We start from the raw sequence: 72,089 nt of genomic DNA, 5'->3' as shown, positions 1-72,089 counted from the left end.
AGTTAGGAGCTAAATTGAAAAGTAGGACCTCAAAGGTAGTAATCTCTGGATTGCTACCAGTGCCACGAGCTAATAAGTTTAGAGAGAGTAAGATAGATAAGCTAAATACGTGGCTTGAGCAGTGGTGCAAGGGAGAGGGATTTAAATTCTTGAGGCATTGGAACCAGTTCTTGGGGAGGAGTGACCTGTACCAAGGGGACGGTCTACACCTGAGCTGTGAGGGAGCCGATGTCCTCGGGGTAATATTTTCTAGGGCGGTTCGGGAGGATTTAAACTAATTTGGCAGGGGGATGGGAACCTAGATAGTGGAAAAGAGGGAAGTCATATGAAGTCAGAAATAGATGGTAGAAAGGTGAGAAGCAATAAGCAAAGGAGAGAAACACAAAGGGCCAAACTAATTCATAATGAGAGTGTGAAAAAAGCAAGCCTGAAGGCTTTGTATCTTAATGCTAGAAGCATTAGGAACAAGGTGGATGAATTAGTTGTGGAAATAGAGGTAAACAAGTATGATTTGATTGGGATTACAGAAACGTGGCTGCAGGGTGGGCAAGGCTGGGAACTTAACATCCAGGGATATACAATATTTAGGAAGGATCGGCAAAAAGGTAGGGGAGGTGGGGTAGCATTGCTGGTAAAGGAGGGGATTAATGCAATGGAAAGGAAGGATATTAACTCGGATGAAACGGAATCTGTATGGGTAGAAATGAGAAATAGCAAGGGGAGGAAAACGTTAGTGGGTGTGATATATAGGCCTCCAAATAGTAATATGGAGGTGAGGGAAGGCATAAAAAGGGAAATTAGAGAAGCGTGCGATAAGAGCACAGCTGTCATCATGGGTGACTTTAATTTACATATTGATTGGACTACCCAAATTAGTAAAAATTCTGAGGAGGAGGAATTCCTGGAATGTTTTCGGGACGGTTATCTGGACCAATATGTCGAGGAGCCGACTCGAGATCAGGCCATTTTAGACTGGGTATTGTGCAATGAGAAGGGACTTATCAACAATCTTCTTGTACGAGGCCCCTTGGGTCAGAGCGATCATAATATGATCGAGCTCTCAGTCGAGATGGAGAGTGAGGAAATTGAATCAGAGACTAAGGTCCAGAACTTAAATAAAGGGAATTACGAGGGTATGAGACGGGAATTGGATAAGATTGATTGGGTGGTGTTTCTGGGGGGATTGACAGTGGATAGACAATGGCAAGCATTCAAAGATAGAATGGAAGAATTCCAGAACATGTTTATACCGGTTTGGCATAAAAATAAACCTAAAAAGGTGGCTCAACCGTGGATAACGAGGGAAATTAGGGACAGCATAAAATCAAAAAAAAGGGCATATCAACTGGCAAAAAAAAGCACCAGACCGGAAGATTGGGGGCAGTACAGGATACAGCAAAAGAGGACAAAGGGATTAATCAGGAAGGGGAAAATAGAATACGAAAGTAAACTTGCAGCAAACATAAAGACAGACTGCAAAAGCTTTTATCGGTATATCAGGAGGAAAAGACTGGTAAAATCCCAAGTCGGTCCCTTGCAGTCCGATTCGGGAGAATATATAATGGAGAATAAGGAAATGGCAGACCAATTAAACTCATACTTTGGTTCTGTATTCACAAAGGAGGACACAAATAACCTCCCAGGAATATCGGCAAACATAGGGACTAATGAGAGGGAGGAGCTGACAGAAATTAGTATCTCTAGGGATATGGTGTTGGGTAAGTTGAGGGGACTGAAGGCCGACAAATCCCCGGGGCCTGATAAACTACATCCTAGGGTACTTAAGGAGGTGGCCCTGGAGGTAGCAGATGCTCTAAGGATCATCTTCCGGAACTCCATTGACTCGGGAACAGTACCCGTGGATTGGAGGGTAGCTAATGTTACCCCAATATTTAAAAAGGGGGGTAGAGAGAAAGCAGGGAATTATAGACCAGTAAGCCTTACATCGGTTGTGGGCAAAATGCTAGAGTCCATTATTAAGGATAAAATAGCGGAGCACTTGACAAATGGGGAAAGGATCGGACAGAGTCAACATGGATTTACAAAGGGTAAATCGTGTTTGACTAATCTGCTGGAATTTTTTGAGGAAGTAACTGGTAAAATAGATGGGGGAGAGCCAGTGGATGTGGTGTACCTTGACTTCCAGAAAGCCTTCGATAAGGTTCCACACAAAAGATTATCATGCAAAATTAAGGCTCATGGGATTGGGGGCAAAGTATTAACGTGGATAGAGAACTGGCTGGCGGATAGAAAACAGAGAGTTGGAATAAACGGCTCGTTTTCGGAGTGGCAGGCAGTGACCAGCGGGGTGCCGCAAGGATCTGTCCTGGGACCCCAGCTGTTCACAATATATATAAATGATCTGGATCAGGGAATTGGATGCAATATTTCCAAATTCGCTGACGACACTAAACTAGGAGGAGGGGTGGGCTCTGATGAGGATGTCAGGAGGCTACAGTGCGATTTGGACAGGTTGGGGGAATGGACGGATACGTGGCAGATGCACTATAATGTGGATAAATGCGAGGTTATCCACTTTGGGGGTAAAAACAGGAGGGTAGATTATTATCTAAATGGCAATAGATTGGGAGATGGGGAAGTGCAGAGGGACCTGGGTGTTCTTGTGCACCAGTCACTGAAGGAGAGCATGCAGGTGCAACAGGCGATTAAGAAGGCAAATGGTATGTTGGCCTTCATATCAAGGGGGTTCGAGTATAGGAATAGGGATACCTTACTACAGCTGTACAAGGTGCTGGTGAGACCGCATCTGGAGTATTGTGTACAGTTTTGGTCGCCCCATCTGCGGAAGGATGTTCTTGCCATGGAAAGAGTGCAGCGGCGATTCACCAGGCTGATACCTGGAATGGCGGGAATGACCTACGACGAGAGATTGAATAGTTTGGGCTTGTACTCACTGGAGTTTAGAAGATTGAGAGGGGATCTCATCGAAACATATAAAATTATGGCAGGCCTGGACAGGCTGAATTCAGAGAGAATGTTTCCAATGGCAGGGGAGCACAGAACCAGGGGCCACAGTCTAAAAATAGCGGGCAAATCATTTAAAACAGAGATGAGGAAGAATTTCTTCACTCAAAGAGTGGTGAGCCTGTGGAATTCCCTGCCACAGAGGGCTGTGAAGGCTAATTCAATAAATATTTTCAAGAGAGAATTGGATATATTTCTGAAGGCTAAGGGGATTAAGGGTTACGGAGAAAAGGCGGGGACGGGGTACTGAACTGGTAAGATCAGCTAAGATCTCAGATGAAGATCAGCCATGATCTCATTGAATGGCGGAGCAGGCTCGAAGGGCCGAATGGCCTACTCCTGTTCCTATCTCTATGTTTCTATGTTTCTATGTAACGACTTCAGGAGTAATTTATTTACCCAAAGATGAGGAAGGAGCTCCAAAGAGAATTAGTTGAGGTGAATGACACAGATGCATTTAAGAGGGAGGGGGAAAGGAATATGCTGACAAGGTGAGGTAAATTAGATTAGGAGGAACCTCGTGTGGAGCATTAACGACGACAGAGAACAGTTGGCCTGTTTCTGTACAACATTATGTATAATCCCTTTTAAACAGACACAGAATGATCCGGGGCTGACAGCACATCCCTTTTAAACAGACAAAGAATGAACCAGGACCGACAGCACATCCCTTTTAAACAGACACAGAATGATCCGGGACTGACAGCACATCCCTTTTAAACAGACAAAGAATGAACCAGGACCGACAGCACATCCCTTTTAAACAGACACAGAACGATCCAGGACCGACGGCACATCCCTTTCAAACAAACACAGAATGATCCGTGACTGACAGCACATACCTTTTAAACAGACACAGAATGATCTGGGACTGACAGCACCTCCCTTTTAAACAGACACACAATGATCCGGGATTGACAGCACATCCCTTTTAAACAGACACAGAATGATGCGGGACTGACAGCACATCCCTTTTAAACAGACAAAGAATGATCCGGGACTGACAGCATGTCTCTTTTAAACAGACACAGAATGATCCCGGGCTTACAGTATGTCCCTTTTAAACAGACACAGAATGATCCGGGACTGACAGCATGTCTCTTTTAAACAGACACAGAATGATCCCGGGCTGACAGCACATCCCTTTTAAACAGACAGAGAATGATCCGGGACTGACAGCACATCCCTTTTAAACAGACACAGAATGATCCGGGACTGACAGCACATCCCTTTTACACAGAAATAGAATGATCCGCGACTGACAGCACATCCCTTTTAAACAGACACAGAATGATCCGCGACTGACAGCACATCCCTTTTTAACAGACACAGAATGATCCGGTTTGATTATGTCTGTCAGGCAGTTGCTTTACCCGTCTGTGGTACAGCTCCCCCAATCACGGCACAAGTTCCTTTATGTTCGGGAGGAGGACTGGGCTGCGGGTGCCTTTATCGATACTGAGTGGTCTTTGCGATTTTATTCTTAAGATATTTATTTGTAGCGGTTTGCTACCATTTCAGAGGACAGTTAAGAGTCATTGCTGTTTGTCTGGAGTCACAGACAGGTCACAGCAGGTAAGGACGGCAGGTTTCTTTCTCTAAAGGACATTTGTGAGCCAGATGGGTTTTTACAAAAATCCGGTAGTTTCATGGTAACTTATAAAAATACCAGCTTTTCAATTCCAGATTCACTTAATTGTCTGAATTTAAATTCGCCAACTGCTATGGTGGGATTTTCTTTCATGTCTCCAGATCATTTGTCCAGGCCTCTGGATTAACAAACCAGTAAGATAACCACGGTGCTGCCGTACCACTGGATTCTTCCTGTACCTGTGTAATTGGATCAAGGGGATGAATGGCCTCCTCCAGCTGCTGTGTATCAGGCTCGAGCAGCTTGATGGCCGGCTCCGGTTCCTCAGTAACAGACTCGAGTGACAGAATGACATCCTCCTGTTCCTATGTAAAATGTTTGATGGTCTGAATGGCCTTCTCCTGTGTAACCAGTTCGAGAGGCTGAATGGCTTCCTGTTGTTACTGTGCAACAGACTCGAGGGACAGAATGGCCATCTCCTCTTCCTATCTAACAGGCTTGAGTGGTCTAAATAAAACCCTCCTGTTCCTATGTAACAGGCTGAAGAGGCTGAATGGCCACCACCTGTCCTGTGTAAAAGGCTCTAAGGCAATATGGCCTCCTCTTGTTATTATATAACAGGCTCGAAGGGCTGGTGGCCTCCTGCTGTTCTTGTGCAACAGGATTCAGTGTCCGAATTACTTCCTTCTGTTCCTGTGTGACAGGCTCACGGAACTGAATAGTCTCCTCCTGTTTCTATGTAACAGACTCGAGGGGCTGAATAACCTCCTTCTATTCCTATGCAACAGGCTCGAGGGGTTGACTGGCCTCCTCATGTTCCAATGTAACAGGCTCAAGCGGCTGAATGGCATCCTTCTTTTCCTGTGCAACAGGTTCAAGGGCTGAATGGCATTATACTGTTCCTCAGTAATAGGATTGACATACTATATAGGCTCCTTCCCTGTCTGTGTAACAGGCTCGAGGGTTTGAAATACTCATTCTGTTCCAGTGTAAGCAGCTTGAGGGGCTGAATGTCCTCCTTGTTCCTATTGAACCATATTTCAGGCACTAATGTGGCTGATGGCCCTAGTGCGCCCTCTGCTGTCCCGGTGTAGAAAGATCTACAGTGTCAGTATATAAAGACACAATTGCTTGTACTTTATTTCCTTTCTTTCTTTGAAATATTATTTCTTCCTTTCTTCCTCCTCTTTGCCATACACTGCTTATTCTATTGTTGCTTAATGATAGATGTTTTCCTATTTGCCGGTTTCAACGTTTTCATTGCCTCTGCTGCTTGGAATTGTGTCGGAAAATGAACTGAAATTCTTCATCTGTTCGAAGTATCCTCGGGTTCGAAGGCGTTTTGTTATCAATCATACAAATGTACAGGTTTCTCTAACACTCGGAGCTTTTCCTGGCCTGTATTTCGTTCTTGCTTTATTGCATTTGTTCTTCTTCTTTGCTTTTTCTTCAGAGCCTGCTTCCCCGAGCCCGGGAAAGCCAGTGGCCGCTGCCGACTACATTTCCTCGATTCTTCAGCTCAGCGGGGTTCGATGTTGCAATGGGGACGTCGGGCTTCTTCTGGGACTTGAGTTCACTCCCCGAGCGTCCTGGGCCAATATTGGTGCCTTTGCCCCAGCTTTCACTAAAGCACATTGGCTCATTTTAAAGCTGTCAGTGAGTGGAGAGAAAAGAAGGAATTAAAACGTTATTTTATTCGAAGAAGTAGATCGAGTCGATCGAGAGATCTGGTAGGGGGAGCCCAGAACAAGGTGGCTCACCTTAAAATTAGTGCTAAGCTGTTCAGGGGTGATGTCAGGAGGCACTTCTTCAAACAAAGTGCAATGGAAATATGGAATGTTTCCAAAATGTTGTTGAGGCTGGGGGTCCATTGATTTCACCTGTTGTGGTACTGAGGCTCACACACGGAGAAGAAAGGGTCTGGGCTCGGGCCCACAGAGAAAGAGAGAGCCCCAGAGAGAGGCAGAAAGCGAACGAAAATCAGAGAGGCAGAGGCAGAGAGAGAGGCAGAGAGACAGAGTGAGTGAGAGAGAGAGAGAAAGAGAGGCAGATAGTGTTAGGGAGGCAGAGGGCGAGAGAGATAAAGAGAAAGCCAGAGATAGAGACAGGCACAAAGAGAGAGGGAGAAACATAGAGAGGAGAGAGAGAGAGAGAGAGAGAGAAAGAGAGAGAGAGAGGGAAACAGTCAAAGAGGAGAAAATAACATAAGAAATAGGAGCGGGTGGAGGCAATTCGGCCCCTCGAGCCTGCTCCGCCATTCAATAAGATCATGGCTGATCCTCGATCTCAACACATTCCCTCCTGATCTCCATGTACCTTGTTTCCCCTTGAGATCAAAAATCTATCTCTCTCAGCCTTGAATTATATTCCAAGTTTCAGCATTCACAGCCCTCTGGGGCAAATAATTGCAAATACTCACAACCCTCTGAGGGAAGAAATTCCTCCTCATCTCGGTATTAAATGGCCTACCCCTTATCCTGAGCCTGAGCCCCCGAGTTCGAGACACTCCAGACGGAGGAAACAACCTCTCAGCATTTACCTTGTCAATCCCCTTCAGAATCTTAGATGTTTCAATGAAATCACCTCTCATTCTTCTAAACTCCAGGGAGGATAGTCCCAATCTACACAAATCTCATCATAAGACAGCCCCCTCATCCAAGGAATCACTCTAGTGAGCCTGCAGGCTAATTCTCAAAGGCAAATTTATACTTCCTTAGATATGGATCCCTAAACTGGGCACAGTACTCCAGGTGTGGTCTCACCAAGGCCCTGTACCACTGTAGCAAGATATCCTTACTCTTATACTGCAAGCCCCTTGCAATAAAGGTCAATATGCCGTTTGCCTTCCTTATTGCTTGCTGTACTTGCATGCTAGCTTTCTGTGTTTCTTGCCCGAGGACGACCAAATCTCCCTGAGCAGCAACATTTGAAACTTTCTCACATTTTAAAAAATATTCTGTTTCCTATGGTTTCTACCAAAGTGAATAACCTCACATTTTCCTACCTTATACTCCATCTGCCACCTTACCACCTCTCTATATCCCTTTGCAGACGATTTGTGTTCTCCTCATAGTTACTGTCCCACCTTGTTTTGCATCGTCAGCAAAATTGGGAACGTTGCACTCGATCCGTTCATTCAGGTCATTACCACTGTTTGTGAATAACTGAGGCCCCAACACTGATCCTTGCGGCACCCCACTAGTTACTGCCTGCCAACCTGGTAAAGATCCACTTATACCTATTTTCTTTTTTCTGCCCATTAACCAATCCTCTATCCATCCTGCTAGTATATTACCACCAACCACATGAGCCCTAATCCTGTGTAATAATCTTTTATGTGGCACCTTATCGAATGCCTTTTGGAAATCCAAATATACTACATCCACTGCTTCCCCTTTATCTACGGTGCTAGTTACTTCCCGAAACATACTCTAATAAGTTTGTCAAACACAATTTCCCTTTCATAAAACCATGTTCACTCTGCCTAATCACGTTATGATTTTCTAAGTGCCCTGCTACCTCTTCCTTAACAATGGATTCAAGCATTTTTCCGACGACTGATGTCAGGCTATCTGGCCTGTAGTTCCCTGTTTTCTCTGTCCTTCCATTCTTATATAGCGTTGTTCCATTTGCAACCTTCGAATCTGCTGTGATCGTTCCAGAATCTAGGGAATTATGGAAGATCAAAACCAGTGCCTCCACTATCTATTCAGCCACCTCTTTTCGAACCCTAGAATGTAGGCCGTCGGGTCCAGGGAATTTATTGGCTTTTAATCCCGTTCGTTTCTCCAATGATTTTTCTCTAATTTTAAGTACGTTAATTCCTCACTGTTATTTGAGCCTTGGTTCCCCATCATTTCGGTATGATTTTAGTGTCTTCTACTGTGTAGACAGATACAAAATATGTGTGTGAAGTTTCTGCCATTTCCTTATTCCCCACAGTAAATTTTCCTGTCAGCCTCTAACGGACCAACGTTTACTTTTGCTACTCTCTTCCTCTTTACATACTTGTAGAAGGTCTTAAAAGCGGCTTTTATATTTCTTACTAGTGTTTTCTCATACTCTATTTTTTCTACATTTTTAAGTTTTTGGTCATCCTTTACCGGCTCCTCAAACTCTCCCAATCCTCAGGCTTACTACTATTCTTCACAACATTATAGGCGTCTTCTTTCAATCTAAAGCAATCATTAAATTCTTTAGTTAGCCACAGTTGGGTCACTTATCCCGTGGAGTTTTAGTTTCTCAATGGAATGCATTTTTGTAGAGAATTATGACATATTTCTTTAAATGCTAACTACTGCCTATCTACCGCCATGCATTTTAATCTATTTTTACAATCTATCTTAGACAATTAAAGCCTATGTAATTGAATTTATTGAAGTATATGACACTAGTTTCAGAATATGCAAGTCCTTCTCAAACTTTATATGAAATTCCATCACATTATGATCAGTCTGCCCCAGATGAACCTTTACTATGTGATTGTTAATTAATCCTGTCACATTATACATTATATGATCTAAAACAGCCTGTTCCCTGGTTGGTTCCATTAGGTATTGTTCTCGGAAACTGTTCCGAATGCATTCATGAACTGGTCCTCCAGACTACCTTTGTCAATTTGATTTGTCCAGTCTATATGAAGATTAAAGTTCCCCACGATTATTGCGTTACCTTTGTTACAAGCTCCTATTACTTCTTGATTAATATCCTGTCCAACGGGATAGCTAATATTAGGGGACCTATATATTACTGCCACAGTGTTTTATGCCCCTTGTTAATCCTTATCTCCACCCATACTGAGGCTAGTTGCTGATCAACCGAACCGAGGTCCTTTCTCGCTACTGTCGTTATGTCATCCTTTATTTTCAGGGCTGCACCCCTACTTTTCCATGCTGCCGGTCTTTTCGAAACGTCACATACACTGGTACATTTAGTTACCAACATTGGTCACGTTGCAACACGTCTCTGTGATGGCTATTAGATCAAGTCCATTTATCTCTATTTGTGCCACCAGTTCGTCTATCTTGTTAAGAATGGATCGTGCATTCAGAGAAAGAGCCTTTCATTTAATTATATTCCGATTACTCCCTGCTTTGACCTTATGCTCTGCTGCACTGCTAGCATTAAAGTCCCTGTCCCTTCCTGTCACACTCTGCTTATTTATACCCAAGTCGTTACACTGCTCTGTTGCCTTCACCTTACACTTTAGAATTCTAAATTTCCCCTCATCTGACTGCTCCCCGCCATTTTGAGTTAAAAACGCACTATCTACACCCTAGTTATTCGATTCACGACGACGCTGGTCCCAGCCTGGTTGATTTGGCACACGTCACGAGGGAGATTTGGCACATGTCGCGAGGGAACAGCTCCCTCTTTCCCCTGTACATGTGCCAGTGCCTCATGAATTCAAACCCCATTTTCCCACACCACTCTTTGAGCCACGCATTTAACTCTCTGATATTATTGCTCGGGATCCCGATGCTCGGTACAAACTCCCACATGCTGCAGTGGCGACACACCTGCCATCTCTAACCTTGTTTTATTAATTAAGTAATAAGTTAATGCTTTTGTTCAATCTTTATTTTACTTTTATTGTTTGATTAATTTATCTAGTTTTAAGTTATTAATTTAATAACTACTAGCAAGTTACAGTTTCTCAGCTCTTAATTTAACCCCCCTTCCCAAATTTAGAGAGCAAAAAAAACATGTAATACTCACCAACCAATCAACTACCTGCTCTCCTGTGACGTCACTGTGATGTTTTTGCTGTTCTTGATTCAGAGCCACGCCGCTGCCGCTGCTTTAGTTCAGGTCCGCTCTCGGGCCACTATTTATCCTCTCGACACTGCCGCTGCTTTAGTTCAGGTCCGCACTCGGGCCGCTCTTTATCCTCTCGACGCTGCCGCTGCTTTAATTTGGGTCTGCTCTTGGGCCGCTCTTATACTCTCGCCGCTGCCGCTGCTTTAATTCAGGTCCGCTCTCGGGCCGCTATTGACCCTCTCGCCGCTGCCGCTTCTTTAATTAATGTCCGCTCTCGGGCCGCTATTTTTCCTCCCGCCGCTGCTGCGCCTTTAATTCAGGTCCGCTCTCGGGCCGCTTTTTATCCTGTCGACGCTGCCGCTGCTTTAATTTGGGTCTGCTCTTGGGCCGCTCTTTAACCTCTCGCTGCTGCCGCTGCTTTAATTTAGGTCCGCTCTCGGGCCTCTCGTTATCCTCTCGTGCTGCCGCTGCTTATTATGCAATACTTAAATAATTTTGTCATCAGCATGTCTCCTGTTCCATTTTATATGCGGTGACAATATGATCATTTGTATAAACAACTGCATTATCGGTCAGTGAAATCCAAATTATCCTGTGGTAATGGTGACTAAATTCTCACTGATCTTTCCCACACAGAAGCGATCAACCGAGATGCTCTTCATTATATATCTGCAGTGAAATTTAACAAGCACTTGAGGTGAAGTTTATATCTCACCATAGAGTGGAGATGTAGGAGAGGAGGAGGACGAACATTTTTCGCTATATGAGGTTTACTGGCGGTTGTTGCCTTATTTTCTGCCACCATATCTTCTCACTGCCTTTGTTGATACATGGTCCAAACACGAACAGCTCAATAAACATAGAAACATAGAAGATAGGAGCAGTAGTAGGCCATTCGGCCCCTCGAGCCTGCTCCTCCATTCAATGCGATCATGTCTGATCATCCAAATTCAGTACCCTGTCGCTGCTTACTCCCCATACCCTTGATCCCTTTAACCTTAAGAAATATATCCAACTCCTTTTTGAATATATTTAATGTATTGGCCTCGACTGCCTTCTGTGGTAGAGAATTCCACAGGTTCACCACCCTCTGGGTGAAGAAGTTCCTCCTCATTTCTGTCCTAAATGGCCTACCCCATATCCTTAGACTTTGACCCCTGGTTCTGGACTCCCCGGCCATTGGGAATATCCTTCCTGCATCTAGTCTGTCCAGTCCTGTCAGAATTTTATAAGTTTCAATCAGATAGCCTCTCATTCTTCTAAACTCCAGCGAGCACAAGCCTAATCGTCCTATCTATCCTCATACGTCATTCCTGCCATCCCAGGTATCAGCCTGGTGAATCTTCGCTGAAGTCCTTCCATGGCAAGAACATCCTTCCTCAGATAAGGCGACCAGAACTGCACACAATTAACTGTCTGAGTGGAACTTGCGGCACATTAGAAGTCAGGTGGACAAGGCAAAGTCACAGCTGTCTAGTTCTGAAACGCTGTGCTTGTCGAGAATAGCAAAAACAAGGTTTGATTATGGAGATCTATAGAGTTCACTGGCAGATTTCAGCGGGCTCGATGCGCTAGGTGTATGATTTTCGCTTTGGGATTGAAACATCTAATATATGCAAGGTCACAGGTACGAGTCCTCATTTTGACGTTGCATTGTCGATGAAACATTTGTAAAGATAGCAAAGAACTTCACAAACCAGTCCGCATGAATCCCAGGACATTTGGGAAGAAGGCCAGTGCAAACAATCAGGAATTGAACCATCTGAATGACAGACACTTGCTGTGAACTAGTTTTGGTGGAATTTGCATTCGATCATCAACATTCTTGGGGACTTCGTCCCAGTGAATCATATTGTGGCCACTTTGTATCTGTAAATGTGTAGCTGACAAGGTTGCCTTGACATAGGTGAAATTCAAATTTAGCAATGTCCCCAAGCGCCGGGGAAAAATGAACCGCATAATCTAACTGTACATGTAAGGGATGAATTGAAGAGGATGGTGCACCGAATAGAGCTGGCAATGCTCAGTGCAGCCACTCAGAATTTCCAAATCCACCCTCTAGACACCGTTTAGTGCCATGTTTGACGTGCTCATTTCAATTTAGCTCATTCTCAGCTAGGTGTGAAATGACTGAATCGAGGATTGTGAATGTGTCACCTTCTCTACACTGGGGGACTGAGCATTCCAACACACAGTGCTGAAGGAACACAGTCAGTTTCATTTTCAGACATATTACAGCAAAGTGTTTCTTTTCCAAGCTTCATCGACTTGTGTGACTATTTATGTTGTTCCAGGTGATGACCGTTTAAATCCGATTTGCTCTGAGCCCGTTTGTGCTACTGGTGGAGCCGAATTTCACTCCCACCATCTTCGGACTCAGAGACGATATTGCGAGCTCTGAGACACCATTAATTTGAAAGCTGCCTCTGTTCATATGTTAGCTTTTTGCATTATTTTGAATTCACAAAAATAACGAACAGGTGCTGCTGTTCCGGAGCCAAAGTCTAAATAACAAACTCTGGCCGCGATAATGGGCAGGTCTGAGTTCAAATACCATCCTCTGTACAAATACAAGAACAAATGTTCTATTCAACAGCGGCCCCCATATCCCTGGTCTCATAAACGTTGAACATTGTTTCAACCAGAGTCTGAAAAATGAGTCCAGAAAATGAGAAAGCACAAAGGTTCAAGACATGTAGAACATTAGAAGTAACTGGGCTGGATTATCCTCTTGCTGGTGAACGAGCGGCGTGGCCGTTCATCACATTTGCACTTGGCCACAGACATTCTGTGGGATTTTACACTGGAACTTACTATAAATTTGACAGCCAGAAATGTGAAGCGCCCTCTACAGAGGAGCTCAGACCTTCGTGAACAGGACAAACAACTGTGCATCTCCTTGACCAATCAGATAGAAGAAACTTTCATGTTCAGTGTGGAGAGTGAAAGAGGATGTGTCAGTTTCAGTGTCAAATCATGTACAGAAATAGAATTAAAGTGAGGGAAATAAAGATGGTCTTAAGAGAATGAGAGAGATAAAAGAAACCGAAATAATTCGAAAACATTAGTCTTTTGAATCTTTAACAATAATTAAAACCTGAAGGAATATGATTCCTCATTGTAATGGTTAATTTCCAGTGCCAGATATGTTATTGGGCATTAATTAAACCTTATCAAGTCATATCATTGAGGCCCATATCTCAAAATGAATAACATTTGTAAAAAACATGACTCGCTGTTCCTTGAAAGACAATCTGCCGTATATCAATCCTATTTAATCATCAGCACGTCCGATGTTCCATGGAATATACGGTGACAGTCTGATCAGCTGCAGTGACAGCAGCAGTACTGGTCAGTGAAATCCAAAGGCTATTGGCCCAATGGGGATCTCATTCTCAATTACCTTTCCCACACACAAGTGATAAACAAGACGTGCCTCGTTACTTATCCACAGTTACCTTTAAAACGCTCAGAATGGAAATGTAAGAGAAGTGGTGAGACAACTTCGCTCCCTATGTTTTGTTTACTGCCGGTTCTTGCATGACTGGATGCCTCTTTGTCTTCTCACTGCCTTTGCTGATACATTGTCCAAAACAGAGGCCTCCCTGAAAACTAATGCAGAAACCCTGCTGCTGGCCTCGGGATGGGCACCTGCTGCCTCGATACACGGATTCACTATTGCTACCTCTAGAGTTCACTGCGTCCCATCAACGGAGCTCGTTGGACTTGGGCTGCCTTCTCGCTTTGGGGTAAAGGTTCAAATGTGTGAGAGGTCCCGGCTTCCAAAATTGGACCAGCCCTCATAGCGATATTTCAAATTCGTTAAATATTTTGCAAAGGTGGATATGAACTTCTAAACCGGTCTGCATGAATCTGAGGCCATTTGTCAAGAAGATCAGTGCAAACAATCCGGACCTAACCCACCTCAATGACCTACACTTCCTGTGAACGAATCTTGCTTGAATTTGCATTCGACCTTAAACCAGCTCTGGGAGTTCCTCTCGCTGTATCATATTGAAGCCGCTTTGTCCTTGTAAGTATGCAGTTGGCAAGATGGGGATGACATTGGTCACATTCAATTTTTGAAATCTCACCAAACGCCGGGAATAATAACAGTAGAATCGAACTGTCACAGTGAGCGGTGAATTGAAGGGAATGGCGTTTCAAACAATGCTGGAAATGCTCAGTGCAGCCGCTCAGTATATCCAAATCCACTCTCTAACCATTCGGCAATCATCATAACTGAACTCTCATCTGGCCCAGTGTCAACGCGCTGAAATCCAGTCTTTTTCCGGCCTGGTTTCCATTATACCATAGATTTTGTTTTACGAATGAAAAAGCACCGTGTAGCATCACAGACCCGCGGGTTGGACCTGCTCATTCATCGCATCTCATTCTCAGTTAGCGGGGAATTTACTGAAATACAGGGTGGTGTATCTCTGCTGGAAAATCCAGCCTTCCAACAGATAGGGGTTTCGGGACACGCTGACTTTCATGTTCAGTAATATCACAGCACAGACTTTCACTTTTCCAAGATTCATCTACATGTGGCACTGTTTAACTTGTTCCAGGTGATGAACGTGCTGACCGTTAACGCCAATTCGCTGGGAGCTAGTTTGCCCTGCTGGACTCAGAGCGAACACTCGCATCGATTTTCTAACTCACAGACGAGAGATCGAGATCGAACACACCGCTAGTTTAAAACCCAGCTCTTTCCATCTGTTAGTTTTTTGTACTATTCTATTTTATTCAATGCCAACATCTGATTGAGGGCGTTCTGCTGCTCAGTTATTAAATAAAATTATCACAATTCTCCAACTCCCGACAGCCGAGAGTTCCTCACTTTCTGCACCTACTCTACACAAATACTGCTCCAACTGCCATAACAGCTCATACAATCCAATTAGTGGTCGTGGGAGTGTGAAGACAGGACTTCATCCCAACGAGGGTGGGCGGGAGGGGGAGAGTTTGCTCGCTCCCATCAGACAGCTGCATTTCCGGCCTCGGAATTCTCCCTCGAGACCCCGAACACGGGCGAGGGTCCCTGCTTCACAATTCTCAGCAAGGTGTTGAGCGGAATCCTTGTTTGTGTTGACCATGATGTAGAAACACGGACAGGCGACCCATAGGTTTACACAGCTTCTCCGTTGTGACAAATGTCTTGTCACCGCATTGCAATCGAGTGTTTCTCTGGCACCACATTCTTTACATCACAGTTGCTGGTTTAAGAGTGTAAACTGTCCCCACTCACTCCTAATAACAATAATACGAAAGACCTGTAGTAAATCTCTCATCCGCTCTCGAAACACGAGGTCAGTGGGGCCTTATTCTCCACAGGGTAACACTAATAAGCAGATGTATCGTAGAGCTCACCTGTTGGACCTTCAGCGGTGGCCGAAATGTTCACAATTTGTTGAAATGCCTGCATTAGATGAGGCTCGAACTCATCACTTCAGCAGTGTCCTGATCACTCACTGTCATACAAGGACCATACACTGACCTATTGCGGCTCTGGGGCTGGCCGCAGTTCTTTCATTATGATAACCTGTATCACTCTGCTGGAAGGAATCTACTTCTAAGAGAATCCTTCCCTGTGAAAAGAGTACTGACCCTTGATGAAAGCAATATCTGCACTTTCACTTTCTGTTTCTTTCATATTCTCTGCGCCATCTCACATTATTCGGAGATTACAACAATGACAGACAATCGGTGCTGTTGAGGAGCCACAGTTTCAATAAATAACCCTGCCCGCCATTAAAGAACATAAGAGTTAGAAGCAGGTGTAGGCCGCTTGGGGACAAAGGAAGTTGTGCAAAGATTAAGTTCATACAATCGTATAATGATACAACACGAAATGAGACCTTTTGGCCCATTGTGCCTGTTCTGGCGCTTTGGTGCTGTATTCCAATTAGTTCTACTTCCCTGCTTTTTCCAAAGACCTGTGCATGTTTCCCTTCCAGTACTTCCCTATCGCAAGTTATTATTGAATTTGCTTTCAGCAACCTTTCAGGCAGTGCATTCCAGATCACAGAAACTCACCGTATAATAAATGGTTCCTCATGTCGCCTCTGGCTCTTTCGCCAATCTCCTTAAATCTGTGTTCTCTGGTTACCGACACTTCTCCCGCTAGAAACTGTTTCTCTTTATTTACGATGTCAAAATCGTTCATGATTTTGAACAGTTCTAAATTCACTCTGGTAAATATCTTCTCACAAATAAATTAAATGAAATGTTTATAAGCAAAAGCACGAACAGGTTAAAAAGGAGAGAGAAATAAATACTGAGACAAAAGGCTGTCAATGTTTGGAAGGTGAAAAGAACTAAAGATCGGAGTTTTATCATCGATCAGCGAGTGAAATCCATCGCTCCCTTGTGCTTCTGTGGGTTGGTTTACTGACACATCTGGGAATTGATCGGAAGCTGATACATGGTTTGTGGATCAGTTGCAGTTGCGATGACTGACTGCATACGTGAAATCCAACGGGGTTTTTCTGTTCAGGTTTGAATCATGCTCCCAGCGCCGCTGTTTCAATCTGTCTCCCAGAGCCGGTCTGAAAGGAAGGCTGATCAGCTGTGGGAGGCAGTGCTATGCTGTGCATCACGACTGTCAGCGACTCGATGGCTGTCAGCCGGCGGCAGCTGTCCAATGTGACACCTGTCTGAGGGCACAGTAGACTGACTTTAGATTGAACATCATTTAAACTTATTTTAACAATTGAGCAGTTGCTGGGTTATTTTCTTGAGAGCGGTTCGCGATTCCAGCTCAGAGGGAATGTGGGTTGGGACTGGAGTCACTTGTAAAACAGGGAGTGTCGGGGCGGCAGGTCCCCTTCCCTGAAGGACATTAATGAACCAGTTGAAGTTTGGCAGCAAAGTTTAAATGTTCTGCACCAGAAACAACGAAACCTGACCTAAAACGTAACCCTGGCAGGATTGGAATGCACAGCCTTTAAAGGCCGCATTGATCAGCAGCACAATGAGTTATCCAGTAAGTCACAGAACCTATTCCACCGCACAGCCTTTCGCTGAATCTGTTGGTTTTGACGTTGCTCCCGTGAAGCTCGGAGATACTGGATACTGCAGTGAAAATGGCACGAGATATCAGTTTGTATAATTTAAGGTATGTATGTTCTGTGCAATGTCGATAAGCTCTGAGAAGGTGATTTTGACTCAAAAACAACAAGGCTCACCTGGGATTTTCAAGCCGGGACCTCAAGCATGAAAATCCCAAAGCATGAATAATAGCCCCAGGCCAACGAGCTGTTGATGTAGGCTTGCTTAGCTCTTTGGTCTCTCTGGTTGTTCAGCTACGAGAATAAGAAGATAAGAAATGGGAGCAGGAATAGTCCATTCGACCCTTCGATCTTGCTCATGGCAGATCTTCTTCCTCAACACGACCTATCGCCATAATCCTTGATTCCCTTGGTATCCAGAAATCTATCGATCTTTGTCTTGAATATACTCAAGGACTGAGCATCCTTAGCCCGCTGGGATAGAGAATTCCAAAGATTCTCAACCTTCTGACTGAAGAAATTACTCCATATCTAAGTCCTAAATGGCCGACCCATATCCTTCGTTGCAGCGCCTCTAATTCATGTATATATATCCTCAGATAATGGGACCAAAACTGTGCACAGTACACCTGGTGTGGTCTCACCAACGCCCTGTTCAATCGTTGGAAGACTTCCTTACTCTTGTACTCCAAGCCCCTTGCAATAAAGGCCAACATGCCATTTGCCTTTCTAATTACGTGCTTTATCTATATGCTACATCTCCGTGTTTCCTGTACGAGGACACCTAGTTCTCTCTGAACACCAACATTTAATAGTTCCTCATAATTTATAATATATATTTTTTATATTCTTCCTTCCAAAGACAATAACATCATGATTCCGACATTAAACTCCATCTGCAACCTTATTGCCCACTCTTAGCCTGTCCGTATCCCTTTGCAGGCTCTTTGTTTCCTACTCACAGCTTACTGTTCCATCTAGCAATGTGTCATCAGCAATCTTGCCATACCGCACAGAAACAGGCCATATAGTCCAACAAGTCCATGCGGCGTGTATGCTCCACTCGAGCCTACTCCCGTCTTTCCTCATCTAAATTTATTATCGTCTATTCCCTTTTCCCTCATATGCTTGCCCAGCCTCCCTTTAAATTCATCTATACTATTTCATTCAACCACTTCCTAGGGTAGCGAGTTCAATATTCTCACCACTATTTGTGTGACGAAGTTCCTTCTGAATTCGCTGTTGCATTTCTTGGTGACTATCTTATATTGATGGCCTCGAGTTATGCTCTTCTGAGCAAGTGGAAATATTCTCCCTGTACCTACACTATTAACATTTTTCATAATTTTAAATTACTCTAATAGGTCACTCCTCAGCCTTCCTTTTTCAAGAGAACAGAGAAACAGCCTGTTCAACCTTTCCTGAAATGTATATCCTCGCATTTCTGGTATCATCCTTGTAGATCTTCTCTGCACCTTCCCCAGTGTCTCTATATTCTTTATATAATATGGCGACCAGAAGTGTACGCAGTAATTTAAGTGTGTTCTAACCAAGGTTCGATACAGTATTAGCATAATTTCGTTAATTTTAAATTTTATCCCTCCAGAAATAAACTCTAGTGCTTTTATTGACTTTTTTATGGACTTGCTAACCTGTGTCGCAACTTTTAGTGATTTGTCTATTTGTACACCTGGAACACTTTGTTCTTCTACCCCACCTCGACTCGCACCCTCCAAGTAATAAGTGACCTCGCTATTCTTCCAACCAAAGGTTAATACCTCACATTTATCTCTGTTGTATTTCATTTGCCAATTATATACCCATTCTACAAGTTTATTAATGCCCTCCAGTAACCTGTTGCTTTCCCCATCAGTATTGATTATCCGCCCCAATTTGGTGCCATCCGGAAATTCAGAAATTGTGTTTTTGAATACTAAGGCTAGCACATTAATTTAAATTGTGAACAGCAGTGGTCCCAGCACGGATCCTTGTGGATAACCGCAGCCCACATGCTGCCACTATGAATATCTACCCTTTATTCCTACTCCCTGCTTTCTGTCCTGAAGCCAGACAGCAATCCAGTCAGCTACATCTCCCCGGACTCTGCATTTTCTGACCTTGTTCATCAGTCTAATATGGCGTGTCTTATTGAAGACCTATTGAAAATCCAGACTAATGACGTCTGCCGCATTACCATTGTCTGCTTTCTCTGTTAGCTCATCAAAAAATTCTGAAAAGTTGGTCGAGCAAGACTTTCCATTCTGAAATCCATGTTGACTATTCATTATTATATTTTTGGTCTCTTAATGATATTCTTTTTTCACCTTTAGTAGGGATTCCATTATTTTTCCTATGACTGATGTTACGCTGACTGATCTACAATTCTCTGGACAAATTCTAACCCCCCTCTTAAATATCAGAATTAACTTAGCTGTCCGCCAGTCCTCTGGCACTACACTGTTTTCTAATGAATTATTAAATATGCATAGTAATGCCTACGCTGTTTCTTCCCTAGATTCTTTTGAAATACATGAATAAAATCCAGCTGGTCCAGGGGTTTTATCATTTTGATTTAGATTAATTTATTTACTTTATCCCCTTTTTTTCAAATGCACTTATCTCATTACTAGCCTCATCGTCCAATATCATGTCCACCTTTTCTAGCTCCCTGCTAATTACTGAAGCAAATACATTGTTTATATTTCTGCCATTTTTCTATCGTTACCTGTGGTATTAAACTGACTATCATTTAATGGCACTATTCACATCACAACCGTACATTTTTAGTGATGTGCCTATAAAAATAATTACTCTTTTGTTTTAAGTTCCTTCAAAATTTAATTTCGCAGTTCCTCTTTGCCTCCCTAATTGCTTTTTTTGACATCTCTCATAATCTATTGTTATTCTCTCTTATCATGCACTCCCCTGCTCTATATGTACTTAATGCATGCTGCTTTCCTTACCTTTAGTTGTTCCCTTATGGCTTAATTCATCTATGGAATTTCATTATTGTTCAGTTTGTTCTTTCCTTTTAACGGAATGTATTTTTCCTGCACTCTGTTGGACACTGTTTTAAATGTTTCCCATTGCTGTTCTACGTCGATTTTTGCCAATATTGTTGCCCATTTTTCCCAAGTACTATTCTCAACCCCTCCAAATCAGCTTTTATCCAATCTATTAACATGATTTTCGTCATACTTCTGTCCTTTTCAATTATCATCTTAAAGCATGTTATGTTATGTCACTATTAAGCTATATGTTCCACAACCTTTACTTCTCTTATCTGCTCTGGTTCATTCCCCATTACTATATCCAATAGCGAATCCTCCCTTGTTGGGCTATAGACATATTGGGTAGAAAGGTGCCCTGTACACATTTTCGGAATTCCATTCCCTAATCCTCTTTACCTACCTCTTCTGCCCAATTATTATTGGGGTAGTTGAAATCCACCATGATTATTAGCCGATCTGTTTTACTACTTTACATAATTTGTTTGCATGTTTCTTCCTCCGCCTCACTTCCACTATTAGGTGGTCTGTAGACTCCGCCTATTATTGTGATTAATTATTTTTTATCTTTGTTCAATTTTCCATCTGAATTCAATTTATGCTTAGCATCACTTTTTTCTACTGCCATTATGTTATCCGTAATATGTACAGCTGCTCTATCTCCCCTATTTCCCTCTCTAGCATTTCTAAATACTTAGCACCCTGCAAAGTTTAATTAATTGTCCTGATTTCCCTGTAGACATGTCTCAGTAAGCCCTACTATGTCTGGTTCCTCACAACGTATGATACGGACACTGTGTTTATTACTGTACAGGCCGTTTAACTTATTTTTAAAAGGATTTCCTCTCACTTTATGCTTAACCTTCTTTTTAGACTTTTGTTCTATAACTCTATTTATTCCATTGCCATGAATCCCCTCATTTACTTTATTTTTTCCAATGCTATCTTTTCCTGCTTTGTTTATCTTTAGGTTGGATATGTTTCTTATAGATCCCTCTCCCCAACTTACTAGTTGAAAGCCTTTGCCAACTCCCTATTTACCCTTTCTGCTAGGCCACGGGTCCCATCCTGGTACAGGCAGAGACCGTCCCATCGGTTCTGCTCCTTCCTTTCCCAGAACTGGTGCCAGTATCACATGAAAAGGAACCCCTCTTTCCCACATCAGCCCTTTAGTCAAGTGTTAATTCTCCTGATCTGTCTGCTTATATCCCAAATTGCACGTGGCTCAGGCAGTAATCCCGAAATTATTACCCTCGAGGTCCTGCTTTATATTTTAGATCCTAACTCCTGATACACTTTCATCAGGACCATGTCCCTGTTCCTACCAATGTTGTTTCTTCCAACAAGGACAAAGGAAACTGGATTTCCATCCTATCTTTCCAATATCCTCTCCAGCCACCATGAGATATCCTTTACCCCAGAACCAGGTGGACAAAACACCCTTCACGATTCTTAGTATTGGTTGCAGAGGATGCTGTCTATCCCCCTAATATTAGAGTCCTCTATCACTACCACAATTATATTCTACTCTATTCCCTTTGGACAGCCTTCTGAGCCACGGTGCCTTGGTGTGCATTGTGGCTCTACTCCCCATAGTCTTTCTCCTTGTGTTCACGGGTAGTGAGTATATCGTACCTGTTGGACAGGACCAGTGTCTGAGGGTCCCTCTTTTACACCTCTCCTAAGTTTTGGCTACAAGTTTACCGAAATTCACACCTTCCCTTTCCTGAACCTGTGCTGTCCTCTGGGATGTGCCTCTATTGTGAGTAAAACTATCCAGAAACTCCTTCCCCTCCGTTATGCGTTGGCATGTCCCCAACTCGCAGTCGAGCTCAAAGACTGAGCTGGAGGGATTCGACATGCAGATTTCTCCGGCAGAATTGTTCGCTCGGGACAGTTTCACTGTACATAAATTCCCACACACTGCAGTCCATACACACAACCTGCCCTGCCATATTTATTCTGGCCTTAGTTTTTTATTTAAGAAATAAAACTCTTTAATCAACGATTATTTATAGATATATTAATTAGTTTAACTAGTGCAGATGTAAATGTAATACTGTATGTTATGGGTACCTGCTCCTAGTTTAAACCACTGTCCCAGGTTAGAAAGTATGCAAACCTAAATACTCACCAACCAATCAGTACCTGCTCCCTGTGACGTCACGCCTTATTTGTTTGGAAATAATGTGCAGGCCCACCGCTGCTGATACCGCCTCTGATTAGATCAGCACTGTTTCTCTGCTCTTTCCTTTATGTTCCAACGCCGCTGGTTTCTCCGAGAGCAAGTATCATTTAGGCAACAGTGATCACAGTATCATAAGACTTACATTAGCGATGGAAAAAGAGCGGGAGCAATCTTGAGTAAAATTACTGAATTGGAGGATGGCCAATTTCAGTGGTTTGAGAATAGATCTGGCCTGGTTGAACTGGAGTCAAAGATTGGCAGGCAAAACTGTAATTGAACAATGGACTGCATCAAAGAGGAGATGGTTCGGGTGCACTCATGGTACATTCCCAACGCCAGGGCTCCCTGGATGAAAAAAGAGATAGAGAATAAGATGAAGTGGAAAAAGGGCACTTATGCCTGATGCCAGGTTGATAATCTAAATGAGAACAAGGTTGTATATTGTAAGTTCAGACGGGAAATGAAAAAGGAAACAAGAGTTGAATAGGGAGAGTCTGAGAATTGATTGGCAGCTAACATAAAAAGGAATTTTAACGTCTTCTTTCAGCATAAAAATAATAAACGGGTATTAAGAGGAGGGGTGGGGATGATTAGGGACCAAAATGGAGACCTACGAATGGAGGCAGAGGACATGGCTGAGGTATTAAACGAGTACTTTGCATCTGTCATTACCAAGGAAGAAGATGCTGCCTACGTCATAGTGAAAGAGTAGGTAGTTGGGATACTGGATGAGATAAAAAATGAGGAAGAAGAGGTAATAGAAAGGCAGGCTGTACGTAAATTAGATAATCAACAGTACGGATGGGATGCATTATAGGATTGTGAGGGAAGTAAAGGTGGAAATTGCAGACGTACTGGCCATAGTCATCCAATCCTCCATGGATAGGTGGGTGGTGCCACAGGACTGGAAAATTGCAAATGTTACACAACTGTTGAAAAAAATTGGATGGTTAAACGCAGCAGCTACAGGACAGTCAGAATTATCTCAAAACTGGGCAAGCTTTTAGAAACGATAATCCAGAACAAAATGAACAGTCACTTGGACAGGTATGGATTAATTCAGGAATGCTGGCAATATTTTTCAAAGTTATATCGTGTTTACCTAACTTTATTGTGTCATTTGATGAGGTAAGAGAGAGGGTTGATGAGGGCAATGCGTTTGATGTGGTGTTCATGGACTTCCAAAAGACGTTTGATAAAGTGCCACGTAATTGGCTTGACAGCAAATTTGAATCCCATGCAATAAAAGGACAGTGGCAGCATGGATACCAAATTGGCTAAGTGACAGGAAGCAGGGAGCAGTGGTGAACGTTTGTTTATCGGACTGGTGGAACATATGCAGTGGTGTTCCCCAGGGCACGATGCTGGGACCACTGCTTTTCTTAATAGATATTCATGACCTGGACTTTGGTGTACAGGACACAATTTCAAAATTTACAGATGACACAAAACTTGGAAATATAGTGAACAGGGATGAGGTTAGTGATTGACTACACGAGGAGATAGACAGGCTGTTGGAAATGGTGGACAGATGGCAGAATAAATTTAATGCAGTAAAGTGCGAAGTGATACATTTTGTTCAGAAGAACCAACAGAGGCAATGTCAACGAAGGGGTACACTTATAACTGGGGTGCATTAACAGCGATACCTGGGTGTATATGTACATAAATCATTGAAGGTGGCAGGACAGGTTGAGAAATCGGTTAAGAAAGCATACGGGATACTGGGCTTCATAAATAGAGGCATAGAGTACAGAAGCAAGGAGGTTGTCTTGAAGCTTTATTAAACACTGGTCCAGCCTCAAATGGAGTATTTTGTCCAATCCTGGGCACGGCCCTTTAGGAAGAATGTGAAGACCTTAGAGAGGGTTCAGAAAAGATTTACAATAATGGTTCCAGGGATGAGGGATCCAGGGATGAGGGAATTCATTTACGTGGATAGAATGGAGAAGCTGGGGTTATTCTCTTTCGAGCAGAGAAGGTTGAGAAGGGATTTGATAGAGGTGTTCAAAATCATGAGGGGTATAGACAGAGCAAGATACCTTTCTAGATCAGTATATTGTGGAACCAACTACGGTACAGGCTATTTTAGATCTAGTATTGTGCAACGAGATAGTGTTAATAAATAATCTTGTAGTAAAGGGGCATTTAGGGATGACAGACCATAACATGATAGAATTATTTTAAGAGTTTGAAAGTGAATTGGCTGAATCCGAAACAAATGTCTTAATTCTTAACAAAGCCAGCTACATAGGTATGAGGAGCGAGTTTACTAAGGTAGATTGGGAAATTACATTTAAATGTGTGACGGTAGACGAACAATGGCTAACATTTAAAGTGTTATTACATAATTTACAACAAATATACATTCCTTTAAGGCACAATAACCCCACAGGAAAAGTGGTCAAACCGTGTGTAACAAGAGAATTAAAGATAATGACATGACACAGTCATTCATGAAAGAAAGACTTATGAAATAATACTGAGCGGCCTGCGGGTGGCGCTGTCCAGGGAATGTATAAATATTCAGGCATGGGTCCAGATTGCACAGGACATTCTTAACAGTTACTAGTGAAGGACACAACTTGACCTACATGTTGTAAAAGAGTTGATTAAAGCTTTGTTTAACGCTTAGACCAAGTGCCTAGTAGTTTTTTTTATGTCAGATACTATTATAACAAAGGAAGAGGTTGATAATGCTGACATAAAGAATAGTAAGCCTGGGGATTGGGATGATTTTAGAATTCAGCAAAGGAGGACCAAGAAATTGAGAAGGAAAGGTAAGATAGAAAGTGATAGTAAATTAGCGAAAGACATAAAAATAGACTGTAAAAGCTTCTATAGGTATGTAAAAAGGAAAAGTTCAGCAAAAGTAAGTGTGGGTAATTTACAGGATGAGAGAAGAGAAATTATCATTGTGAATAAGGAAATGGCAAAGAAATTAAACTAATATTTTGCGTCTGTCATCACGGAAGAAGACGCAAAAAAAACTTCTGGAAATAGTGGACAATCAAGGGAATACCGAAAATGAGGAACAGAAAAATATTTGTATTAGTAGTAAAGTAGTAGTAGAGAAATTAAAGGGACTGGAAGCCGATAAATCCCCTGGAGCAGATGGTGTACACCCTAGGGGTTTGAAAGAGATCTCTATAGAAATAGAGGATGCTTTGGTTGCCATTTTCCAAAATTCCATAGATCTATTATGGTTCCCGCGGATTGGAAGGTACCAAATGTAGCCCCACTATTTACAAAAGGAGGGAGAAAGAAAACGGGGAACAACAGACCAGTTTGCCTGACATCAGCCTGACATCTGGAAACAGCAACAGATCTCGAGAGCAAGACAGCAGCTCAACAGAAGCCTGAAAGCGGAGGCCAACAAAAAAATTGCGACCTAAAGAACAGATGGTGTGTGGAGAAACTGCAGGAGCTCCAGCAGCTAGCCAATAACCACCACATGCGTGGATTCTTTAGAGCAGTCAAGAACATCTACGGCCCAAGCACTCAAGTTAATACCCTACTGCGGGCCAAGAACGGAGAGGTAGTCATCAAGGACAGAGAGGCAGTCAGTGCCTGCTGGGAGGAGCACTTCTGAGATCTCCTTAAAAGTGACTCTGTCTTTGATGCAAGTGTCCTCAACTTCATCCCACAGCATGCTACACGCCACTGTTGTATTCGTGTGTTAATGGAGACACGGAATGCAGGAGTTGGTTTAACAGGTGTTTACTGAACAAAGTCTGGAGGTGAACTAAAACATACAAGATGCTATACAGGCTTATATACCAGAGTGGTCACTACCGGTATTACAGTACACAGGGACTCTTAAAGGTACATACACTACAATTCCTCCCCTTTTAGATAATTAGTACATAACATTTTAAGTAATCATTAATTAACATGTTTACAAGAACAATAATCTACACATTTGCTGCAGTTAATCAATTATAAGTCAGTCTCTCTGGAGGATTCCTGACTCGGTCCGGATAACGCCTCGGTGGTGCAGTAGTTTTCGGTGGTGTAGTAGGTTCTTTTGCAAGGTCGATTCGGTCGATTCGGCTTGAATGCCTGTGTCAGGTTCATCTGGTTCCGTATCACCGGATCGGAGGTAGATACTATGGGTATCTCTGCTTCATCATTAGGTGTATAGAGTTGTGGTGTAGGTTGTCACTTTTCGGATGACTCTGTGATCTGGTCAGCATGGCGCCTTATTATGCTTTCACCAATGTCCACGGTATACATCAGCAGTCATAGTGATGTGCAAATAGTTCCAGGCAGACATTTCTCGGTACGGTAGTCCCGGGCCAAAACTTGTTGACCTATCTGAAAGGTTCAAGTTGGCCTTTCATTCATGCCTTGAAATTGTCGGTTCTCTACGTCCCTTATGATGTTTGGCTTGATCAAATCCAGCCGGCATCTTAGTCTTCTATTGAAAAACATCATGGCGGGAGTTTGGTTTGTAACCACATGTGTTGCATTCCTGTACGCAAACAAGAAGTTATCTACCTTATGTTGTAGATTTATGTCTTCATTAACCATGGCCTTTCTGGCCTCCTTGAAGGTCTAGACAGACCTTTCAGCTAATCCATTGGTGGCGGGATGGTATGGGGCGGACGTGTAGTGCTTAACCCCATTGTTTTTTAAGAACTTCCTGAATTCTTTGGACACAAATTGCGGTCCATTATCAGAACAGATCTGTTCAGGCAGCCCATTCCTGGCAAATATGGTCCTTAATACTGTGATGGTTTTTTCCATGGTGGTGGAGGACATCTTTATTACCTCCGACCACTTGGAGTGTGCATCAACCGCGATTAAGAACATTGAGTCCATAAATGGACCAGCAAAGTCGATATGTACCCTTTGCCATGGAGAGGAGGGCCACTCCCATGGATGTAGAGGGGCTTGTGGTGGGGCGTTTTGGACCCTCTGGCATCCGAGACAGCTCTTGGTCATTTCTTCGATGTCTCCACCGATACCTGGCCACCACACAAACGCTCTGGCTAGGTTCTTTATTTTCACTCCATCCAGATGCCCCTCGTGAAGCTCCTTTAGCACTTTATCCTGGAGTTTGGGTGGAATCACCACTCTGGATCCACACATCAAGGTTCCTCGGCACACTGACAGCTGTTCTCTTCTTTGCGAGAATGCTGGCAACAGTGGTTCGCCATGTGCTGGCCATCCCTTCACTGTTAAATCGTAGACTAGTGAGAGAGTCGGGTCATTTCTCGTTTCCTTTTCAATGGTAGAATTTGTTACTGGTAGACATTCCACTATGGTTGAGTGGAACATCTCCACTGGGTCCACTGTAGGTGCCCCTTCTACCGTTGGCAACGGCAGGCACGATAAACCATCAGCATTCCCATGCTGTTTTGATCCTTTGTATTCTATGTCATATTGATGTGCCCCTAGGAAAAGGGACCACCTCTGTAGCGTTTGCGCTGTCATAATGGGAACGCCCTTTTTAGGGTTGAATATGGAGATGAGTGGTTGATGGTCAGTCAACAAGTTAAATTTTTGTCCGTGTAGGTAATGGTTGAATTTCTTCATTCCCATACCAGGCTGAGTGCTTCCCTGTCGATCTGGGCATAGTTACGCTCAGCTGAGTTCAATGAGCATGACGCATAAGTTATCGGCCACTCCGAGCCATCAGGGGATCTATGCAAAATACCGCTCCTATGCCGTAAGGGGATGCATCGCACGCCAGTCTGATTGGCAGTGATGGGTTGTAATGAGCCAACACTTCCTTGGACGTGATCAAGCCTTTGCATTTATGGAAGGCACGTTGACAGTCTTCGCTCCATTTCCAAATTACTCCCGTTTGTAGCAGTGCGTTAAGAGGGTGCAGAACAGTTGACAAGTTCAGTTAAAATTTATGATAGTAATTTATCAATCCCAGGAACGACCTTAATTGTGAAACAATTTCAGGTGCTGGGGCTTTTATGACCGCTTCATTTTTTTCAGGTGACTCATGCAACCCGTCTTCGTTAATTATATGGCCACAATATGATATTTGTTTCTGGAAAAACTCGCACTTGGGGCGATTTGCTCGTAGGCCCCGTTCTTTCAGCCTAGTGAGCACCTGCTCCAAATTGGCCAGGTGCTCGTTGTCGTTTTCTCCTGTTACAAGGATTTCGTCCAGGTAGCATTGAGTCCCCGGAATCCCTTGCAGGACTTGCTCCGTAGCTCTTTGCCAGATAGCTGGAGCTGATGCTACTCCGAAAACCAGTCGATTGTACTGGTACAGGCCTTTGTGTGTGTTTATCGTGAGATACTTTTTAGAGGCCTCCTCAACCTCCATCTGTAGATATGCCTGTGCCAAGTCAATTTTGGTGAAACGTTTCCCTCCGGATAGTGAAGCAAAAATATCTTCTATCCTTGGAAGAGGATACTGTATCGTGTGAAGGACCGGGATTACAGTCACCTTGAAGTCCCCACAGATGCGAATTTTTCTCTGTTCTTCAGATTTATCATTATTCAACGTTTTCTTCATGACCGGGACGATGGGTGTTGCCCACTCGCTCCAATCTACCTTGGATAACACGCCTGCTTTTTCCAAATTCTCCAGCTCTGCCTCGACTGCTGGACGAATTGCGTATGGCACCGGCCTTGCCTTAAAAACTTGGGAATTGTCGCATCTTCCACTTTTATTGAGGCGGTGACGCCTTTCAAGGTTCCTAGTTTCTGTTGAAACACTTCTTTGGCGTTAGCCAAGATGTCTTTTAATCGTTCAGGTATGACGTCATCATCATTTTTTTTCTTACTGGTCACCGTCAGTGCCTGAATGGGGTGCCAGTCTAAACGTATCTTCCTGATCCATTCACGTCACAACAACGGTGGACCACCATCTTGCAGAACGTATAAATACAACTTCTGTATTTCCTTGCCGTTGTATACAACAGGCACCCTTATTTTCCCTCTGGGGTATACTTTCTGCCCCGTATATGTCTTCAAGATAATGGATGTGTCTTTCAAAGGTATATGGGGAAATAGCCGCTCGTAATCCCGTCGACTTATGATGGTCAGAGCTGATCCTGTATCTAGCTCCATTTTAACTGGGGAACCCGCTATCGTGAGGGTAACCCAAATGGTCTGGTAATCTTCTTTGGCAATTACGTTATGTAATTTGAGACAGCTTAGGTTCTTGTTTCCGGAGTCGCTATCACTCTTCTGGTCTTCGGAGCTACTGTCCGTCATCATTTGTACTTTTCTGTACTTTTCCTTATTGATTTTTTTCTGTCAGTGGATTTTGTTTCCAGATCGGCATAGATGTGCAATGTGTCCCATCTTTCCGCATTGCCTGCATGCTTTGTCCATGAACCAGCAGTCCCTCTGGTCATGGATGGATCTGCCGCAGCGATAGCGTCTCTCGAAACCCCGTGTCATTTCATGGGTGCCGAAGTCCTGTGGCTTTTGCTGTATCTCTGCAGCTCCTCTTGCTGCTGCTTCGTACGATACAGCTACACTGAAAGCCTTGTCCAGTGTCAAATCTTTCTCAGAAAGTAGCCTTTTCTGTGTTCCTTCACTTAGGAGACCGCAGACGAATTTGTCTCGTAGAGAATCTACCAGTCCTGCCCCGAATTGGCAGTGTTTTGACAGCTTTCTTAATTCGGTGAGGTAATCAGCGTTACTTTCATTCTTGTGCTGATTCCTCCTGAAGAATTTGAATCATTCCGCTATCAGCAGCGGTGTTGGGTTTAAGTGCTCCTGTAGGGTATCAACAATCTCCTTAAAATTCTTGTCCATCGGTTTGGCTGGAGTGATTAAGTTTCGTAACAGCCCGCATGTCCTTGCGCCCATCAGATTTAGAAGTACCGATGCCTTTTTATCATCCTTTACTTCATTCGCTGCGCAATATACCTCCACTCTTTCCACATATGTGGTCCAATCCTCTATATCACTATCGAAAGCAGTAATACTGCCAGTCTTAGGCATCCTGAAAATCAAAAATGGCGCCTCCCGCGCTTTCCTTTCTTCCCTGCCGAGAAAAAATGGCGCCTGCCGCGCTTTCCCGCCGCTGCCGCTGCTGACAACGCTGTTCTCTGTGGTTTGTATTTACACAGATATTTTTAATAGTTGGAGACTCGTTCCCACTGGACTCTCTGGGACTTTTCCCTCCCTCTGCTTGGTCCGAACGCCGACCTGCTTTGCAGCGCCGGCCGTCTCCCGAGTGCTCCACCCTCCGTCTCTGTTTGACTCCGCCTTCTGACTCACTGCTCGGCCGCGCTGCAGAGGCGCCCGATCGAGCCCCAATTAGTGCAGTACCTGCCACCAGCCCGGCTAGCTGGTGCAACCAGAGTTTTTTTTTTCTTCGACCTTCGTCTGAGGAATCGATCTCGTTGAGGTGCAGCCGAATTGCAGGTAAGTCCATTTTCAATTCGTCACCACTGTTGTAACCGTGTGTTAATGGAGACATGGAATGCAGGAGTTGGTTTAACAGGTGTTTACTGAACAAAGTCTGGAGGTGAACTAAAATATACAAGACGCTATACAGGCTTATATACACGAGTGGTCACTACCGGTATTACAGTACACAGGGGCTCTTAAAGATACATACACTACAGCCACCATCTCAGCACAACCGCAGCCCGGCATGAGGTTGAAAAGGCCATCCGACAACTGTAGAACATCAAGGCCTCAGGAGCAGATGGACACCCCGCCGAGGCACTAAAGCATGGGTCAGAAGCACTGCTGGTGCGAGTTCATGAGCTCATTGCTCTTATCTGGAAGAAGGAGAGCATGCGAGGGGATCGCAGAGATGCCGTAATTGAGGCCATCATCAAGAAATGTGACAAGTCCGATTGCGGTAATTACAGAGCCGTTTCCCTGCTGTCTGCCACAGGGAAAGTCATCGCAAGAATCCTCCTCAATTGCCTTCTCCCAGTGGCCGTATCGGTGTAGTTTCCTGCTCTCGACCCGAACTTGACAATTTCATTCACTTTGCCTCCAATTTCCACCCTTCCCTTACCTTCACATGGTCCATCTCTGACTCTTCCCTTCCCTTCCTCGACTTCTCCATCTCCATCTCTGGGGATAGGTTATCGACCAATATTCACTACTAGCCCACTGACTCCCACAGCTACCTGAACTACACTTCCTCCCACCCCACTTCCTGTAAGGACTCTATTCCATTCTCCCAGTTTCTCCGTCTCCGCCGTATCTGCTCCGACGATGCCACCTTCCACACCACTGCTTCAGACATGTCTTCCTTTTTCAGCAACCGAGGATTCCCCTCTACCGTGATTGACACTGCCCTCGACTGTGTCAGTTCTATCTCCCGCACTTCTGCCCTCAGTCCTGCCCCTCCCTCCCGGAACCATGATAGGGTTCCCCTTGTCCTCACCTTTCACCCCACCAGCCTCCACAGTCAACGTATCATCCTCCGGCATTTCCGCTACCTCCAATGTGATCCCACCACCAAATGTATCTTCCCCTCCCCTCCCCTTTCAGCATTCCACAGGGACCGCTCCTTCCGAGACACCCTTGTCCACTCCTCTATCACCGCTAACAGCCCTTCCCCTTCACCTGACACCTTCCCGTGCAAGCGGAGGAGATGTAACACCTGCCCCTAAACCTCCCCCCTTCCCACTGTCCAGGGCCCCAAGCACCCCTTCCAGGTGCAACAGCGATTTCTTGTACTTCTCGCAATCTAGTATACTGTCTTCGCTGCTCAAGATGCGGTCTCCTCTACATTGGGGAGACCAAACGCAGATTGGCTGACCGCTTTGTGGAACACCTCCGTTCAGTCGCTAAAGGTGACCCCGAGCTTCCGGTCGCCTTTCATTTTAATTCAACGCTCCATTCCCACTCGGACCTCACTGTCCTTGGCCTCTTGTATTGTTCCATGGAAGCTCAATGTAAACTCGAGGAACAGCACCTCATCTTCCGATTAGGCACTCTGCAGCCTTTGGGACTCAATATCGAGTTCAACAATTTCAGATCATAACCTCGGCCCCTATTTCATTTTTTCTTGTAATTTTTCCACTCCTTTCCCCCCCCTTTCCTTTTGTTTCGCTCTCACACCTGGCAGCTATCCCTTGCCCTGCCAGTACACTTTACACCCAATCTCAGCCTATTGTCATCTCGTCTAACTTCTAACACCTTTTATTGTCTCTTTTTTACTTCTTTTGTTTCTTTTATTCTTTTGTCCGATCGCAGCCCTGCCTCCGATCTATCTTTTCTTTCCAATTTTGAAGAAGGGTTCGACCCGAAACGGATTTTGCCTGACCTGCTTAGTTTTTCCAGCATTTTCTGTTGTTATTTCGGATTTCCAACAACCGCAGTATTTTGCTATCATATGGCCTTTCAAGATGGATGCCAGGGCGTAGGTCAGTAAACATGTGGAGCCTCGCATAAATAGTGTGGTAGCGACTTACAAATTGTGTCAGGTCTCTCACCGCCCTATATTACTGGCACTCAAACTGCTGCAATCTAGGTTAGGGTCTGTGAAGAGTGGGCAGAACCACGCCCTCCTGTTTCCTGTCAGGTGACAAGTAATGCACAAATTGGAATACTTTGACCCATGAGTGTGGTCGGCGATTAAACTGAGCACACTGACAATGAGTGTTAGGTTTCTGACTTTGGAGAGAGTGGACGTTCTGTTAAGGACTGGGTGAGTACCAGCTGTAAAAAGCGAAATTTGAACCTAGAGCTTTAAACAGTGTAGTTAAAAGAAATTGCCTATCAGTGGCAGTGAGCTTTCAGTCATCTGTATGTGTCTGTATTGAATATGTGCTAATTACTGTGAGCAGGGAGCTGAGTCAGCACTGGTAAATTGGGTGCGGCTCAAAGGTGTATAAAAGTAAACACTGTCTGCTGACGCACAGAGTGACCCGCACTGAGTGGTCTTAAATGGAGTGCAGTTTAGGCAGAGTGTTAAATTTGGGAATTTGGAGAGAGTGATAATTCAGTATAGAGGGGATCCAGGCTTCCAGTGGAGGTAGTGGTTTGTGTTATACCTAAATATTTCATTCAATGTACCGAATACTTAAACTATAACGGCCCACACCACTCTTTGAGCCACGCAGTTAAAACTCTGATCAGCTTTTTCCTATTCCAATTTGCTCGTGACTCAGGTAACAATCCGAAGATTATCATATCTGAGGTTTGGTGTTTTAATTTGGGCCATAGCTCCTTAAATTCTGCCAGCAGAAACTAACTCCTCGTTTTACATATTTTGCTGTTCCTACATGTAGCACAACAATTGGATTATTCACTGCCCCACTCCAAATCCTTCTCCAGCCACGAGCAGATAGCCTTAACCCGGGCAGGCAACCAGCTCCAAGCTGCAGCTGCATGGAACGGTATCAACCATAGAGTCATAGAGTCTTTCAGTCATAACGGCACTGAAGGAGGTCATTTGGCCCATCGAGTCTGTGCCGGCTCTATGTAGAGTGAGCCAGTCAGTTCAATTCCCCTGCTCTATGGTCGTAGCCCTTCAAGTTTATGCCCCTCAAATGGCTACCCTGTCTGCCCTTCAAAATATTGTGTCTCCACTTCCACCACTTTCATCAGCAGCAAATTCCAGGACAATATCACCCTGACTATACTGTCCCCTCGCACTGCAGCAGTACTTTTCACTGACTCACTTGAAAGGCATCCTCTACCACTATGGCGTGATCAGTTTGCTCATCCACCTGTCAGACTTTGCTCTCATCTACACAGGCAGAAAGAGCCTCGTACCTGCTGGATTTGGGCAAAGGCAGAAGCTCAGCCAGCAGTACAACTGGGGTCCCTTAAGTGTCTGAGTCGGAGTCACACCCTCTATCCCTCACAACTAACCAGATCTATACCACGATCTAAGCTAAGTAGTCTTACTGTCACCTGGATCAAATAGTCCATGTTACACTCCCCCTCACTGCTATCGCCAATGTCTGCACCTCGGACACGAGCTCAACAACTGTGAGGTGAAGTTCCTCGAGATGCAATCACTTACTCTAGACGTGGTCGTCCCGGATCACGATGCTCTTCCCAAACTCCCACATGCTGCAGTTGCGGCAGACAACGTGCACTGCCACCCATTTATCACCTTGATTTAATTATGTAATGCATTAAGGTTTATGTATTAAATTAAATTAGCTCATCGTTAATTTCCTTAAGTCATAAAAAAGGAACACGAAAAATGGCACCACATTGATGAACGATAAGATAATGATAGTATTAGATTAAAGGAAGAGTCTTAAAATGTTGCCAAAAGAGTAGGAATCCTGAGTATTTTGCAGATTTAGAATTCAGCAAATGATGCCCAAGAGATTGATGAATGCAAAGAAAATAGAATATGGGATTCACTAGTAAGAGAAATAACATAGATTGTAAAAGCTTCTAATAGTATGTGGAAAGGAAGACATTAGCAAAAGTTAAAGTTGGTCGTTTACAGGCAGACGCAGGAGAAATTATAATGGGGAATAAGGAATTGGCAGAGACATTAAACAAATACTTTGTATCTGTCTTCAAGGAAGAAGACACAAAATCATTCTGGATATAATGGGGAACCAAGTGTTTAGTAAGAATGAGGAACTTAATGATCGAAGTATTGGTAAATAAATAGTACTGCAAACATTAACCGGACTAAAAGCTGACAAATATCCGGGATCTGATGGCCTACTTTCTCGGATTTTCAAAGGGGTGGCTGCAGAGATAGTGGCTGGATTGGTTTTAATCTTCCAATATTCCCTAGATTATGGACTGGTGCCCATAGATTGGAAGGTAGCAAATGTAACTTTGCTTTCTAAAAATGAGGAAAAGAGAAAAGATGTAACATTTGGTCAGATAGCCTGACATCAGTGGTGGGGAAAATGCTGGAATCTGTTATTAGGGACGTGGTAACAGGGCACTTAGAAATTCATAATATGATTGAGCAGGGTCGACACGGATTTATGAAAGGGAAATCGTGTATGACAAATCTAAAAGAGCTTTTTGAGGGAGTAACTAGCAGGGTAGATAAGAGGGCCCAGTATATTTTGAAAAAAGCTTTCGCATAAAGGGTCACACAACAGATTTTTACTCGAAAATAGGAGAGGGGCCTGTACTCACTGCGACCAGCCGAGGAGGAGCGGTCCTAGCCGGGAACTGAAGCAGAGGAAAGTAAATAAAGAGCGCGGTCATAGAGGGGCCTGTACTCACTGCGAGCAGCCGAGGAGGAGCGGACGGAGCCTGAAACCGAAGCAGAGAGGAAAAAATCCAGGAGACCAAAAAACAAGGAGTGACGTCACATGAAAGCAGGGAAGTGATTGGTTGGTCCGTATTTCTCTATTTATCTTGGATATTGGTTTACATTAAGAGCCGGGTTTAAAAACTAAACGTTCAATAAGAGGGAGCTGATCTGTGAGTATCTGGTAAGTGGCTTTACTTGGGTTTCTTGAAGTTTATTAAGTATATTCCAGCTAGGTTAGTAAACAGTCTGTTAATTAGATGGATGGCAGGGAAGCTCACAGCCGTGCTATGCACATCCTGTGCCATTCATGGACACCTCCCGTAGTCTGGACGACCACATGTGCAGGAAGTGTGGCCAGCTACAGCAGCTCGAGCACTGGGTTACGGAGCTTGAGCGGTGGTTGCAGTCACCACTGTGCATCCGCGAGGTTGAGAGCTACGTCGTTAGCACGTTTCGGGAGGTGGTCACACGCAGCTTAAGGGTGTGCAGGCAGAGAGGGAATGGGTGACCGTCAGAGAGAAGAGGAGGGTCTAGCAGGTAGTGCAGGAGTCCCCTGAACCCATCTTGCACACCAACCAGTATTCGGTGCTGAGTACTGGTGAGAGTGATGGATCCCCTGGGGATTGCAGCCAGAGGCAAGCCTACAGCACCATGGAGGGCTCAGGTGCACAGGCGGGTGTGAAGAGAAGAAGGGGAGCAATAGTGATAGGGAATTCAATACTTAGGGGAACAGACAGGCGTTTCTGCGGCTGCAGACGTGAATCCAGGATGGTATGTTACCTCTCAAGTTCCAGGGACAAGGATGTCACTGAACGGCTGCAGTGTCTTCTGAAGAGGAGGGTGAGCAGCAAGAGGTCGTGGTCTATATTGGTACCAATGACATAGGTAGGAAGAGGGATGAGGTCCTGCAGGCAGTATTTAGCGAGCTAGGGAAGAGGTTAAAAAGCAGGACATCAAAGGTAGTAATCTCCGGATTACTGCCAGTGCCACGTGCTAGGGATTACAGAAATAGGAAGATAGAGCCAAAGAATGCGTGGCTGGAGAGATGGTGGAGGAGGGAGCGATTTAGATCCCTGAGGAATTGGAACAGTATCTGGGGAGGAAGGAACTCTATCAGCCAGAAGACGTGCAGCTCAACGGGAATGAGAAAAATATCTTCGCGGGAGGGACTCCTAGTGCTATTGGGGGGGTTTAAACTGGATTGGCAGTGGGATGGGAACCTAAGTATAAAGTCAATATTGAGGGAAGAAATACTGGAATTGGAAACAAAAAGGTAGAAAGTAAATTGTAAGGACAGAGGAATCAAGGGCTCGATACTAGTCAACAATGAGGTTTGCCTGTACTAAACGGTATATATCAATGCAAGGATTATAGCGAACAAGGCCGGTGAGCTGTCAGCACAGGTAGATTCTTTGGACTATGATATTATAGCTATTGCAGAGACGTGGCTGAAAGACGGCCAGTTATGGCAGCTCAACATTCCTGGTTACAGAATTTTCAGGTGGGATAGAGAGGGATCTGCAAAAGGGAGTGGGGTTCATGGTAATGATTTAAGAAATTATTATACCTTAGAGGAGGGATGATATGATGGAGGGATTATCAAAAGAGGCCATATGGGTCTAATTGAAAAACTATAATGGGGCGATCACACTTCTGGGAGTGGGCTATAGACCTCCAAACATTTAGAGAGAGATTGAAGAACAAATATTCAGGCAAATTTCTCAGAAGCACAAAAACTATAGGTCAGTAATAGTAGGGGCTTTCAACTACCCCAATATTAACTGAGTAAAAATTAGTGTGAAGGGTGTAGAGGGTACTGAATACGTAAAATGCATCCAAGAGAAACTTTTTAGCCAGTATGTAGCAAGCCCAACAAGGGAGGGGCGGTTCTGGACTTAATATTCAGGAATGAAGCTGGGCAGCTGGAAGCCGTATCAGTGGGGGAGCACTTTCGGTCTAGTGATCTCAATTCTGTTAGATTAACAGTATTTATGGAAAAGGACAAGGATAGACCAGGAATAAAAATTCGAAATTGTGGAAAAGCAAATTTTGCTAAGCTCAGAGGGGATTTAGCCATAGTGGACTGGTAGCAGCTACTTGAAGGTAAATCTGTGTTGGAGCAGTGGGAGGCATTCAAGAAGGAGATCTGGTGTGTTCAGAGCAAATATGTGCCCTGAAAGAAGAAAGGTGGGACGAATAGATGTAGAGCTTCCTGCTTGTCTAGAGACATACAGGTTAGGATAAAGAATAAACGGGAGGTGTATGACAGATAATGAGAGCTAAATACTCCAGAATTTTTAGAGGAGTACAGAAAGTGCAGGGGTGTAATTAAAAAGGATATTATGAAAGCAAAGACAGAGCATGAAAATTTCTTGGCAAGGAAATTCAAGGAAAACCCAAAGATGTGTTAAATATATATTAATTTTAAGACGATAACTAAAGAAAGGGCAGGGCCTATTAGAGATCATGAGGGTAATCTGTGTGTGGAGGCAGGAGACGTCGGTAGGGATCCCAATGAATACTTTGAGTCTGTATTCACAAAGGAGAGCGGCGAAGTAGACATTCCTATCAGGGGGGAGGAATGTGAAGTATTAGATGAAATATAAATAGTGAGAGAGGAAGTATTAAGGGGTTTTGCAGCTTTAAAAGTAGATAATATCCCAGGCCCAGATGAAATGCATCCCAGCCTGTTAAGCGAAGGAAAAGAGGAAATTGCAGAAGCCCTGACCATCATTTTTCATTCCTCTCTGGCTTCAGCTGTCGTGCCGGAGGACTGGAGGATGGCTAATGTGGTACCATTGTTTAAAAAGGGAGAAAAGGATAGACCGAGTAATTACCGACCAGTCAGCGTAACCTCGGTGGAGGGAAAATTATTGGAAAGAATTCTGAAGGACAGGATAAATCTCCATTTAGAAAGTGACGGATTATTCAAGGATAGTCAGCAAGGATTTGTTCAGGGAAAGTCGTGTCTGACAAATTTGATTGAATTTTTTGAGGAGCTAACAAGGAGGGTAGATGAGGGTATTTCATTGGATGTAGTGTATATGGACTTTAGCAAGGCTTTTGATAAGGTTCCACATGGCAGATTTTCAGGAAGTTTAAAGCCCATGGGACCCAAGGCAAACTCTCAAGTTGGATTAAAAATGGCTCGGAGACAGGAGGCAGAGGGTATTGGTTGATGGCTGTTTTTGTGACTGGAAGATTGATTCCTGTGGGGTTCGGCAGGGCTCAGTACTAGGCCCCTTGCTTTTTGAGGTATATTTCAGCGATCTAGGCTTGAATATAGGGGTTATGATAAAGAAGTTTGCAGAAGATATTAAAATCGGCTGTGTGGTTGATACTGAAGAAGGAAGCTGTAGACGGTAGGAAGATATCAATATATTGTTCAGGTGGGCAGAAAAGTTTCAAATGAAATTCAATCCGGACAAGTGTGAGGTAATGCATTTGGGGAGGGCTAACACGGAAAGGGAATACACATTAAATGGTAGGACACAGTAGTGCAGAGAAACAAAGTCGCCTTGCTGTTTGTAGTGTACATTAATGATTTAGATCTGAATGTAGGAGATGTGATGTGTAAGTTCGCAGATGACACGAAAATTAGAGGAGTGGTAAATAGCGAGGAGGGAAGACTCAGGCTACAGGACAATATAGACGGGTTGATCAGATGGGCAGAACATTGGCAAATTGAATTGAACTAAAAAGTGTGAGGTGATGCATTTTGGGAGGGCTAACAAGGCAAGGGAATAAACAATGGATGGTAGGGCCCCAGTTTAGACAGAGGATTAGTGGGACCTTGGTGTGCATGTACATAGATCATTAAAGGCAGTAGGACAGATAGATAAGGTGATTAAGAAGGCATATGGGATACTGGCCTTCATTAGCCAAGGCATAGAATATAAGAGCAGAGAGGTTATGATGGAGCTGTACAAAACGCTAGTTCGGCCACAGCTGGAATACTGTGTGCAGTTCTTGTCGCCAAACTATTGGAAGGATAAGATGGCATTAGGGAGTGTGCAGAGGAGATCCACCATGATGTTCCTAGGGCATGAGCGTTTCAGCTATGAAGAGAGACTGGAGATGCTGGGGTTGTTTTCCTTAGATCAGAGAAGGCTGAGGGGGGACCTGATTGACGTGAACAAAATTATGAGGGGCATAGTTAGGGTAGATAGAAAGGAACTTATACCCTTAGCAGAGGGGTCAGTAACCAGGCGGCATACATTAAAGGCAATGGACAGGAGGTTTAGAGGGGATTTGAGGAAAAACTTATTCACCCAGGGGGTGGTTGGAATCTGGAACTCACTGCCGGAAATGCTGTTTAAGGCAGGAACACTCACAACATTCAAGGGGCATTTAGATGAGCACTCGAAACGCCATAGCATACAAGACTACGACCCAAGTGCTGGAAAATGGGATTAGAATTGATAGGGCTTGAAGGCCGGCGAAACACGATGGGCCAAAGGCCTCTTTCTGTGCTGTATAACTCTATGAATCTATGACTTTGGAGTGCATGTCCACAGATCCCTGATGGTAGCAGGCCAGGTAGGTAAGGTGGCTATGGAGGCATACGGAATGCTTGAATTCATTAGCCATGGCATAGTATAGAAGAGCCTGGGGTTTATGCTTCAACTCTATGAAACACTAGTTAGGCCTCAGCTAGGGTACTGTGTGCAATTCTGGTCACCTCATTAGAGGAAAGATGTATTTGCACTGGAGAGGGTACAGAGGAGATTTACAAGGATTGCCAGTTGTAGAGAATGTTAGCTATGAGGAAAGATTGGATAGGCTGGGTCTATTTTCCTTGGAACAGAGGAGGCTGAGGGGAGACCTTACTGAGGTGTACAAAATTATGAGGGGCATAGCTAAAGTGGATAAACTATTTTGCAAAGTGTTATTCGAGCCTTTCGTTCTGACTGCCAGGCTCCAGACAGAGCTCACAGTGAACAGACAGGGCTCACCCTCGCGGGTTAGGACCTTGTCCCACACCACAAAAAACTTTCTGCCGCCCAACAACTTCCTGACATTCCCCTCCAGATCCTGACCTTCTCCCTCTCCTCAAATTCTTGACCTTCACCCCTGAGCTCCTGACCTCCTTCCACCCTGCTTCCTGAACCCCTCCCTGCCCCCCGGGGTCCTGACCTTCTCCCCCTGCCCATAAACATGACCATCCCCGTGGCTTTGATGGGATAATTACTAGTCCTAGCCCCTTTAGGGTTACCCCTGATCTGGTGTATTTCTCAGACGTTCACTATCAACTAAAGTCTGAGGTAGCCGAATCCTAAAGACGCTTAATTGGGTCGAAAGGTCCAGATTATCTCTCCCTAATGGAAAGGAACAACCTGAAAAGGTTACCGTCCTCCAGATGGCACTTTTAATAAGATTAGCTGGACTGTAATGTTCCGGATATTATGTTGGTCCGGAAACTCCCCCAGAATTCTGCAACTCCTCATTAAAGAGTGAACAGATATTGAGTTCGCGATTTTTTGATACAGAAGACTTATTTGAGAATTCTGAAAATATATTGATTTATTAAAGAACCAACATTTAATTTACAGGTGGTGAGTCAATTGCAAAATTAACAGTTGCATAAAGAGAAAACTTACAGTCTTATTATCAGAGAACCTTACTTTCAAATCTTCACTTCGCTACACTTTTACAGTTCTTTGAAGACTACAGGATATCCACCAACATCAAACACCTTTGATCCCCAAGGCACCAAGAGTTGGAGACTTACAGAGCCGCCTCTGAAGCCGAGAATTGCTTTGCCTTTTAAAGCGACTCTGTTATCCCATTTGACAGTTCAATATTTATACCGTTTTCCAGTGGCATTTCGTTTAAGGTTTTCTGCTGATGTAAGCTAATTAACTCTAGTCATTTTTCTGTTGACCTCTGCCAGACTCATGTCTCATCTCGAGGTGTTCTAATTTTACCATATAAAAGATGGTGTGACAGCAGGTGTTCCTTACTTTATGTCATTTTTACTAGGGCAGATGTTCCTTACTTTATGACATCTTTACGATGTGTAAATTAGACCAACTTATCCAGGGTGAGTCATTGTTTCGTTCCAAACATTTCAGCCTGTCAGAGCCCTTAACCTTCTGTTTCGATAAGGTTATTTATGCAGGGTCCACAACTATCTTATCTTAATAGCCAGAATGATTTCATCGATATTTAATAGTTAGGTTTCTAGATTTCCAAACCCATGTAGTCATGTTTTAATAAGGCCAGAGATATGTCTTAAGATAGTGTATTTTTCTGAATAGGTTATATAGCTTATTCCTGCACAGCTTCCTGACCTTCTCCCCCAACAACTTCTGGACCGTCCCCACCCTTAGATGGGGTATAGTGTGTGGCTCACGGAATAAGAACATATTTATTGGGTATAAAGTGAATGGTGACAGTTTCATGACTTCCGGATTTTGCCCAGTCCAATGATGTCACTTTCCTCACATGGGCCGGGCTTTCCAAGAAATCAACCAGGTCTCAGGGAGGAGAGGGAGAACGTGGTTCGGGTGCAAATATGGTGGGATTGGAAGAACGTGATCGGTCTTACAATCTGGATCACGTTCTCGCTCTCACTCCCCTTTAGACCTAATCACGTTCTTGCCCCAACCTCAATATGCTCACGTGCTCCACCCCTGAGTTCCTGACAATGTTTCCCCCGAGTTTCTTACCTGCTCTCCCACCTCCAAGCTTCTCTCCTCTCCCCTCCGATCCACTCTCATTCCCTTGGATCCTTTCTCTCCCCCAACGACCTCCACTCTCTTTCCCTCTTCGATCTCCTCCCTTTTCCCTCCCTTCGATAATCTTACATTCCCACTCTGACCTCTGCTCTTTCTAATTTTCTCTTGCATTCTCTGACCTCTCTCTCTCCAACCTCCCTCCTCTCACATCCGATCTCGTCTTTCTCTCCAATCTCTCTCTTTATGCAATCTCGTCTCTCACTCCGATTGCCTCTCCCTCACCCTGCTCTCTCTCTCTCCGAATTCCTCTCTCACCCCAATGTCCTCTCTCACCCCTTCTTTCTCGCTGATCTTGTTTCTCTCCACCCTCCGATCTCCTCTGTCCCTCCAGTCCACTCTCTCCCTCATCCTCCCATCTCCTCTTTTCCATTGCTCTCTCTCCTATTCCTCCATTCGCACTCCGATCTCATATCTCTCTGATCTCCTTTCTCTCCCTTCCAATCGCTTCTCTCTCTCTATGATCTCGCCTCACTTTCCGATCTATTCTATCTCCAATCTCCACTCTCTCCAATCGCCTCTGCATCCCCACTCTGATATCCTCTCTCGCCCCGATCTATTTTTTCCCCTCTGATGTCTCTCTCTCTCTCTCTCTGATCTCCTGTCTCCCATCTGATCTCCCCTCTCCCTCCAATCTCCTTTCTCCCCTCGATTAACCTCGCTTTATCCAATTTCCACTCTCTCCGCTCCGACCTCCTCCCCCCAGCACTTCCACACTCTCTCCCCCTCCGAGAGAAAACGGGGAATTATAGATTGGTAAGCCTGACATCGCTAGTGGGGAAATGCTAGAGTCCATTATAAAAGATGTAATAGCAGAGCACTTGGAAAACAGTGACAGGATCGGAAAAAGTCAGCATGGATTTACAAAAGGTAAATCGTGCTTGACTAATCTACGGGAATTTTTTTGAGGATGTAACTGGTAAAATGGATAAGGGAGAATCAGTGCATGTGGTGTATTTGAACTTTCAGCAGGCTTTCGATAAGGTCCCGCATAAGAGATTAGCGTGTAAAGTTAAAGCACATAGGATTGGGGGCAAGTCATTGACTTGGATAGAGAACTGGTTGGCAGACAGAAAGCAAAGTGTTGCAATAAACGGGTCTTTCTCCGAGTGGCAGGCAGTGAGTAGTGGGGTACCGCAGGGATCGGTCCTTGGGCCTCAGCTACTCAAAATATATATTAATGAACTAAACAAGGGAACTTGATGTAATATCTCCAAATTTGCAGACAACACAAAGCTGGGTGGGCGTGTGTGCTGTCAGGAGGATGCTGAGAAACTCCAGGATGATTTGGACAGGTTGGGTGATTGGGCAAAAGCATGTCAGATGCAATATAACGTGGATAAATGCGAGGTTATCCACTTTGGTGTCAAAAACAGGAAGGCCTGTTATATCTGAATAGCAATAGATAGGGAGAAGGGGAAGTGCAACGAGAGCTGGGTGTCCTTGTGCACCAGTCGCTGAAAGTAAGCATGCAGGTGCAGCAGGCGGTTAAGAAGGCAAACGGCATGTTGGCCGTCGTATCGAGAGGATTTGAGTACAGGCACAAGGATGTCTTGCTGCAGTTATACAGGGCCTTGGTGAGACCACATCTTGAGTATTGTGTGCAGTTTTGGTCGCATTATCTGAGGAAGGATGTTCTTGCCATGGAAGGTGTTCCGTGAAGGTTCACCAGGCTGATACCTGGGATGGCAGGAATGACGTATGAGGAGAGATTGGGTCGATTGGGCTTGTACTTGCTGGCGTTTAGAAGAATGAGAGGGGATCTCATTGAAATGTATAAAATTCTGAAAGGACTGGACAGCCTAGACGCTGGAAGGATGTTCCCAATGGTCGGGAATCCAGAACAAGGGTTCACAGTCTAAGCATAAGGGGTAGGCCATTTTGGACAAAATGAGGAGGAATTTCTTCACCCAGAGAGTGGTGAACCTGTGGAATTCTCTACCACGAAGGCAGTAGAGGCCAATACATTAAATATATTGAAGAAGGAGTTCGATATATTTCTTAAGGCTAAAGGGATCAAGGGGTATGGGGAGAAAGCAGGGACCGGGTACTGAATTTGGAGGATCAGCCATGATCGAATTTAATGGCAGAGCAGGCTCGAGGGGCCGAATGGCCTACTCCTGCTCCTATCTTCTATGTTTCTATGTTTCCCTCTCTCTCCCGCCTTCGATCCTCTCTCTCCCCTTTCGATCCTCGATAGTCCCCTGCCCCAAACCCCGTCACCAACGGACCCACTGAACTTCACCGCACGGAACCGAGGAAAGAGTGGCCCACATGCAGACCGCAATTGTGTACTGCACATGCGCGGCTCCAGTATAAAGCGCACATGCACAGAAAGGGATCGGGTGTGCATGTGTGGCTCCAATATACAGTGTGCATGTTCAGAAGGCCACAAAGATGTTCATGCAATTAATCACAGCGATTGTAGTATGAGAGTAAATAAGTCTTACTGCAATTATGTAGGGGCCTGGTGAGATCACACCCGAGTATTGTGTACAGGTTTGGTCTCCTTACCATGGAAGGAAATAATTGCCATAGAGGGAGTGCAACAAAGGGTTACTTGACGAAGGTTCACCAGAGTGATTCCTGGGATTGGGGATTGCCTTATGAGTAGAGACTGAGGAGAGTTCACCTGCAAGGTGATCTCATTGAAGCATTCTTACGGGGCTTGAAGCATACATGCTCAGGGGAAGATACCTCTGGCTGGGGCCTGTAGAACTAGGGGTCACATACTGGTCCGCAATTTAGGTTTGAGATGATGAGAATTTTCTTCGCTCAAAGGATTGTGAATCGTTGCAAATTTCTAACCCAGGGATCCTTTACATGTCCACAGTCAGTGGTCAGTCTTTGAGTAAATTCATGACAGAGATCGATCGGTTTTTGGATTTTCAGGGAATGAAGGGATATGGGGTTAGTGCGCAAAGGTGGAATTGACGTATAATTTCAGCTATGCTCTTATTGAATGGTGGAGCAGGCTCGACGAGCCGAATGGCCTACTCCTGCTCCTATTCCTTATGTTCTTATGTAGTCAAATGAGACTCTTCATCCACCTCATTTTCAGGACTGTTCACACAGCTCAACACTGGGATCATAGAAAAATAATTTGTAATTAAACTTTGCATGAAATTTTAAAGAAATTATTAATTATTTTGTTTGGCCTATCCTCAAATGAAAATATCATATTGCGAACAAATCCTTGGAGGAAAGGCAGTTCATTAAATCTGTTTGTTTGGTGGAGTGTATCAAATATCCCTGATCACTCTCCCCAGATGACTGTCTCCGTGGAGATTTCTATATGGTTTATCTAAGGGCTCATCTGTTTCAGCCTTTACATTCACACAGTCAGAGCTGTGTGCCTGGCCGAGCAGATATTGGTGCTTCACGTAAGAAATGGGATACCCAGTCATTTTCGAGATAGAACTCATTTACTACCCGGTTCTTGCAGCCCTCGGTTTTCCTGGTAAGACAGTAAAACGAGACAGTAAAAGTTGAATATTAATGTGTGATGTTCAAGCTATCCGTTCCATGTTTGTTGTTATCAGTTACTTAACTGATTGTCTTGTTTTCTTAATGTGATGTCTTAATTGAAATTCAAATGTTGCTTGAATTTTCTGTACAGACAAGCTTGAAACAATGATCCCCTTTATGGTTTTCAGCAGAAACTCTTCCCGAGAGTTGACACTGACAATCGATCAGACATGAATTAGTAACACTTTTAATATCCTGATGTTGTTAATTGTGTATGACGGGTAACGTGGTTATTTTAATAATTGTTGCTTTGCAGCATTATTTCATGTTTACATTGGCTTTCACTGCAGATGATTATCTTGTTGTCTTGGCCGTCACTTCAGCTCCAACTGTTTTTCTGGTTGCTTTAAATGGAAGGAAAAATCCGGTGATTTCTGTTAGCGGTGTGCGATCTAACCCGCCTGAGTTACTTTCTCACCGAACCTTGTATTGTCAGCAAACCTGCATGCAGTACAGTGGGTCCGTTCATCTAAGTCATTGATAGAGATTGTAAATAGCTGAGGCCCAATCACTGATCATTACACTTCCTCACTAGTTACAGCCAGGCAACTCAAACATGACCCGTTTATTCCTAATAATTTCTTTTCTGTCCGTTAACCAATCCTCAATCCATGCAACAATATTATCCCTAATTTCATGAGCCCTAATGTTGTGCGGCACCGGATCGAATGTTTTTTGAAAATCCAAATACAATACATCTACTGGTTCCCCCATAACAACCCTGCTAGTTACACCCTCAAAAACACTAACAAATTTGTCAAACACGCTTTCACTTTCGTAATTGAGCGTTGAATCTGCCCAGTCATATTATGATTGTCTGTTACCACAGCCCTAATAATAGATTCTAACTTTTCCGTGCAATAGTACAAAAGGGGCGGTTTCGGATTGGCCGCCCATTAAACATAGCACCGGATGTTCATTTTCAGTGCAGTCAATGCCTCTGAATATCAGGTGCTGCCGATAACAGGCGGCCGATCCAATACCGTCCATTGTGTTCAACTGCCCGACACGGCCTTCTACGCTACATATATTGCAATGGGATGAGAGAGCGCATTCCATGCAGTACTGACCATAATCTAACAATGTGAGGGAGTGATCTCCATGCTGTACAGACCATAATCCAACAAAGTATGAGAGCGCACAGCATGCTGTAAAGACCATAACCCAACAATGTGAGAATGCACACTGCGTGCAGAACAGATGTTAACCTAGCAATGTGAGAGAGTTATCGCCATGCTGTACAGGCCATAATCCAATGATGTGAGAGAATGCACTCTATGCTGTACAGCGCATAACCCGACAATGTGAGAGAAAGATCTGCATGCTGTACAGACCATAACCTAACAATGTGGGAGAATGGTCTCCATGCTGCTGTACAGACCATAACCTAACAATGTGAGAGAGTGATCTCCATGCTGTACAGACCATAAGCTAACAATGTGAGAGAGAAATCCCCAAGTTGTACAGACCATAAACCAACCATGTGAGAGAGTGATCTCCATGCTGTACAAACCAAATCCAACAATGAGAGAGTGATCTCCAAGCTGCACAGACGTTAGCTCAACAATATGAGAGAATGATCTCCCTGATGTACAGATTACATCAAAAAAATGTGAGAGAGTGATCTCCATGATGTACAGATTACATCCAAACAATGTGAGAGAGTGCTCTCCCCGCTGAACAAACCATAACCCAACAAAGTGAGAGAGCGATCTCCATGCTGTGGAGACCATAACCCAACAATTTGAGAGAGCGATCTCCATGATGTACAGACTATATCCAAGCAATGTGAGAGAGTGAGCTCCACGCTGTACAGACCGTAAACCATCAATGTGAGAGAGCGATCTCCATGCTGTACAGACGATAACATAACAATGTGAGAGAGAGATCTCCATGCTGTACAGACCATAAGCTAACAATGTGAGAGAGAGATCTCCATGCTGTACAGACCATAAGCTAACAATGTGAGAGAGAGATCTCCAAGCTCTACAGACCATAAACCAACCATGTGAGAGATTGATCTCCATGCTGTACAAATCATAGCCCAACAATGTGAGAGAGAGATCTCCAAGCTGTAGAGACATAACCTAACAATGTGAGATTGATCTCCATGCTGTACAAATCATAGCCAAGCAATGTGAGAGATTGATCTCCAAGCTGCTCAAACCATAACGCAACAATGTGAGAGTGATCTCCATGCTGTGGAGACAATAACCCATCAATGTGAGAGAGCGATCTCCATGCTGTACAGACCAATTCCAAACAATTTGAGAGAGCGATTTCCATGCTTTACAGACGATAGCACAGCAATGTTAGATAATGAGCTCCATGCTGTAGAGACCATAACCTAACAATGTGAGAGAGTAAGCTCCGTGCTGTACAAATCATAATCCAACAATGTGAGAAAGTGATCTCCCAGCTGTACAGGCCATAACCCAACAATGTGAGAGAGTGATCTCCATGCTTTGGAGACCATAACCCATCAATGTGAGAGAGTGATCTCAATGCTGTACAGACCATATGCCAACAATGTGAGAGAGTGATCTCCATGCTGAACAGATTATAACCCAACGATGTGTGAGAGTTATCTCCATGCTGTACAGACCATAAGCTAACAATGTGAGGGACAGATCTCCATGCTGTACAGATCATAACCTAACAATGTGAGAGAGTGATCTCCATGCTTTGGAGACCATAACCCATCAATGTGAGAGAGTGATCTCAATGCTGTACAGACCATATCCCAACAATGTGAGAGAGTGATCTCCATGCTGAACAGATTATAACCCAACGATGTGTGAGAGTTATCTCCATGCTGTACAGACCATAAGCTAACAATGTGAGGGAGAGATCTCCATGCTGTACAGATCATAACCTAACAATGTGAGGGAGTGATCTCCATGCTGTCGAAACCAAACCCAACAATGTGAGAGAGTGAACTCCAAGCTGCACAGACGTTAACCCAACAATGGGAGAGAGCGCACTCCATGCTGTGGAGACCATAACCCAACAATTTGAGAGAGCGATCTCCATACTGTACAGATTATATCCAAACAATGTGAGACAGTGGTCTCCATGCTGTACGGAACATAATCCAACAATGTGAGAGAGCGATGTCCATGCTGTACAGATGATACACAACAATGTGAGAGAGTGATCTCCATGCTGTACAGACCATAACCCAACAATGTGAGAGAGTGATCTCCATGCTGTACAGACCATAACCCAACAATGTGAGAGAGTGGTCTCCATGCTCTACAGACCATAACCCAACAATGTGAGAGAGTGATCTCCATGCTGTGCAGACCCTAACCCAACAATGTGAGAGAGTGATCTCCATGCTGTACAGACGATAACACAACAATGTGAGAGAGTGATCTCCATGCTTTAGAGACCTTAACCTAACAATGTGAGAGAGTGACCTTCCTGCTGTACAAATCATAACCCAACAATGTGAGAGACTGATCTCCAAGCTGCACAGATCTTAACCCAACAATGCGAGAGAGTGATCTCCATGCTGTGCAGACCCTAACCCAACAATGTGAGAGAGTGATCTCCATGCTGTACAGACGATAACACAACAATGTGAGAGAGTGATCTCCATGCTTTAGAGACCTTAACCTAACAATGTGAGAGAGTGACCTTCCTGCTGTACAAATCATAACCCAACAATGTGAGAGACTGATCTCCAAGCTGCACAGATCTTAACCCAACAATGCGAGAGAGTGAGCTCCATGCTGTACAAATCATAATACAACAATGTGAGAGTGTGATCTGCAAGCTGCACAGACGATAACCGAACAATGTGAGAGAGTGATCTCCATGCTGTAGAGGCCATAACACAAAAATGTTAGAGAGTGATCTCCATGCTGTACAGACCATTACACAACAGTACAGACATAATTCGCAGGTACATTGATTTGGAGAAGCTGGTACATGATAAAGGGGCCGCTAATTTTTCAGTCTCTCACATTCTCCAGAAATAGCTCAATAAATTTTAGCTCAGTACCATTGTCTGCATCTGACCTCAACCACGTTTTCATTCATCCCTTACATTCAGTTCCAACATTTGTCACTGATTTCTCTGCCCGGCAATGAACAGATTTTAAATTAACAACTATATTTAATTTGGAGCTAGAAAACTGATGTTTCAATACTTTCTTAATGAAGATCAGATGGTTCATTTTGAAAAGAAACTGTTTTGGGACATTCTGGAGGTAAATTTGTTGCTTCCTGTTTCTTGCAGTGAACCTGCTGGCGATTGTGATTCTGTCACGAGGAAAGTGCGGTCTCTCCAAATGCATCACTCGCTACCTGGTGGCCATGGCAACGGCGGATCTAATGGTGGTTATCATCGACGTGATATTAGATCGGCTTAATAGATTTTATCTGTCAATTAGTTTCCTGTTTCTGACTCCTCTCTGTGCTTTGAATATTGTCGCATATATTGTCGCTGTAGACTGTTCAGTTTGGTTTACTGTCGCCTTCACATTTGATCGCTTTGTAGCAATTTGCTGTCAGAAGCTGCAATCAAAATATTGCACCGAGAAAACAGCGACCGTGGTTATCGCCACTGTGTGTGTGGTGAGCTGTGTGAGGAGTGTTCCCTTTTACTTTATAGTGGAACCTTCCTTTATCATTGACAACGTGCCCTGGTATTGTGTTCCAACAGCTGATTATTTGACTTCCCCCTTGTGGAAGGCATTCGAGTGGATCGACAGCCTCATCACCCCTTTATTACCAATACTTTTAATTCTGTTGTTCAATGCTCTGACCATCAGACATATTATAGCAGCAAATCGAGTACGCAGGGGACTCTGGAACAACAGTGAGAATCAGAATGATGTGGAGATGAAGAATCGGAGAAAATCCATGATCTTGCTTTTCAGTATTTCTGCCAATTTCGTACTCTTGTGGATGACGTATGTTGTTCATTCGGTGAACTGGCCAGTGATAAACTATTACGCAGACCTATATCTCAGTAATCCGATATATATCACTCAGCAAGTTGGGTTTATGCTGCATCTGCTCAGTTCCTGCACAAACACTTGTATCTATGGACTGACACAGAGGAAATTCAGAGAGGAGCTGAAGAAAGGGGTGAAATATTTCTTTACACTAAATGGGAAGTTATAAGAAAGAAATAACTTGCATTTCTATCACGCCTTTCACCAGCTCAGGCCGTCCCAAAGCACTTTACAGCCAATGAAGAAATTTTTGAAATGTAGTCACTGTTGAATTGTAGGCATCACGGCATCCAAACTGCGCACAGCAAGTTCCCACAAACAGCAAGATGATAATGACAACATAATCAGATTTTTATTGATATTGTTGGAGGATAAATAAGGCGAGGACACCGAGGAGAACTCCCCTGCTCTTCTTCGAAACGATGGCAGTGGAATCTGTGGCGTCCAGCTGAGAGGGCTGACCTGGCCTCGGTTTAATGTTTCATCTGAAAGGCGGCACCTCCGACAGTTCCGCACTCCGTACTATCCTGGAGTGTAACCTAGATTGTTATGCTCAAGTCTCTTGTAATGGGATTGTGAGCCCACAACCTTCTGAGTCGAGAAGCGAGAGTGCGGCCCACTGAGCCCCATCTAATAGATCAACAAGCAGTGACTGACATCGAACTGGATCAGCGTGTATAGCTTTACACATCACTCTGTAGGCAGTTGAAGGGAAATAGGAGATTATGTATCTTCGTCCAGATGTTATTATAATTGTGTCAAATGGCAACAATATTAAACATAAATTTAACTATCAGCTCAAAGTCTAGTTCCTGGCTCCCATATTGGTTGATATTTAACACGTGTCGCTCTTCTCAGCTTCAGCCCCCTTTTTTCAAAAGCGCTGTTATCATCCGTTACTCAAAAATCCACCCTCAGTCCCTCTCATAGTCATAGATAGATAGAGTGATAGAGTTATACAGCAAAGAAAGAGACCCTTTGGGCCATCGTGTCTGCGCCAGCCATCAAGCCCTATCTATTCTTCTCCCATTTTCCAGCACTTCGACCGTATCCTGGTAGGCTATGGCGTTTCAAGTGCTCATCCAAATTATTCTTGAATATTATGAGTGTCGCTGCCTCTACCAGCCTTTCAGGCAGTGAGTTCCAGATTCCAACCACCCTCTGGGTGAAAACATCTTTCCTAAAATCCCCTCTACACCTCCTGCCCCTTAACTTGAAGCTATGCAGCCTGGTTATTGACCACTCTACGAAGGGGGAACGTTCATTTCTATTTAAGTTTTCTATGCCCCTCGTAATGTTGTGCACCTCAATCAGGTCCCCCTCAGCCTTCTCTGCTCTAAGGAACACAATCCCAGCCTCTCCAGTCTCTCTTCATAGCTGAAACGCTCCAGCGGAGGTAACATCCTGGTGAATCTGATCTGCACCCTCTCAAATGCAATCACATCTTTCCTATAGTGTGGCGACCAGAACTGCACACAGTATTCCAGCTGTGGCCTAACTAGCGTTTTATAGAGTTCCAGTATAACCTCCCTGCTTTTATATTCTATGCCTCGGCTAATGAAGGCAAGTATCCCATGTGACTTTTTAACCATCTTATCTACCTGTCCTGCACCTTCAGGGGTCTATCTGCCTGCACACCAAGCTCCCTCTGATCCTCTGTCCTTCCTAGGGTCCTGCCATTCATTGTGTATTCCTTTGCCTTGTTAGTCCTCCCAAAATGACTCACCTCCCACTTTTCAGGGTTAAATTCCATTTGCCACTGTTCTGCCCATCTGACCAACCCGTCTGTATCGTCCTGTATTGTGAGGCTTTCCTCCTCGCTATTTACCACTCCACCAAATTGTCGTGTCATCTGCGAATTTACTGATCATATATTCTACATTCATATCTAAATCATTATTGTTCACTACAAGCAGCAAAGGACCCAGCACCGATCCCTGTGGTACACCACTGGACACAGGCTTCCAGTCACATAAACAACCTTCTGCCTCCTGCCACGAAGCCAATTTTGGATCCAATGTTTCGAATTGCTCTGGATCCCATGGGCTCTGAACTTCTTCACCAGTCTCCCATGCGGGACTTTGTCAAAAGCCTTACTTAATCCAGGCAGACGACATCAACTGCACTACCCTCATTCGCACACCTCGTCAACCCTTGAAAAATTCAATCAAATTGGTTAGACGTGACCTCCCCCTGACAAAGCAATGCTGACTCTCATTGATTAATCCTTGCCTCGCCAGGTGGAGACTAATTCTGTTCCTCACAATTTAATCCAATAATTTCCCTACCGTTGATATTAGGCTCACTGGCCTGTAATTCCCTGGTTTATCCCTACTACCCTTCTTGAATAATGGTAGGACGTTAGCTGTTCTCCAGTCCTCTGGCACCTCCCCTGTGGCCAGAGAGGTTCTGAAAAGTTGTGTCAGAGCCCCTGCAATCTCCTCACTTGCCTCACACAGCAGCCTTGGATACATCGCGTCTGGGCCTAGGGATTATCCACTTTTAAGCTTGATAAAACTGCTAGTATCACCTCCCTCTCAATGCTAATTTGTTCAAGTATATCACAACCCCCCTGCCTGATTATTATACCTACCTCGTCCTTCACCATAGTGAACACAGATGCAAAATATTAATTTAAAACCAGACCCACATCTTCCGGCTCTGCTAACAGTTTGCCACTTTGGTCCCGAATGTACCTTATACTCTTTGCCTGGTTATCCTCTTGCCCTTAATATACTTATAAAACACCTTGGGATTTTCCTATATTTTGTCCACCAGTGTTTTTTCTTGCCCCCTCTTCGCTCTCTTATTTCTTTTTAAAGTACCCCCTTTCTGTAGTACCCTTCCTGTTTCTGGTCATTGCCTGCTAAGTCACTTTCAATTGGAAGGCTGTGATAGAAAGACTTGCATTTCTACAGCGCCTTTCACGACCTCAGGACGTCCCAAAGTGCTTTACAGCAAATGAATACCTATTGAACTGTTTTGCATCTGTGACAGGTAGATTGGTCAGGAGGAGGACAAGTAGGATTTCCCCCACATGTTGGTTTACTGACCACCTGCCGCAGGCCCGGACTGGCAGCCATGTCCTTCAGGGCTAGGCATGCTCTGTCAGTAGTGCTGCTACCGAGCCACTCTTGGTGATAGGCATTGAGGTCCCCCACCCAGAGTACATTCTGTGCTCTTGCTGCCTTCAGTGTTTCTTCCAACTGGTGTTCAACATGGAGGATTAATGATTCATCCGCTGAGGGAGGGTGATAGGTTGTAATCAGCAGGAAGTGTCCTTGCCCATGTTTGACCGGATGCATTGCGACTTCTTGAGGTCCAGAATCAATGTTGAGGACTCCCAGTGCTTCTCCCTCCCGACTGTAAACACTGTGCTGCCTGGTGGATCTGTCCTGCTGGTGGGACTGTATACCCACATCCTGTTCCTCTGTAACAGGCTTGAAGGTCTAAATGGACTCCTCCTATTCCTATATAAAATGTTCGAGGGGCTGAATGCCCTCCTCTTGTTCCTCTGTAACAGTTTCGAAGGGCTGAATTGTGTCTACATATTCCTTTTAAACAGTCTTGAGTGGTCTAACTTGGTTCCTCCTGTTCCTATGCAAGAGTCTCGAGGGTCTGATTGGCCTTGACCTGTCCTATGTAAAAGGCTAGGCGGGCTTACTGGCCTCCTTCTGCTCTTGTGTAACATGCTTGAAGGCATAATGTCCTCCTCCAGTTCGTTTATAACAGACTCCAGGGGCTCAATAGTCTCCTCCTATTGCTGTGTAACCGGCTCAAGTGGCTGAGCAGCCTCCTCCTGCTCCTGTGTGTCAGGCTCAAGAGGCTGAAGGTCCTCCTCCTGTTCCTCAGTAACAGGATCAAGGGGCTGAATGGCCGCCTTCTGTTCCACACAAAGAGGCTTGATATTCTAAATCTGGTGTGTCTCTGGATTATTGGTTCAGAAACTCCACAGGAAAGGTTAACAAATCGAAGCTAACTAAAGAAGTCAAGGATAGCATTACATTGAAAGAAGAAGCTTATAATGTTGCAAAGAATAATATTAAACCTGAGGATTGGGAGAGATTCAGAAACCAGCAAAGGTTGACCAAAAATTGTTAAAAAGGGAAAAAATAGGTTATGAGAGATACCTAGCAAGAAATATAAAACCGATTGTAAGAGATTCTACAAGTATGTAAAATGCAAAAGAGTAGCAAAAGTAAACGTTGGTCTCTTAGATGCTGAGACAGGAGAAATTATTCTGGGGAATTAGGAAATGGCAGGCAAATTAAATAAATATTTTGTATCAGTCTTCACAGTAGAAGACACAAAATGTGTACCAAAAATGGTGGGGAACCAAGAGTCTAATCAGGGTGAGGAACTTCACATAATTAATATAAGTAGAGAAAAAGTATTGGAGAAACTAATGGGACGAAAAGACGACAGATTCCCTGGACCTGACGGGCCTACATCCTAGGGTTTTAAAAGAGGTGGCTGAAGAGATAGTGGATGCATTGGTTTTGATCTTCCTAAACTGAAAACAGTCATCAGGAAAATGCTGGAATCCATTGTTAAGGAAGTGTAATCAAGTTACTTAGAAAATCATAACATGATTAGGCAGAGTCAACATAGCTTTATGAAAGTCTAATCATGTTTGACAAATTTATTGGCGTTTTTTGAGGATGTAACTAGCAGGGTAGATAAAGGGGAAACAGTGGATGTGTATTTTTGGATTTCCAAAAGGCATTCGATAAGGTGCCACATAAAAGCTTATTACACAAGGTTAGGGCTCATGGGATTGGGGGTAATATACCAGCATGGATCGAGGATTGTTTAAAGGAAAGAAAACAGAGAGTAGAAAGAAACTGATCTTTTTCAGGTTGGCAGGCTGTAACTAGTGGGGTGCCACAAGGGTCATTGGTGGGGCCTCAGCTATTCATAGTTAATATTAATGACCTGATGAATGGGCCGAGTGTAAATTATCCAAGTTTGCTGATGATACAAAGCCAGGTGGGACAGTAAGCTGAGAGGAGAACACAAAGTGTCTGCAAAGGGATATAGATAGACTAAGTGAGTGATCAGTAAGGTGGCAGATTAAGTATAATGTAGGGAAATGTGTGGTTATTCACATTGTGGGAAGAATAGAAAAAGATATTGGCCCAGAAATTCGGGTCTCCATGGGTGAGTACGCACGGGGTACTCACCCGTAGGCCCAATGGAAGTGCCGGTTTCCTGCATGCACTGCGCATGCGTGGGAAACCTGCACTTCCGTTCCCCTGAAAGGAGGGGTTACGAAGTCGAACACGTTTGCAGTAGAGGCTGCACGTGCGCATCGAACTTTGGTTCCTTTTACAGATATTCCCGGGAGGGTGAATCTCCAGAAGTTAGACATTTAAAAAGCAGGCGTAAGGCCTGATTTTTACAAGGTAAGTGGTGAATTAATTAATATTAAAATATTTTTTTCCACAGGTTATTTATTTTTAAATACTTTAAAGCAAGGTTAGTTTATTTTTAGCCCCGTCTGAAAATAAAATTATTTTTTTCAAAAATTTAATTTATTGTTTAGAATAGTTATTTCATGTAATTTATAGTTTATTAAAAAATCTGATGTTTTTTTTAAATTTATTTGAAGCTTTAGTGCTGTTTTGGGGCTGTAGCATTTATAAGCACTTCCTGTCAGACTTATTAATGGAACTTTCCCTGCTCCGATTGGCTCCCCGTGGCCCACGTGAACCCAGGGGATGCATCAAACTAACTGCGCCCCTGGGATACACAAGCACTGCATGCTGGCAGCTGGAGCAGGCCCCAGATTGGAATTCCACGGGGGTCCACAGCTCAATGGCTGGCGCACAAGGTAAGTGCAGATCGGGGGCTTGCACCCGCGGGAAGCCCTCGACCCGAATTTCTCGGCCAATAATTTTTAATTGGTGAGAAACTTTCAAATGTTGGTGTTCAGAGAGATTTGCGTGTCCTCGGGAAAGAAACACAGAAAGCTAGCATGCAGGTACAGCAAGCAATACGGAAGGCAACTAGCATGCTGGCCTTCATTGCAAAGGAGTTGGAGTAAAAGAATACAGAAGTCTTATTACAATTGAACAGGGCCTTGGTGAGACCACACCTATAGCACTAAGCACAGTTTTGGTCTCCTTATCTAAGGAAGGATATACCTGCCTTGGAGGCGGTGCAACGAAAGTTCCCTAGATTGATTCCAGGGATGAGCGGGCTTTCCTATGATGAGCGATTGTGTAGAAGCGGCCTATACCCTCTGGAGTTTAGAAGAATTAAGGTGATCTCACTGAAACAAAGAAGATTCTGAAAGGTGTTGACAAGGTAGATGATGAGAGGTTGTTTTCCCTGGCTGGATTGTGTAGAATTAGGGGGCATAGTCTCAGGATAATGGGTCGGCCATTTAAGTCTGAGATGAGGAAGAATTTCTTCACTCAGAGGATTGTGAATATTTGGAAGTCTCTGTCCCATAGGGCTGTGAGTGCTGTGTTTTGTGTCTACTCAAGGAAGTGATACATACATTTTTGGAATCAATGGATATGGAGGTGGGGTGGGTAAGTGGAGTTGCGGTTGATGATCAGCTGTGATCTTAATGAATGGTGAAGCTGGCTCTAGGAGCCATGTGGCCTACTCCTGCTCTTATTTCTTATGTTCTTATATTCTTATAACCACTATACAACTATGATTGGCCTCCACCTGTGTAATGTGCTTACAGAGCTGAATGGCCTCCTCCTGCTCCTTTTCAGTAAGCTTGAGGAAAAGAATGGGATCCTCTTGGTCCTTTGTAACAGACTCGCACAGCTGAATAGCCTCCTCCTGTTCCTGGATAACGGGCTAGATGGGCTGAATGGCCTCACCCTTTCCCTGTGTAACGGACTCGAGGGGCTTATTGACCTGCTGCATTTCCTGTGTAGCAGGATCGAGGGGCTGTATGGCCTCTTCCTGTTCGTGTATAACAGATTCAAAGGGCTTAGTGGTCTCCTCCTGTTCCTGTATAACAGACTCGAGGGGTTGAATGACCTCCCCCTGTTCCTGTGTAACAGGCTCTAGGGTGTGAAGGGCCTCCACCTTCAGCTAGAGGGGCTGAATGTTCTCCTCCTGTTCGTGTATTACAGACTCGGGGGGCTGAATAGTCAACTCCTGTATCTTCGTAACAGGTTCGTGGGGCTGAATGGCCTCCTCCTGCTCATGTATAACAGGCTTGATGAGCTGAATGGGCTCCTCCTATGCCTGTATAACAGGCTCGAGTGGCTGAATGGCCCCTTCCTGTTCCTGTGTAACAGACTCGAGGTGCTGACTGGTCTCCTCTTGTTCCTGTATAACAGACTGCAGGGGCTGAATGGCGCCCTCCTGATTATGTATAACAAGCTTGAGGGGCTGAATGGCCTACTCCTGTTAACATAGAAACATAGAAGATAGGAGCAGGAGCGGGCCATTCGGCCCCTCAAGCCTGTTCTGCCATTTAATGAGATCGTGGCTGATCATCCAAATACATTATCCTCTCCCTGCTTTCTCCCCATATCCCTTGATCCCTTTAGCCTTAAGAAAAATATCCCTCTCCTTCTTGAATATATTTAATAAGTTGGCCTCAACTGCCGACTGTGGTAGAGAATTCCACAGGTTCGCCACTCTCTGGGAGAAGAAATTCCTCCTCATCGCAGTCCTAAATGGCTTACCCCTTATCCTTAGACTGTGACCCCTAGTTCCGGACTCCCCTGCCATCGGGAACATCCTTCCTGCATCTAGTCTGTCTAGTCCTGTTGGAATATTATAAGTTTCAATGAGATCCCCTCTCAATCTTCTAAATTCTAGCGAATATAAGCCTAATCGATTCAATCTCTCTTCATATGTCATTCCTGCCATCCCAGGTATCAGTCTGGTGAACAGGCTGTATAACAGTCTCGAGAATGGTCCTCATTCTGATCCTGTGCAATAGGGTCGAAGGACTGAATGGCCTCCTCCTGTTCCTGTGTAGCAGGCTTGAAGGGCTGAATGGCCTCCTCTTTTCCCTGTGTAACTGGTTCGAGGTGCTGAATGGAGTTCTACTGTTATTGTACAGATTTTGTATAGCTGAATGGCTTCCTCCTGTCCAATACAACAGGCTTGTGGGACTGAATGGGCCGCATTCTGATCCTGTGCAATAGGCTCGAAGGGCTGAATGGCCTCCTCCTGTTCCTTTGTAAAAGTGCCATGGGACTGAAAGGCCCCCTCCTGTTCCTTATGTAAAAGGGTCAGGGGACTGAATGGCCTCCTCCTATTGCTATGCAAAAGGGCCATGTGTCTGAATGGCATGCTCCTGTTCCTTTGTAACAGGCTCGAGGGGTTGTATTAAATCCTCCTGTTCCTGTGTAACAGACTCAGTGGTTGAGAGGACTCAGAGGGAAAGTGGGTTGGGACTGGAGACACTTGGGTAACAGGAAGTGCAGGGGCAGCAGTTACCCTTCACTGAATTACCGATTTACTGCAAAATTCACCGTCAGTGGAGGAAACACCGAACACTGACCCAAAATCCAACACTGGTGGGATTCGAACCAATGACCTTTGAATGCGTTAATCTACTATACAACTGGAAGGCCAATGCGCTATCCATTGCCCCACGGAGCGAAATGCATGCAGCCCTATTACAAAGACAAAATAGTGTTGATGCTGGAAACCTGAAATATAACCAGATAAAATGTTGCAAACACTCTGCAGGACAGCCAGCATTCTATGTCTGTTTAAAAGCGATCTACTTTCAGTTCCGGATCATTCTATATCTGTTTAAAAAGAAACTACTGTCAGTCCCGGATCATTTTGTGTCTGTTTAAAAGGGATCTGCTGTCAGTCCCGGATGATTGTGTGTTTGTGTAAAAGGGATGAATTGTCAGCCCTGGTTCATTCTCTGTCTCTGTTTGAAAGGGAGGTGATGTCAGCCCTGGTTCATTCTCTGTCTCTGTTTGAAAGGGAGGTGCTGTCAGTCCCGAATCATTCTGTGTCTGTTTAAAAGGGCTGTACTGTCAGCCCTGGTTCATTCTGTGTCTGCTTAAAAGGGATGAACTGTCAGCCCTGGTTCATTCTGTGTCTGTTTAAAAGGGATGAACTGTCAGCCCTGGTTCATTCTGTGTCTGTTTAAAAGGGCTGTACTGTCAGCCCTGGTTCATTCTGTGTCTGTTTAAAAGGGATGAATTGTCAGCCCTGGTTCATTCTGTGCCTGTTTAAAAGGGATGAACTGTCAGCCCTGGTTCATTCTGTCTCTGTTTAAAGGGCTGTACTGTCAGCCCTGGTTCATCCTGTGTCTGTTTAAAAGGGGTGAATTGTCAGCCCTGGTTCATTCTCTGTCTGTTTAAAAGGGATGAGCTGTCAGCCCTGGCTCATTCTGTGTCTGTTTAAAAGGGCTGTACTGTCAGCCCTGGTTCATTCTGTCTCTGTTTAAAAGGGAGGTGCTGTCAGTCCCGGATCATTCTGTGTCGGTTTAAAACGGATCTGTCAGCCCTGGATCATTCTGTGTCTTTTTAAAAAGATTGTGCTGTCAGTCCCGGATCATGTTGCGTCTGATTACAATAGAGTCAAAGCATTACACAGCACATAAAGAGGCCCTTCGGCCGATCGTTTCTGCGCCAGACATCAAACCCTGTCTATTCTAATCCCATTTTCCAGCACTTGGTCCGTAGCCTTGTATGCTATGGCGTTTCATTTATTCATCTAAATGTTTCTTGAATGTTGTGAGGATTCCTGCCTCTGCTACCCTTTCAGGCAGTGAGTTCCAGATTCCAAACACCCTGTGGGTGAAAAAGCTTTCCTTGAACCCCCTCTAAACCTCCTGCCCCTTACCTTGAAATTACGCTCCCTGTTTACTGAACCCACTACTAAGGTGGACAGTTCCTTTCTATCTATCCTATCTATGCCTCTCATAATTATGTACACCTCAATCAGGTCCACCCTCAGCCTTCTCTGCTCTAAGAAAGACAACCCTAACCTGTCCAATCTCTCTTCATAGATGACGTGCTCCATCCCACGTAACATCACAGTGAATCTCCTCTGCACCATCTCCAACGCAATCACGCCCTTCCTATAGTGTGGCGACCAGAACTGCATACACTATTGCAGCTGTGGCCTAACTAGCGTTTTGTACAGCTCCATCATAACCTCCCTGCTCTTATATTCTGTGCCTCGGCTAATGAATACAAGTATCCCATATGCCTTCTTACCCATCTTATCTACCTGTCATGCTGCATTCAGGGATCTATGTACATGCACACCAAGGTTCTTATGATCCTCTGTCCTTCCTAGGGTCCTACTATTCATTGTTTATTCCCTTGCGTTGTTAGCCCACCCAAAATGCAAGACCTCACACTTTTCATGGTTAATTTTCATTTGCCACTGTTCTGCCCATCTGACAAACCCCTCTAAAGCGTCGTTTAGCCTGAGGCTTCCCACCTCGCTATTTAGCACTCCACCAAATTTTGTGACATCTGCGAACTTACTGAACATACCTCCTACATACATATCTAAATCATTAATGTACACTACAAGCAGCAAGGTAACCAGCACCGATCCCTGCAGTACACCACTGGACACAGGCTTCCAGTCACAAAAACAACAGGATGTGTTGTCAGTCCCGGATCATTCTGTGTCTGTTTAAAAGGAATGTGCTGTCAGTCCTGAACCATTCTGTGTCTGTGTCTATTAAAACGGATGTGCTGTTAGTCCAGGATCATTCTGCGTCTGTTTGAAAGGGGTGTGCTGTCAGTCCCGGATCATTCTGTGGCTGTTTAAAGGGGATGTGCTGTCAGTCCCGGATCATTCTGTGTCTCTTTACAGTGGTGTGCTGTCAGTCCCGGATCATTCTGTGTCTGTGTCTATTAAAAAGGGATGTGCTGTTAGTCCTGGATCAAGCTGTGTCTGTTTGAAGGTGCTGTGCTGTCAGTCCAGGATCATTCTGTGTCTGTTTAAAAGGGATGTGCTCTCAGTCCTGGATCATTCTGTCTCTGTTTGAAACGGAAGTGCTGTGAGTACGGATCATACTGTGTCCGCTTAAAACTGGTGTTATATAATATTCTAGAGTCTGCACCACAGAAACAGAACATTTGCCCTAACTGGTCTCTGCACGTGGCTCCTCCTACTCTACTTCACCTCACCAAAAAGAAAGCTAGCCTCAGTAATTGTAATCATGAAACTGTCTGATTGTTGTAATGAACCATCTGGTTCAGTAATGTCCATTAGGGAAGGAAATCTGTTGTCCTTACCTGGCCTGGCCTATATGTGACTTCAGACCCACAGCAAAGTAGTTGACTCTTAGCTGCCCTCTGAAATGGCCTAGCAAGACACTCAGTTGTAACAAACCGCTACGAAATAAAATAATAAAAATGAAACTGGACGGACCACCCGGCCTGATCGATATCAGCCTCCTCCTGAGGTCCCCACCATCCCAGAAGCCAGTCTTCAGACAATTTGATTCACTCCATGTGATATCAAGGAACAGCTGAGCGTACTGGATACAGCAAAAGCTATTGTCCCTGACAACACCCCGGCTACCATGCTGAAGACTTGCGCTCCAGAACTAGCCATGCATCTAGCCAACCTGTTCAATACAGCTACATTACTGGCATCTATCCAAAAATGTGGAGAACTGCAAGGTATGTCCTGTCCACAAAAAGCAGGACCAATCCAATCTGGCCAATTACCGCCCCATCAGTCTACTCTCCATCATCAGCAACGTGATGGAAGGTGACATCGACAGTGCTGTAAGGCTGCACTTACTCACCAGTAACTGCTCACTGATGCCCAGTTAGGGTTCTGCCAAACCACTCGGCTCCCAACTTCATTAAAGCCTTGGTCCAAACATGGACAAGAGAGCTGAATTCCAGAGGAGAATTGAGAGTGATTGCCCTTGAAATCCAGGCAGTATTTGACCGAGTGTGGCATCAAGGAGCCCCAGTAAAACTGAATTCATTGGGAATCGTGGGGAAAACTCCCCAGTGATTGGAGTTATACCAAGCACAAAGGAAGATGGTTGTGGTGATTGAAGGGCAATCATCACAGCCCCAGGACATCGCTGCAGGAGTTCCTCAGGGCAGTATCCTAGGCCCAACGATCTTCAGCTGCTTCATCAATGGTCTTCGCTCCAACATAAGGTCAGAACTGGGGATGTTCGCTGATGACTGTACAGTGTTCAGTGCCATTCACAACTCCTCAGATGATGAAGCAGTCCATGCCCAAATACAACAAGACCCGGACGATGTTCTGGCTGGGCTGATACGTTGCAGGTAACATTCACACCACAGTGTCGGGAGAAGCCGGTGAGTATTTAAACTCACTTTTGCCGGCTTTTTTCAGAGGCCCAGTGTCGGGAGAAGCCGTTGAGTATTTAAACTCACGTTCATGGGCTTTTTTCAGAGGTTGACCAATCTCACAGACCAGCAATGGCGTTCTAGAGCCACGTCACGTTTGAAAAAGTGACGCAGGCAAGAGGAAGCAGCTGATTGGGTGCGTACAGCCAGGTGAGTATTTTATACAACTCTATAGTTTGATAGATAAGGTTAATAGTTTATAAAGTTTAGAAGATTTTAATTTTTGTCGTTATAGTTTGTAAGGTCTCTGTTGTGTAGCGGGGAGTGCTACTAAACAAGGGCCCTTAAGTATATCATTTAATTGTAGTGTAATTGGTGGTGTTGATTTGATTTAATTTTAATTAATTAAAGGGCAAGTCATGACAGCGCAGTTCGGCCCCGTTGCCTGCTCCTCCTGCACTATGTATGAAATCAGGTACAATTCCTGTGTCCCTGACGACCATGTGTGTGTGAAGTGTATCCAGCTGCAGTTACTGGCAGTCAACATTGCAGCGCTGGAGCTGTGAATGATACATACTGGAGTATTAGCGATGCTGAGGACATCGTGCATAGCACGTTTAATGAGTTGGTCACACCGCATGTAAAGGCTGCACAGGGAGGAAGGGAATGGGTGACCACCACGCAGAGTAGAAGGCGCAGGCAGTTAGTGCAGGGGTCCCTGTGGCCATCCCCCTCTCTAACAGATACACAACTTTGGATATTGTTGAGGGAGATGGATAATCGGGGGAAGGCAGCAGCAGCCAACTTCCTGGCACCATGGGTGGTCCTGCTGCACAGGACGGGAGGAAAAAGAGCGGGAGAGCTCTAGTGATAGTGGGTTCTATTGTAAGGAGAATAGGTAGGTGCTTCTCCCACTCCCCCCAGAGAGGACAGTGGACATGGTGAACCTGCGCAGTAAGTCGATTGATGATCATAGGTTCATAGCTTCCTCCAGCACAGAAGGAGGCCATTCGGCCCAACTTGCCTGTGCTGGCTCTTTGAAAAGCACGGCACTAACTATGAGCCGGTGTGTAAGATGTAAGCATGTAAGAGACCTCAGGGGGATATAGACATTTTGACCATTGGTTAATTTTTAGGCCTAGTATATTGTTTCGGACGCTGGCCCTAAACGGGCGGTATGGCATCGCTCTATATGTGCAGCCAAGCTTATCCAATCCTTCCTCATAGCTAAAATTCTCCAGTCCTGGCAACATCCGCCCTATAAATGTTTCCCTTCCAGTATTTATCCAAGTCTCTTTCGAAAGTTGCTCTTGAATGTGCTTCCAACGTCCTTTCAGTCTATGTCTTCCAGGTCACAACAACTCGCTGTGTAAAAAAAATTATCTTATCTCCCCTTCTGGTGCTTTTGCAAATGATCTTAAATCTCTGTCCTCTGGTTACCAACCCTTCTGGAAACAGTTTCTATATACTTCCTTCATGATTTTGAACCCTTTTAATGAATCTCTCCTTAACCCTCTCTGCTTTAAGGAGAACAACACAAGCTTCTCCATTCTATCCACATAACTGCAGCCCCCCATCCCTGGTGCCATTCGAGTAAATCTCCTTTGCATCCTCTCCAAGGTTTTGCTCTCCTTCCTAAAGTGAGATGCCCAGAATTGGACAGAATACGCCGGCTGGTGCACACCTGCGATTTATAAAGGTAAGGCATAACTTCCTCACCTTTGTACTCTATGCCGCTATTGAAAACGCCGAGGATCACACATGCATTTAAACAGCTTTATCAACTCGTCCTATTACCTTCAAAGATTCGGTTGGAGAACCCCAGGTCTCTCTGTTTCTTCAGGCCCTCGTAAATTGCACCGTTCCATCTACTTTTATGCGGGAAATTACGGAGCTTAGGTCCCAGGCATCTGAAGGCACAGCGGCCAATGGTGGGGTGATGGAAATCAGGGATGTGCAAAAAGTCAGAATCAATGCAGTGCAGAGATCTCGGAAGGTAGAAGAACTAGAGAAGGTTATAGCAATAGGGAGGGGCGATGCCATGGCGGGCTTTGAACATGAGGAGTTCAAAGGGGTTAACGGATCGTGAGCAAGTGCAGGTCAGTGAGCAAAGGGGGAGATGGATGGACATAAGAACATAAGAAATAGGAGCAGGAGTAGGACATTTACCCATCGAGCCTGCTCCGCCATAAAATAAGATCACGGCTGACCTTGTACATCAACTCCACTTTGCTGCCCCATCCCCATTTCCATTGATTATCTTAATATCCACAAATATATCGATATATGTGACGTAATAAAGACTCACTACGCACTTGGTTGTACATAAAGCAAGGCTTTAATCGACTTGTAACAAAACATGGATGTCTAGTTAGTAGTCACTAGCTTCCTGTTTCCAGATTGTCTCTGGCCAAGTTGGGCCCACGCCCGAGTATTTATACTCCTCGGACGGCGCCCTCAGCTGGTCGTTCAGTAGTACTTCCTGAGTTACTTCTTGTAGAAGTTGCGATATATGACATTCTTCCTCCCTAAAAGGTTTGGAAGTCCAGTCTTCCTTTAATGGACTAAGCAGACCAAATATAGCAGTAGTCATTTAGGTTTCTGCTTGTGACCAGATGGCACGTCTCCCCAGATCGTGTCCTGATCCCTGGGTCGCTTGGCCCATATTGGTAAGTCGGTAGAGTCCGTGTCGTCTTGATCATCCTGTGGAGGCCTGGGAATATCAAGACTCCAGGTGCGGGTCATCACAGGCACAGAGCTGGCCTCATCCTGGGTCATAGCCGGAGATTGCCTGGCATCCTGATTTCGGGTGGCCATCCTTCGGGGAGCGTTCAGCTCCCTGAGTTGATCCAGTAGCACTGCCGGCAGATTCCTCGATGTCCCAGGTAGGGCATCATCTTCAAAAGGGTGCGGATTGTTGAAATCATCCTCGTGGGAGCCTTCATCATTCGGGCCCGTGTGACCGGTTGGGGAGGGAGCCAGATCTCTGAGTGAGACGGTGGACTCACGGCCATCGGGGTACCGCATGTGCGCATACATGGGGTTTACCTCTGTTAACTCCACTTCGTCAATGAGAGGCACTTTCTTGGCAGTCTGGACGAACCTCCGGAGTAGCACTGGGCCTGGATCCACCAACCATGATTGTAGAGATGTCCCATTTATAGAGCGACGCTGGAACTTGAAGAATCGCTCATGAGGTGTGACATTAGTGGATGTGGAGGGAAGAGGCCTGATAGAATGTAACACGTTGGGGAGCAGAGTTTGCCACTGCTGGTCTGGTAGGTTGCGTGACCTCAGTGCCAGATGGACAGTGTTACAGATGATGGCATTGTATCGGTCAACCTGTCCATTGCCGATTGGGTGATATGGTGTCATCTTACTCGAGGCGATTCCCCGTTGGGAGAGATAACTTTTAAGTTCACTCCACATAAAGGAGGGACCCCGATCCATGTGGATATAATTGGCCATCCCGCAAAGGGATAAGACCTGATTCAGGCATTTAATTACCCTAGAGGTAAGCATGTTAGCACAGGGGAAAGCAAAGGGAAGTAGGCATTCCGCATCGACAAAGGCAATGGCCCTTTAAAGTCTACGCTGAGCATCTGCATAGGCTGCATTGCATGTATGAGTAAATCATCTGATGGGCAGAACAATTGTGATTTCAGTTCTGCACAAATCCTACAGGAGGAGCATGTTTTCTTTATGTCCTCCATTGGAATGGTAGATTTTTGGAGCGCACAAAGTGCAACATACGGGTAATGCCAGGATGGCATAAGTCCATATGCAGATCCGCCAGAGTCAACGTTGGCATTGAAGAGCAAAATGCCCATGTGACGGTATCTGGGGCCACATTCTGTTTGCCGGGTCGGCAATGGATAGTATATCCAAAGGAGGCCAGCTACATCCTCCAGAGTTGAATTTTATTATTTTGATTCTCGGGCGCTTCCGGTTATCCAACATGAAGGCCACGGAGCGCTGGTCAGTTATGAGCATGAAATGACGCCGAGCAAGAAAATGATTCCATTGGCATACAGCCTCGATGATGGCTGTAGCCTCCTTCTCGACGGGGGGTGGGGTAATGGATCACGCCACCCTGTAAGGTTCTGGATAGGAATGCAATGGGTCGACCACCTTGATTCAAGGTAGCTGAGATCGCCACCTCCCATGCATTGCATTCGACCACAAAAGGAAGGTTTTCATCAATGGCGTGAAGTGTGGCTTTCTCCAGCTGTCGTTTGAGGAGGTTGAATGGAGAAATAGCCGTTGCTTCCAATGGAAAAGACTTTGCATGAAGCAGCGGCTGTATTTTATTGGAGAAGTGAGCTTTCCACTTTGCATAATGAGCCAACATCCCAAGTGCCCAACGAAGAGAGCCGAGATTTGTAGGGGGAGGTAGCTCCTGAAGTGGACAAAGTCGCTCTGTGTCTGGTTTAATAACACCGTTGCCCACCCACTAGCCGAAAATGTTCACTGATGGCACCGATTTCACTGATTTGGATTCGTTTAACGTTAAGTGAGGATGACGGAGAACGTCAAAAATTCTCTGAAGATTGGTGTCATGCTCCTTTTGATCATGGCCGGCAATAGTGATATTGTCTAAATACGGAAAGGTATCCGTCAAGTTCTCTTGCTGGACTAGGACATCCATTGCCCGTTGGAAGTCGGCCACCCCATTGGTGAACCCAAATGAAAGGCAACGAAACTGATAAAGCCGACCATTGGCCTCAAAGGCCATATACTTTTTGTCAGAGTCTTTCAGCGTTACCGGATGGTATGTGCTCTTTAAATCGAAGTTTGAAAATACCTTGTATTTGGCAAGGATGTTGACCATGTCATCTATGCATGGTAGCGGGTAGCCATCCAGATCGGTATATTGATTAATAGTCTGTGAATAATCACTACACAGATGTTTCTTATTTTGTTTTAAAGGGTTTTTCACAGCGACGATTTGAGCCCGCCAGGGAGATGAACACGGCTCGATAATACCATCAGCTAAAAGGTGAGAGATTTCTGCCTCAATAAATGCTCAGTCGTCTTGGCAAAAGCGCTGCGATTTGGTGGCTATAGGTTTACAGCAGGGAGAGCGATTGGCAAGCAGGGAGGGCTCATCGAGTAAGGCCGCTAAGAGCGCACAAAACAGCACCTCCAAACACAAAAGTGAGTCTTTTGTGCTGCTTCTGGAAGTCCTGCCCCAGAAGCGCATCGCTACATAAGTTTTTGATTACTCTGATCTGGGTGGAGGGATACGTGCGCCCATTGAGGATGAGGTTGACAAGAGATAAGCCAGAGGAAATGGTGGTCAGAGTCGTCAGAGCCATTGCAATCTCCCTGTCTGAGGGATAAATGCACAGTTTTAACCTGCTGACAGCCCGCTTACTAATGATGCTGTCAGAGCTGCAGGAGTCAATTAGCGCGCTTAGAGTGTGCCCATTTAATTAAAACTTCGTGGCTGCATGGGACAAACTTTGGGGAAAAACAGCTGTGATGGGAGGAGGGGTAATTTTCCCTTCGGCAGCTGCAGCCTTCGCAGTGGTTCTTGGGGGAGGAGCAGCTCCATAGATAGCAGCTGTGAAGCTAACAAGAGCTCTCGACCATACTTTCGAGGAGCGGCCTTTCTTGTTAGCAGAGGCCCGTGACTGGCATACCTTGTCGTTGTCTTTTCTTGCTGCAATGATTGCAGGTCGCATTATGAGCCGGGCAACATTTTCTGTAATGGAATGTACCTCCACAAAAGAAAGACTTTCTTGTTGATTGCCAGGATACTGCTAGGGCGGGGTCGTCATCAGCAAAGGCCTCTAGGGTAGGGTCGTCGTCCATTAGAGTAGAGTCATCATCAGCGGGGGCATCCGCCCGAGACCTATCAAAAGATTAATTACAGGTGATAGCCGCTGCCCGTGCATGTGGTGGGAGATAAGTGTCTGCATTCTTCTTGGCCAAGTCCAGGGAATACGCCTGGTCATAAGCAGCCTGTAAATTGAGGGTTTTATTTTCCAGCAGGCGCTGACATATAAGAGGGGACGCAAACCCATTGATAAAGGAATCGCAGATTAGTTCCTCTTGATATTGTTCAGCTGTAACCGCTTTAAGGTTACAATCTTTGCTGAGCCTGTGGAGTTTCTGGAGCAATTCATCGAGTCATTCCCCAGGCTGCTGCCGAGTTGTGGCCAGTAGGTGTCGTGCAAAGATTTCAATTGGGGACTTGACATATAGCTGCTGTAAAATTTCGATAGCAGCGTCATAGTCTATACAGCCCTCAATATAATCATACACATGAGGGGATACATAGTTAATAAGCATTCGTAACTTATTAGGGGCATCCGCCCCACATTCTTCAAGAAAGTTGCAAAAGGTACGAAAACAATGCTTCCATACCTTCGCTGCCACAGGTGCATTCGCATACAGGTTGAGACGAGCGGGTCTAAGGAGTTTTTCCAGGATGAATAAGTTTCTTGCCCAAGTTCCTTTCTGTGGTTCGAGTTGCAGCTGGTTGTTCCGATTCACCCAAAGCGTGGAGATGATAACAAGTCGATTAAACTGATGTAATAAAGACTCACTACACACTTGGCTGAACATAAAGAAAGGCTTTAATCGACTTGTAACAAAACATGGAGGTCTAGTTAGCAGTCACGAGCTTCCTGTTTCCAGATTGTCTCTGGCCAAGTTGGGCCCACGCCCGAGTATTTATACTGCTCGGACGGCGCCCTCAGCTGGCCATCCAGTAGTACTTCCTGAGTTACTTCTTGTAGAAGTTGCGATTAATGACAGCCCGTATGGGGCAGAAAGCAGCAATCTATAGAGGAGTTAGCCTAACAGCTGTCGTTGGGAAAAGGCTGGAGTCCTTCATTAAGGAAGCCGTAGCAGGCTATTTTGGAAAATCATAATCCAGTCAAGTATGGTTTTTTGAAAGGGAAATCATGTTTAACAACTTTGCTGGAGTTCTTTGAGGATATGACGAGAAGGATGGCAAACGTGATGCAATTGGATGAGATGTATTTGGATTTCCAGAAGTCTTTCGATAAGGTGCCACATAAAAGGTTACTGCATAAGATAAGACCTCACGGATTTGGGCATAATATATTAGCATGGATAGAGAATTTGCTAACTAACAGAAAGCAGAGAGTTGGGATAAACAGATCATTTTCCGGTTGGTGAGCGGTAACTAGTGGGGTGCCACAGGGATCAGTGCTGGGGCTTCAACTATGCTATTCTCTACATTAATGACTTGGATGAAGGGACCGAGTGTAATGTAGCCAAGTTTGCGGACTTGTGGGAAAGCAAGTTGTGCAAAGGACCCAAATAATCTGCATAGGGATATAGACAGGCTAAGTGAGTGGACAAACATTTGGCAGATGGAGAATAATGTGGGAAAGTGCGAGGTGATCCACTTTGGCAGGAAAAATAAAAAAACGAATTATTATTTAAATAGAGTTATCACAAAATGCTACAGTTCAGAGGGACCTGGGTGTCCTTGTGCATGAAACACAAAAAAGTTAGCATGCAGGTACAGCAAGGAGTCAAAAAGGCAAATGAAATGTTGGCCTTTATTGCAAAGGTGTTAGAGATAAAAAGCAGGGCAGTCCTGCTACAAATGTACCGGGAATTGGTGAGGCCACAACTTGAGTACTCTGTGCAGTTCTGAGGAAGGATGATCTTGCCATGGAGGGAGTGCAGCGACGATTCACCAGGCTGATTCCTGGGATGGCAGGAATGACGTATGAGGAGAGAGTAGGTCGATTGGGCTTATACTCGCTGGAGTTTAGAAGAATGAGAGGGGATCTCATTGAAAATTATAAAATTCTAACAGGACTAGAGACACTAGATGCAGGAAGGATGTTCCCGTTGGCGGGGGAGTCCAGTACCAGGGGTCACAGTCTAAAGTTAAGGGGTAAGCCTTTTAGGACAGAGATGTGGAGGAATTTCTTCACCCAGAGAGTGGTGAATCTGTGGAATTCACTACCACAGAAGGCAGTTGAGGCCAAATCACGAAATATATTCAAGAAGGAGTTAAATATATTTCTTAAGTCTAAGGGGATCAAGGGATATGGGGAGAAGGCAGGGACAGGGTACTGACTTTGGATGATCAGCCATGATCTGATTGAATGGCGGAGCAGGCTCGAGGGGCCGAATGGCCTACTCCTGCTCCTATCTTCTATGTTTCTATGTTCAATACAAGTAACGGTATGTGTGCGCACCCCATGCAGGTCTAAGTTGCGCGGTGCATGTTAACAGGACTGCATTATATGTAACAGCAAGTGTGCGTTCCCTGCTGGTCTTATGCGAATGGTGTACGTTAGCCGGTCGACAGTATAAGTAACGGCAGCATGCGCCCCCTGCTGGTCTAATGCTCACGGTGCACGTTCGCGGGTCTGCAGAAAAAGTAACCACGAATGTGCGTCCCCTGCTGGGCTAAGGTGCACATTGCATGTTACCCGGACCGCAGTCCAAGTGCGAATGCAAGAGCGTCCTCTGGTGGATTAATGCAGACAGTGTGATGCCTTCAACCGTTAACGTGCTTGTGTTTGAGTTATTTTTCTTATTTTTTAATAAAATGTTTATGAAGACATTAAGTTCCTGACACTGAAATAATTCAACTCAGTGGGAAAAAATGAGCAATTCTTACAGCAGATAATTTATTCTATGGATGGAAGGGATGTCTAATGGGGTTACCGAGTGATGGTGAAAACGTTATTAACTTTTCTGCCATTCAGCCGAATTGTGATGAACTTTGAGGTTTTTCTCAATTTAAAGACTGTATTTTAAGGGGTTCAGTGAAAATGCTCCGTGTTTATGACACCGGGGTTCTGTGTGAGGAGCTGGTCAGTTTAATAGGGTCAGCACTGAATGCTGGAAGTTCTCTGACAGTCTCTGTCTCTCTGAATGCTGCAGGTGGTGTAGGCGGGGCAGGGTTGATTGA

The sequence above is a fragment of the Somniosus microcephalus genome, unplaced genomic scaffold, assembly GCF_052327205.1.
Source record: "Somniosus microcephalus isolate GS21.2 unplaced genomic scaffold, FLI_Smic_1.0 unresolved_chr8, whole genome shotgun sequence".
Classification (NCBI taxonomy): Eukaryota; Metazoa; Chordata; class Chondrichthyes; order Squaliformes; family Somniosidae; genus Somniosus; species Somniosus microcephalus.
This window is presented reverse-complemented; position numbering follows the sequence as displayed.